The 72,089-nt window shown below is 38.0% G+C and overlaps 1 protein-coding gene across 3 annotated transcripts; it reads right to left on the reverse strand.

Moving 5' to 3' along the window:
* Positions 1-40,820: 40,820 nt before the first annotated feature.
* Positions 40,821-57,724, reverse strand: LOC121316547 (homeobox-containing protein 1). Of its 3 annotated transcripts, none has more exons than XM_041251581.1 (6): positions 57,493-57,724; positions 56,538-56,691; positions 49,013-49,095; positions 43,341-43,436; positions 42,348-42,439; positions 40,821-41,777 (listed from the first exon to the last, which is right to left on the reverse strand). In XM_041251581.1, the coding sequence occupies exons 1-6, from the start codon at positions 57,509-57,511 to the stop codon at positions 41,634-41,636; spliced, it is 588 nt and encodes a 195-aa protein (XP_041107515.1). In that variant the 5' UTR covers positions 57,512-57,724; the 3' UTR covers positions 40,821-41,633. The 3 variants fall into 3 exon arrangements, with proteins under 3 accessions (XP_041107515.1, XP_041107514.1, XP_041107516.1); XM_041251580.1 differs by having other exon boundaries at positions 42,348-42,442; XM_041251582.1 differs by having other exon boundaries at positions 41,686-41,862; positions 42,348-42,442.
* Positions 57,725-72,089: the final 14,365 nt, after the last annotated feature.

Raw genomic sequence — 72,089 nt, forward strand, 5'->3', positions numbered from 1 at the left:
AGTGCAAGTATTTGTAGAACCTATTCTGTCAATTATTCTTTTATATTTACTGTGAACTAGAATATCACCTAAATTAGCTTCTCTTTTGAATGCTACAACTGGGGCCTTAACAAACACTTTTTTCATTTTTTCTGAATTATGTAGAATACGCAAGTGTTTCCAAACTATCTTAGAAATATTGGGCAAAAGTTTAGAGTAAGTCATTACTAATGGGACTCTCTTGACCTTTTTATCTCTATTTTTATAATCTAGTAGATCATCTCTTTTTAGTTTATCCACTTTTCTTAACTCTGTCTCTATAATTCTTTCTTTGTATCCTCTTTTTTAAGATTTGTTTTTAATACATGTCTTTGTTTTACATAGTCAATTTCTTTAGAGAATATTCTTCGTATTCTTATTCCTAGATCCTTTGGGATTGCTCTTTTAGTGTGTATTGGATGTACAGAGGACATGTGTAAATACTGGTGCATGTCAGTAGGTTTATAGAAGAGGTCAGTCTCAATTGAACCTTCTTCAAGTTTTACTACGGTATCTAAAAATTATATTTCTTTTCTTGTCCATCGAAGGTCCACCTTAATATTACTGTGTATTTCGTTTGCCATTTTATGAAACTGGAAAAGAGATTCTTCTCCATGTGTCCAAACCCCAAAAATATCATCTACAAACCAAATGTATTCTAAAGGTTCTTTTTCTGATTTTCTAAGTAATTGTTCTTCCCATTTCCCCATGTATGTACTGGCAAAATGCATTCCTAATTTAGATCCTATTGCTGTACCATCGTTTTGTTTGTAATTTTTATCAACAAATGTAAAATAACTGTTTTCTAAAACTACATTGATCATGTTCACCACCTCTGCTGTGGGTATTGATTTACCTAGACTATTATCTAGTGCTTTTTGACAAGCTTCTAAAGTTTCTTTACGAGGGACACTTGGATACAATTATTTTACATCCATGCAAAATAAAATTGTATTCTCTGGAAGGTTGTGCTTTAGTGATTCAAGTCTTTTTAAAAATTGTATTGTATCCTTAACATAGCTTGATAATTTCTCAACGTGTGATAAGTTGTTTTTCTGCTATTTCAGCTATTATGTGTGTTGGATTATCAATTGTGCTGACTATCATTCGCATAGGGTGATTTTCTTTGTGCATTTTAGGATTTCCTCTTGCTAGGCCTGTTCTTGCATTATGTGGCTGCATGTATTTTTTAAAATTCTTTTGATATAATGCCTTTATTGTATAGTCTCTCCGCAATGTCCTTAACCTCTTTTACGGATTTATTGATCCTATTGCTTTTAACTTCTTCATATGTATCCGTATTCTTCAATTCACATTCTACAGATTTCATATAGTCCTCTGTGTTCATTATAACTATTCCCTATCCTTTATCTGCTGGTCTTATACTTATATCATCATCATTTAACAACTCAGTCATAGCTTGTTCTTCAATATTCATTAAATCAAGTTTACATTTGTTCTTTAGTCCTATTATAATTTCTTGTTTAACTACTTCAATATACATGTCTAACCATATACATATTATATACAGTTTTATCCCTATTTATTTGTTTTGAGTGCTTCATCTTTTGCTTTATTTGCTAGAATTTAAAAATGTTCTTTTTTTGCTGTTTTTATTGTTTATATTGTTTTTATTGTACTAACTGTATTTCAGAATGTTCTTTTTTTTATGTTAAAAGCACCTTGGGATGGCTCGCCATGAAAGGCGCTTTATAAATAAAGTTTGATTTGATTTATATTTAATATATATATATATATATATATATATATATATATATATATATATATATATATATATATACACACACACACACACACACACACACTTCTGGAAAAAATTAAGAGACCACTGCAAAATTATCAGTTTCTCTGGTTTTACTATTTATAGGTATGTGTTTGGGTAAAATGAACATTTTTGTTTTATTCTATAAACTACTGACAACATTTCTCCCAAATTCCAAATAAAAATATTGTCATTTAGAGCATTTATTTGCAGAAAATGACAACTGGTCAAAATAACAAAAAAGATGCAGTGTTGTCAGACCTCGAATAATGCAAAGAAAATAAGTTCATATTCATTTTTAAACAACACAATACTAATGTTTTAACTTAGGAAGAGTTCAGAAATCAATATTTGGTGGAATAACCCTGATTTTCAAGCACAGCTTTCATGCGTCTTGGCATGCTCTCCACCAGTCTTTCACATTGATGTTGGGTGACTTTATGCCACTCCTGGCGCAAAAATTCAAGCAGCTCGGCTTTGTTTGATGGCTTGTGACCATCCATCTTCCTCTTGATCACATTCCAGAGGTTTTCAATGGGGTTCAGGTCTGGAGATTGGGCTGGCCATGACAGGATCTTGATCTGGTGGTCCTCCATCCACACCTTGATTGACCTGGCTGTGTGGCATGGAGCATTGTCCTGCTGGAAAAATCAATCCTCAGAGTTGGGGAACGTTGTCAGAGCAGAAGGAAGCAAGTTTTCTTCCAGGACAACCTTGTACTTGACTTGATTCATGCGTCCTTCACAAAGATAAATCTGCCCGATTCCAGCCTTGCTGAAGCACCCCCAGATGACTCCAATTTTCAGCTTTGCCCAACACCTGGTCGTCTAATGGTTAGACGGAGACCTGGAGAGGCCTACAAGCCACAGTGTCTCGCACCCACGGTGAAATGTGGTGGAGGATCAGTGATGATCTGGGGGTGCTTCAGCAAGGCTGGAATCGGGCAGTTTTGGCATGAATCAAGCCAAGTACAAGGTTGTCCTGGAAGAAAACTTGCTTCCTTCTACTCTGACAATGTTCCCCAACTCTGAGGATTGGTTTTTCCAGCAGGACAATGCTCCATGCCACATAGCCAGGAGTGGCATAAAGTCACCCAACATCAATGTGAAAGACTGGTGGGGAGCATGCCAAGACGCATGAAAGCTGTACTTGAAAATCAGGGTTATTCCACCAAATATTGATTTTTTGGAATTTGGGAGAAATGTTGTCAGTAGTAAATGGTTTTACCCATTTTACCCAAACACATACCTATAAATAGTAAAACCAGAGAAACTGATAATTTTGCAGTGGTCTCTTAATTTTTTCCAGAGCTGTGTGTATATATATATATATATATATATATATATATATATATATATATATATATATATATATATATATATATATATATATATATATATATATTATACTTTAGCTTATCGTGCACGTGCCCCCCTTCCGCAGCGTCGTCGTCCCGACCACCTACTGCATTAGTGTATGTTTCTGTATACGGCCTATAGGCCGAGGAAGGTTTCTCGGCATATCGAAACATTGTCGTATAGCCGCAATACGAAATTCACGCCTCCAGTGGGACAAGATGGGGCGGGAGACGGACGGACACACCCTTGGGGGCGAACGGGACACACTACAAGGACGGACGCCTTGGTCTTTAGCGATGGAACCACACAGCTTTCACCCTACGTCCATGGGGCGTAGCGGCCGTGAGTAAGTAGCCTGGAAATCGAACCACTCGTTCAGACCACCACCTAAACTCCGAGAGTCCCCTCTAGCACCGTCCGGGGACATTCCGTCGCGTGTAGCATGCACATGGGAAGGCAGCAGCAGGGCAAAGACATAAGCCCGATATGCTTAGTGCAAGATGGCCCGGGTTCGTGTCTGCCCTCCGCCTGTGTGTGGATTGCCTCACCCTGTGTGATGCACCTGCCTGCGGGAACCTGGATCGCTACATCATTGTATTTGGTACACCGAGTAAAAATGATGCTCTTACTTAGAAAATGTAGGTTGTTTGTTAAAAAAAAAAAAAAAAAAAAAGTTATACAATTCCATAACTGCTGTACGGTTACTGACTCGTATATGCGTGTTCAATTCGGCCTTCATCACCAACATCGCTTGTAAGTTCTAAACTGGTCTATCACGATTCATAGTGTCCATGGAAACAGAATAAGTCCGGAAACTAAACTAAACTAATTAAGCTCGAGAAAAAATTTTTTTTTTATATAATATAATTATTAAAATAATAATATATATACTAATAATAATAATAATAATAAATAATAATAATATTATTATTATTATTATTATTATTATTATTATTAGTAATAAACAGATACAGAATTGCACACAAACTGGAAGAACTTCACTCATTGACATTTCAACCGAGGCAATGTATCTCACTCAGTGTTGCCAGCTCCGTTGTTTTCCCGCAGAATTGGGCTACTTTAAAAACACAGCCGCGGGAAATATTAAGGGGTCGTGGGTTGATAATCTAATTAGATTGGTGGTATAATTTTAAAAGATTTAACTGTTTTTATGTTTGCAATATTGTTTGGGATACAGTACCAGCATTAGTATTTTAATAAAGGGATCACGCTGTAATTTGGTTGCTAGTATGAATGTTCATTTGTCCCATCAGTGCTTCCATACGCATATGTTGACAGTGATGTGTGGATGAGCTGTACTGGGTCTTGTATTTCTATCAGATTTATACAGGTATCTTTTCTTACGAAAGCTTTTCATTGTTTTTTTTTTATGCACAAGCCTACGTGTTAATAATAAATCAAACTGGCTGACCATGAATTAGTACATACCAGGTCAGTTAGCTTGATTTTGCTTGCAAAGCACAAACACAAGAAACGGGAAGCAGAATGAGGGGAGCATTAGAAATATTTATACAAATCAGTGCTGAAATTCCCGACCCTGGAGAAAGAGCATTTTCTCAAATGGAGTGTGTCAAAAAATACCTTCGATCAACAGGAAAGCAAGGATTGATTTCCATTACATGAGAGTAGATATTAAACTTCATGCACCTTCCATCCTCGGTGTTTCGTCGACTAGCCCATGACACCTCCACAGGGCTCAACAGTGATTTTGGCATCTCAGCATCACCCCCCTCCCATCCCCAACTCAGCTCAGTCCAGCTTATTTACCCATACATCAGCGTTGCTTTCTTTCTATTGTGCTTGAGATACCCATCCAGAATCTTTCCGTCGCAATCACACTCTCCCATCTCATCCATTCTCCCTGCTTGGCCTGGGAAATGGCCTTTACACACCTGATCCTCTGCTACTTCTTTTGCACCTCATTGACTACCAGCTTCCTCCGTTGAGCTGGGGTTGCCTTGTGCCGTGTAGGAGGAGCTGAACTGAGACCAAGATCTCCTTTTCCATGCTGAACTTGCCCCATAATATCTCCGATTCGAAGGGTAGCTTCCACAGCTTTCTTTGCCGCCCATTTTCTTCCAGTTTTCAACACAGGTGCTGCCTCCCTTATGCATTTGTCACGTGAATCTACTAATGTCATTTCCAGTCGGACTTTGGGGGACTTAAACTCCTTGGTTAGAGCAGAGATTGGTAGCTGCAGTATTCCTTTATCATAAAGTCCCACTCTGCTGAGGCAGTGTGGAACCCCCAACCATTTCCTGACATAAGAACTCGTTAAAGCTTCCAGCTTCTCAACTATTGTCAAGGAAACCTCGTCAGTGGCCACAGCAGCTTTGTCAGCAGACCAAACTGAAAGCACCAGAGTTTCAGTTTGCCCGGTAAAGTGCTGCTGTCTATGCTCTTCAACCCTTCCACTTGTTGTCTAACTTCTCCCACACAAACTGTGTCCTTTAGATCCCCGTTGTACCATCGCCTAGTCTTTCAGTGGCTTCTCATACACTGTTGGTATTGTGTCACCATTAATGTTGAACCTTTTATCAACTACTTTACCTTTAATTATAGATATGCTCCTTTAGTGGGAATTGAATTGACATAGGCTCCTGCCTTTTTGAATCTGTATGTGTTTCCTCCAAATATCTCTCCAGCTCAAACTTAATAATTTAAGTGAGACATTTTTCTCACTGGTGAATATCTTGTTTACAAATTTGAAAGGATCTTTATAAAAGTTAGTTCTAGCATGCTCTTTCTTTTTGTGGTATTTCCGTAGGCACTCAGCTCTGCGAAATGTTGCAAGATTATCTTTTATGACCCTTTGTAACAGATTGAGTCCCACTTTGTTCTGCTTTTCTCCATTGCTTCCTCAACTGTCTCCTTTATCTAAGTGTTCAATCTCCTGCTGCCGTCCAGTCTTTCCAGGAATAGTTTATACTTTTTCATTCATTTTTTCAATTCCAAACCTCTTGCTTCCATATGCGTAGATGATGTCCCCAAATTTGTCCAGCTTCACTGCCTTTGCTGTATTTTGGTGATCGAGAAAAAAGTATGCCACGTTAACAGCAGGTGCTTTAGGGTGCCAACTGTCCATTAAGGCCAGTCAGTAAAAAAAAAAAAAAAAGTCACATTTTAACACAAAAATGTAAATAAATGAAAACAATATCAGTGATTATGAATCGAAATAAATATGGTATATTTTGTATTGCTTCCAGCTCCCCCATTCAGCTCAAATGACATCTACACAAAATTGTAGATGAAGAAAAAAAAATAGCAAATATATTAAATGATTACTTTTCACAAGTTTTTACAAAGGAAGACACATGTCATCCAGTTCCTATCCAGTTTTAAATAACTTTAGCATAACTGAGGCAGAAGTGTTAAAGGGACTAGGAGCTGTTAAAATAAACAAACCCCCTGGGCCAGATGAGATCCTCCCAGTAGTACTCAAAGAAATGAAAGAAGTAATTTACAAACCGCTAACCAAGATCATGCAGCAGTCTCTTGACACAGGGGTGGTACCGACAGACTGGAAAATTGCAAACATAATACCGATCCACAAAAAGGGAAACAAAACTGAACCAGGTAACTACAGACCAGTAAGCCTGACTTCTATTATATACAAACTTATGGAAACTATAATAAGATCCAAAATGGAAAATTACCTATATGGTAACAGGGTCCTGGGAGACAGTCAACATGGTTTTAGGAAAGGGAGATTGTGTCTAACTAACTTGCTTGATTTTTTTGAGGATGCAACATCGATAATGGATAATTGCAAAGCATATGACATGGTTTATTTAGATTTCCAGAAAGCTTTTGACAAAGTCCCGCACAAAAGATTAATTCTCAAACTGAACACAGTTGGAATTCAAGGAAATACATGTACATGGATTAGGGAGTGGTTAACTTGTAGAAAACAGAAAGTACTGATTAGAGGAAAAACCTCAGAATGGAGTGTGGTAACCAGCAGTGTACCACAGGGATCAGTATTAGGTCCTCTGCTATTCCTAATCTACATTAATGATTTAGATTCTGGTATAGTAAGCAAACTTGTTAAATTTGCAGATGACACAAAAATAGGAGGAGTGGCAAACACTGTTGCAGCAGCAAAGGTCATTCAAAATGATCTAGACAAGATTCAGAACCGGGCAGACACATGGCAAATGACATTTAATAGAGAAAAGTGTAAGGTACTGCACGCAGGAAATAAAAATGTACATTATAAATATCATATGGGAGATACTGAAATTGGAGAAGGAATCTATGAAAAAGACCTAGGAGTTTTTGTTGACTCAGAAATGTCTTCATCTAGACAATGTGGGGAAGCTATAAAAAAGGCTAACAAGATGCTCGGATACATTGTGAAAAGTGTTGAATTTAAATCAAGGGAAGTAATGTTAAAACTGTACAATGCACTAGTAAGACCTCATCTTGAATATTGTGTGCAGTTCTGGTCACCTCGCTATAAAAAAGATATTGCTGCTCTAGAAAGAGTGCAAAGAAGAGTGACCAGAATTATTCCGGGCTTAAAAGGCATGTCATATGCAGACAGGCTAAAGGAATTGAATCTGTTCAGTCCTGAACAAAGAAGACTACGTGGCGACCTAATTCAAGCATTCAAAATTCTAAAAGGTATTGACAGTGTCGACCCAAGGGACTTTTTCAGCCTGAAAAAAGAAACAAGGACCAGGGGTCACAAATGGAGTTTAGAAAAAGGGGCATTCAGAACAGAAAATAGGAGACACTTTTTTACACAGAGAATTGTGAGGGTCTGGAATCAACTCCCCAGTAATGTTGTTGAAGCTGACACCCTGGGATCCTTCAAGAAGCTGCTTGATGAGATTTTGGGATCAATAAGCTACTAACAACCAAACGAGCAAGATGGGCCGAATGGCCTCCTCTCGTTTGTAAACTTTCTTATGTTCTTATGTTGTTACACCTTATGTGATGGCAGTGAAAAGTATCAAAAGAAGAATACCAGTGTTGGATAACAATCAACACATTAGTCTTGTTCATATTTTAACTGTTGTATTTTTATTCAGTAAATCGTGAAAGTTGATTATCAAGCTCCATTACGGAATTTGACGTAGGCTTCAGGTATTTCCAAATTTATTGTTAAATGTATTTAGCACACCAATCAATTTGACTGTTTCTGGCATTCAGTCTGTTGTTCAGCCTTCATTCAGTTCAGAGCAGTGCATGAAATTTTTGTCATAATTAAAGCTGGTTCATACTGGGCATACGTTTCAGACGGACGCTACGAACATATCACCTTGCATTCAAATCGTAGACGCTGCACACTAGTTATATGGATTTTTAATTCTGTTTCTGAGCATGCTCAGTACAGCTCTTGTAGTTAGATGTTTGATCTCAAAAAAGGAATTTTATGAGGGGGGTGTTCTTTCGTGAGGTTCTTTCGTTGTCGCAAAAAAAGATACACTCTGGTGAAAAAATATTGTGGACAGCCACCACCAAGTCCTTGGGCCAGGTATGCCTGATACAGAAAGTACTTCCCAGAGCAACACGAGAGTTTTTGTTACTTCTACTTCCTTATGCCTGTATACCCCCAACACAAAGCTATTTGCTAATCCATTTCTATCGAGGTGTCACTAATTTTAACAAGCAATTAACCAATTGACTATTATCCATAATTCATTAAGGAAAGCAGCTGTGGATTTTTCATGGTCATGCATACATGTAGGAACTCATGACATCTAGTGGTCAACCCATTACTCTGCAGCCAGGGAACAAGCTCTTATTCTCATATTAAGTTTGATTTTGATAATCATATCGGTCCGCTTTTAAGAATCATCTACTTATAAGAATCACAACACCTGGGATGGATGTAATTCTTATAAACAGACTGCACTGTATATATATATATATATATATATATATATATATATATATATATATATATATATATATATATATATATATAATAAAATTTTTTTTATATAGCGCCTTTCATAGTGGACCACCATCACAAAGTGCTTTACAAGATACGAGACTATGGTGTGTGAACTATGCATCAGCTGCAGTGTCACTTTCAAGAACGTCTCACCCGAAAGACGGAGCACAAGGAGATTAAGTGACTTGCTCAGGGTCACACAATGTGTCAGTGGTTGATCATGCGATTTGAATCGGGTGCCTTTTGGTTGCAAGCCTGTTTCTTTAACCACTGGACCACACAGCCTCCCCATATACATGGGTCATTTATTTCCACCGTGCTGTAACGATGAGGCGTGACTTGTTAAAATTTTCAGATGTAATAACATCTGCTACATTTTCTTTTTCCGACTTTATAGCACCTCTAATAAACATGACTATTTAGAAGTTCACAGCTGCTTTATAAGGTGAAGTGGTAAATCCATCCTAATGGCAATAGCTACAGTCACTATTACAGCATTGTAACTACAATGTACAGTAAAATTATTTTATAACTTTAGTTGAACTTCACTGCAAATACAATGATAATACTTGAGCTATGTTAAAACTGCAATAATATATTTTGTAACAATGTAATGCATTTTCACTGCATCTTAGTTTTGTTTATTTATGCAAGGATAGTTGTTTGAACCCTTTCCCTCAATGCACATGAATGTCACCCCTAGTTAACATTATCTAGTTGGTTGTTCATCAATATTTATTATCTAATAACTTCTCAGTTTAACACACTGCCAGCAAACTGTAAACCTTCAGAAGGAAACCCAAAATGATAATAGCATGGTATGATGGGGACACCTAGTGGTCAAATCGTAGCGTTTACCTTTTCAACCACAATAACCAAAAGCATTTGTTTTCTTTTCAACTATTGCATGTAAATATTGAAGTGTAATAGATAATACATGAATAAGTTAATTCATTAATAAATAAATGTTTGTCAGAAAGGTATAACTAAATTTAACATGGTTCTGTGGGAAATTCTAAAAATACCTTTTTGTCATATTGATCAGGAAATTTAGATTAAAAGAAATTGCTCTAAAATATGTAATTAAATTTAATCAAATTATCTTTCAGGTTGACTGAAGATAAAACACGAATTCCCCGTGTAATCCCGGAGGCAGTCTGCAAGTTTAAGTGGTGTGTGAATAGTATGGGTGACAAAGATCAGAAGCTAAACTCAGTGGAGATACAGCAAGAGATCCTGGTCCTGAAACTGAATGGGACAAGGGGCGGGAAGGGATGTCGCCAGCACATCTACACAGTGGAGACCATGATGATCACAGTCGGGTGTACCTGTGTGAACCCCATCATGATGGAGAGTTATTAACAAAATCTATAAAATAAGCCAGAAGTTTCTTCTGGATTTTAGCAGTAGCATTTTATTTTAGTCCTTGTTTGTATATGCTCTGTTTCCTTTTCACCAAATGTAGTAACAGTTTTGTTTAGATAGCCCATTCCCATATGTCGCAAGCTTTTAGCAACTGTAATATTTTACATTTGGTTCTACTCCTGGAATACTGGTACAAAATGATATTGATGAATTATGTTATAATCAGCTTCACTGAAATGAGCCCTATAAAAGGACTTACTATCAAATAATGAATACTTAGAAAAGTTTCATATAGTAAAAACATATAAATGTGTAATAAAAGCATAGTGAAAAAGTCATAAAGCACAGGTTAGCACTGTAATGTACAGCATATTAAAAAAAATGACAAACCATGGTAAACTATGGTAAATGCATAGTAAGACCATGGGGAAAAGCATAGGAAAACTGCAGTGCAAATTTACAATGGTGAAATTTTATAAGGGTGTGTTGCACCACAATGTAAACAGGAGTCAAACAAGTATCATCCTCATCACAACATCAGTGCTGTAGTCACATGGAAGCTAGTGATGTGCAAACACTGAGCGCTGCAGAGCAGGCTTCTTTACAACATTCCAGTCTAGCATTGCATAAATAATTATTGTTTGTTAAATGCCATCTTCTAAACTTTGTTTTTTTTTCTTTGAATCCTGAACCAGATGTTAGACACCAGCATTTCTATTTATTAATATAATTTTGAAAGTAAAGGTAATATATCAATATATCATTAAAGTTAATATTTGTATTTATCTATTTATTTATGTGAAAAGCTTTAAATAAAGAATAAAGTATTTTATTTACGTATTTATTGACTGTGAGTTATAATGTATATATACTGTCAACACATGCAGGCATTTATTTTCCACAGTGGGCAACTTGTAGACAAACTGCCCACTCCATAGTAATTGTATAACTTGGGCAAAATGATTGTGGTACAATACAATTTACAATGATACAAGTGAAGTGCTGTTCCAGGTTTGTGCTGACCTCTGGTAACAGCTCCAGAACATGTTAGCTGTCTAGTGATACAAGTAACAAATAGACAGTACAAAACAAAACACTCACAATTATTTTCACAACAAACACAGGTCCTTCTGGGTCACTTTACAATAACCAACATCGCTTCGTCCCCTATTTATACTGTCACTCATGACCCCTTGGTAAATGATTGCAGCTGCTCCTCCAATCCGCGGCTGCCACATGATTTCCCTTCGAGGTCAATGAGTTAGTGTACTGAAGCTCCGTCTCTTTTCTACATGACCAACTTCCTTTAAACCTCAGAACTAAGCATCAGGCCAAGTAGTCCAGAGTATTCTGTTCCCGTTGCTTAGCGCCCTCACAGGTCAGGAGGGAGATTTACCACCAGGAATCATTGTCTTTCTGTCACATGTCTGTCTCACCAATATTGCCGAGTCTATTCTCTATACCCATATGTCACAAAGACGGCTGCAGTGGATGATGTCAGACCAGAAACAGGAAATAAATGACAGAGAGAGGTGGAGTTTGGTGGAGCTGAGTTTCGCTCAGCATTTAATAAATGAACAGACAGCCAGAAAATAAACGGTTGTAACAAACACAAAAACACAGAACACGGCACATTCACCAAAACAAAAGAGACAAACAAAATGGACTAACACTACACAAAACACGGTGAGCAGATATTTTAACTTTACGTTATTATTTTATTATTTATTACCTCCGTCTCCAATCCCGTTCTCCACTCACCGAACACCCAACCCCGAGTGGGTGAAAACATGTAGCTTTTATGCAGCTGTACCGTGACTCGATTGCTAATCAATCATTCAGTTGGAGTTGAGGTACAACTGCCCGTGAATTAATAAAGTGCAATTCCCCGTGCTCACATATTATTACATTTTACTTGCACGTGAAGTGCTGTGCATTCCTTGTACCTAAATACAAATATACATTTTAAACACTCATGTTACACAGACCTGTTTATATCCCGTCTACCAATGACTATACACCAACACAACACATAGTGCGGGTGTCAGCAGACATGTCGACAGCTCCTAGATTGACTCCTTCAGCCGGGGCAAGTCCAGCAGCGGAAAAGCTGCTGGGGTTGGTGGTCTCCAGACCTCCCCCAAGATCTCCAGCAGTGCTGCAGACCCTGCTACCTGGGCTGCTGTTCTGTTTATAGTTGTCTCCAGGTAGCAGAGTATCAACTCCACACCTTCCTCCAGGGAATTTGGGGTGTATTCCCTCTCATACGTCTCCCATCGCTCCCTGTCCATCAGCAACAGGACACGGATGGCTATGGGCATGGACTTGGCCTCCAGCCCAGCATTGTCCTGGATCCAGTCCCTCAGCTTGACGGAGTCTTTTTTTTTTTTAAACAAGAAATTGCTGTTCCTTCTCTGGTCTGCGTCTAGGAGGCGCTGATAATCCCATGATGACACCACATGTCACAAAGACGGCTGCAGTGGGTGACGTCAGAACAGAAACAGGAAATAAACGACAGAGAGGTGGAGTTTGGTGGAGCTGAGCGAATGACTATAAACCAACATTAACACACAACACAAACACACAGGGGTGGGCACTTTGCCACACCATAAAACACTGAAAATACTTTATTTGACATCTGAAATTATTTAATAGATTTCAGTTTAAGAAGTAGCAGTGGAAGGTGTAGGGTAACTTAAAAGGGATGGTTAATAACCAAGAAAAAAGATAAAAATGGAAGCAGAATTTTTGTTTGGCGGAATGCTGAAATGCAGACACAAGGCAAATGAGATATTGAGATGTTATGAAGTACAGTAGCTTTTGACTGCAGTGACTACTTGTTGTAGCTCCAACAAGAACCAGACTGTATATGTAGATAACAGACTAAGAGCAAGACAGAGTGACTAACCAAAGGTGCTTGAAGTTTAAGGGTATTGGGAGGGATGGTCATTCATGGATCTCTTTACAAGGTGATTTATTGAAAAAATTATTCTACTGAGTTGTGCATGGGAAATAGATGTTGTCATCAGACGTTGTTTTACCTGGGTAAAACCAATTTATCGTTAGTAAGCAAAAATACACGATATGATTTTTGCAAATGTGTTACATTAAAATGTATTCATTATTTTTTTAAGCAAAATAAAGATACAAATCAAAGATTTTTTGTTGTTGTTTTGATTAGCAAATTCCAAATAAACTATTAATAGGAACAAATATTTACAACAGCTTTATTTTGCCTTTTCTGTGAGATTTACAGTTTCACCTTTTAAAGCTCAGGTCTATACAGAACAATACTATAAACCAGTGGCAGAATCTGAGATTACACATTATTGTCCTGTATTAAATCTTAAAATGGCAGTGTTTGTATTGTGTATACAGTTATTTAAATCTGTTATTTAAATTGTCTGATTATGGCAGTTGTATGTGTGACATGCTATACAAATGTATTGTGGTTTGTTCTTTCTTTCTGCTATGTACTGTACAGTGCTTTGCGATACTTTGTATAAAAAGTGCTATATAAATAGAATAAATACATTTCAGTTTCAAATATTTTTCCCTGTTAGGGCGTATAATTTTTTTCACAGAAAACAGAAAGTACTGATTAGAGGAAAAACCTCAGAATGGAGTGTGGTAACCAGCGGTGTACCACAGGGATCAGTATTAGGTCCTCTGCTATTCATAATCTACATTAATGATTTAGATTCTGGTATAGTAAGCAAACTTGTTAAATTTGCAGACGACACAAAAGTAGGAGGAGTGGCAAACACTGTTGCAGCAGCAAAGGTCATTCAAAATGATCTAGACAAGATTCAGAACTGGGCAGACACATGGCAAATGACATTTAATAGAGAAAAGTGTAAGGTACGGCACGCAGGAAATAAAAATGTACATTATAAATATCATATGGGAGATATTGAAATTGGAGAAGGAATCTATGAAAAAGACCTAGGAGTTTTTGTTGACTCAGAAATGTCTTCATCTAGACAATGTGGGGAAGCTATAAAAAAGGCTAACAAGATGCTCGGATACATTGTGAAAAGTGTTGAATTTAAATCAAGGGAAATAATGTTAAAACTGTACAATGCATCTGTTCAGTCTTGAACAAAGAAGACTACGTGGCGACCTAATTCAAGCATTCAAAATTCTAAAAGGTATTGACAGTGTCGACCCAAGGGACTTTTTCAGCCTGAAAAAAGAAACAAGGACCAGGGGTCACAAATGGAGTTTAGACAAAGGGGCATTCAGAACAGAAAATAGGAGGCACTTTTTTACACAGAGAATTGTGAGGGTCTGGAATCAACTCCCCAGTAATGTTGTTGAAGCTGACACCCTGGGATCCTTCAAGAAGCTGCTTGATGAGATTTTGGGATCAATAAGCTACTAACAACCAAACGAGCAAGATGGGCCGAATGGCCTCCTCTCGTTTGTAAACTTTCTTATGTTCTTATGTTCTTATGTTCTTATGTTCTTAATATCTTAATGCCATCTTCCCAAATACGCATGCAGGAGCTGTGTACAGACAGCGCGTGCAGCTCACTGATCCACTTAGCAGAGGTGATAGACAGATACCTCAGTTCTATGGAGTACAAGGGCTCAAATGGGGCCTTCATGAGAGACTCTAGTACAATATTAAGGCTCCATTCTGGGAGAACAGTCCTCCTAGAGGGTGTAATTGTCGTGTGCCTTTAAGGAAACGGGTAACCAAAAATTGCGCACCCAGGAACATAAAATCTAAGGGGACATGGCAAGCAGAGAAAGGTGGAAGGCGATCTTCCAGCATCGAGCAGTTCTTGCAGAAACTGCAAAATGACTGGCATAGAGCAAGTAATGGGGTCATGGTTCCCAGCCATACACCAAGTTTGATAATACTTCCACCTAAAAAGGTATACAATGACCTAGTGTAGTTTGCCCTAGCACTCTGTATCGTTTTCACAACCGTGTTTGATAGCCCTAGGGCTAGCCAGTGGTCCCTTTCAGGGGCCAGACCCATAGCTGAAACTGTCTGGTTCCGGGTGCCAAAGAGAGCCTTTTGCCTGATTGAGGAGATCCAAAAGAAGGAGGCCATTCGGCCCATCTTGCTCGTTTTGTTCTAGTAGCTTATTGATCCCAGAATCTCATCAAGCAGCTTCTTGAAGGATCCCAGGGTGTCATCTTCAACAACATTACTGGGGAGTTGGTTCCAGACCCTCACGATTCTCTGTGTAAAAAAGTGCCTCCTATTTTCTGTTCTGAATGCCCCTTTGTCTAATCTCCATTTGTGACCCCTGGTCCTTGTTTCTTTTTTCAGGTTGACATTCTTCAGGTTCCCTTGGGTCGACATTGTCAATACCTTTTAGAATTAGGTCGCTGCGTAGTCATCTTTGTTCAAGACTGAATAGATTCAATTATTTTAGCCTGTCTGCATATGACATGCCTTTAAACCCAGAATAATTCTGGTCGCTCTTTGTATTCTTTCTAGAGCAGCAATATCCTTTTTGTAGCGAGGTGACCAAAACTGAACACAATATACTAGATGAGGTGTTACTAATGCATTGTAAAGTTTTAACATTGCTTCCCTTGATTTAAATTCAACACTTTTTACAATGTATCCGAGCATCTTGTTGGCTTTTTTTATAGCTTCCCCACATTGTCTAAATGAAGACATTTCTGAATCAACATAAACTCCAAGGCCTTTTCATAGATTCCTTCTTCAATTTCAATATCTCCCATATGATATTTATAATGCACATATTTCCTGCATGCAGTACCTTAAAGATCAGATGGTGTCATTTGCAGACATATCAAAATTTGAAGAATATCTTTAAGTTAAAAGCGTAGTATAGTATAGATATCCTCAGAAAGATACTTTCGTGAAATACCAGACAAGTCCTCAAACAAAAACCAAAACAATGTTTCTGTTAGTGATCAACACTATTACGATATCTTAAATTTGAAAGTGTTTTTGAGTACGCATTATCTGTGTAACTACTGTTACACTGTACATTGCAGTGTCTGTTTTTCGCCCTCATGTGTTTCTGTAGAAGGGAGTAAAGTCAAATGTGTTGATTGTCATAGAAATTGTCGTTCAAAGGATTGTTATGACAAACACAAGGTTCTCAGGCTAAATAGCGCTACGTGTAACAATGAATCATCCTGTGACACTTTAAAACTATGCACTGACTGCTATAGACTCTATATCATTAACCCTGCAAAACCCCAAAAATATAAGTGTCTTGATACTTATTGTAAGAGATGTAGAGCAGTTCTAAACCCTGACAAAAATCACAAATGCTTCATTAAAACCCTCAAACCCGTTGAAGCAATTGAATCCTATGTGTTTTACGATTTTGAGTGTCGGCAAAAAAGAGGGTTACATGTTCCTAATTATCTATACTGTATGCATATGGATGGTAAACCTGGTTTTGAGGAGGAAATGTGTAGCAAAGTTTTTTGAAAGGTACATTATAAATATCATATGGGAGATACTGAAATTGGAGAAGGAATCTGTGAAAAAGACCTAGGAGTTTTTGTTGACTCAGAAATGTCTTCATCTAGGCAATGTGGGGAAGCTATAAAAAAGGCTAACAAGATGCTCGCATACATTGTGAAAAGTGTTGAATTTAAATCAAGGGAAGTAATGTTAAAACTGTATAATGGACTAGTAAGACCTCATCTTGAATATTGTGTTCAGTTCTGGTCACCTCGCTATAAAAAAGATATTGCTGCTCTAGAAAGAGTGCAAAGAAGAGCGACCAGAATTATTCCAGGCTTAAAAGGCATGTCATATGCAGCCAGGCTAAAAGAATTGAATCTGTTCAGTCTTGAACAAAGAAGACTATGCGGTGACCTAATTCAAGCATTCAAAATTCAAAAAGGTATTGACAATGTCGACCCAAGGGACTTTTTTGACCTGAAAAAAGAAACAAAGACCAGGGGTCACAAATGGAGATTAGACAAAGGGGCTATTCAGAACAGAAAATAGGAGGCACTTTTTTACACAGAGAATTGTGAGGGTCTGGAATCAACTCCCCAGTAATGTTGTTGAAGCTGACACCCTGGGATCCTTCAAGAAGCTGCTTGATGAGATTTTGGGATCAATAAGCTACTAACAACAAAACGAGCAAGATGGGCCGAATGGCTTCCTCTCGTTTGTAAACTTTCTTATGTTCTTATGTTCTTATGTACAATTGTCCTCTCTACAAGGGATATACTTTATTGGCCCATAATTCTGAGGGATATGAGGGATATCTACTCATTTGTTATTTAGTCTCAAATGGTATCACACCCCAGATCATTGCTCAGGGGAGTAAATTGATGTGTTTTACAGATGTTGCTTTCAATATGCATTACATTGATTTTCTAAACCTTTTACCACGAGACTGAGTTCGATGCCTGTGACAATAGAATTTGAAGCAGTTAAGTGGTATTTTCCACATTTTTTCAATACTGAAGCCAATCAGTATTATGTAGGTCGTTACCCCGAACCTCATTACTATGGGGTTCATCAGATGATGTCTAAAGATCGTGACGACTTTTACAAATGGTACGAGTCGATTAAACCAGGAGTCATTAAATTCAGAGAAGAGATGGCTTTTTACTGTATGAAATTTTAAGAGAGGCCTGCGTCAGATCCAGAAACCTCATGCTATAGGGCAAATTGATCCCTTTTAGTGTACTACAATTGCTTCCCTGTATATGGATATGTACACGAGTAAATTTATGCCAATAAACACCATTGCCATTATACTTTCAGACAACTATGCATCCCAGCAAAAGAGCTTTACAATGCCTCAATCCAGTGGATGATGTATGTATCTGAAACTGACAAAGTACCCATTCGCCACGCTCTGAACGGCAGAGAACAAAAAAAGGCCCCTATTTTTTTGATGGCTATGCTCTTATTAATGGTTTTCAGACGGCTTATGAATTTGCAGGTTGTTTTTTCCACGGCTGTGACATTTGTTATGACTCTAATGATGTAACCAAAGAAACCTGTGGTTCCGTGTATCATAGTTTTATTTTTATTTTACAAGTATGTACCCCTTTATTAACAAGTCTACCCCATTGAGCACCTGTCATCATTTATCACGATTTTCAGAACTTGAGTCAATATTTTAGGCTGTTAAACTAAATGTTTCTCCACCGAGGGGTTTAACTGAAACACTTAATCAGACAAATCATTGTGTCCATAGTGTTGAAGAAAGAGCCTTGACCTGGGTTTGGTGTTCTGTGGAAGTAAATAAAGCACTTGAGAAAGGGTACAAAGTGCTTAAAATACATGAAACATGGTATTTCCCTCAGACCTCTGAGACCCTCTTTACAGATAACATCAACAGTCATTTGAAGGGGATACAGGAGAGTTCAGGGTATCCCTCTCAATGCACTGATTATGAGAGTAAAGAAAAGTACATCAGTGATTATATTCTGAAAGAGGGGATTCAATTGGAACCACAAATTATTACCATTAATCCTGCAAAAAGACAAATTTCCAAGCTGTTTTTAAATTCTTTCTGGTGGAAATTTGACAAAAAAACAAACCCTTTAAGTACTACATTGGTCAAAGATCCTAAACAGTTTTTGCAATATCTTTTTTCTAAGAGCTATAAGGTTACCCATTTTTTCTTTGTTAGTGACATGGTGGTACAGATTCAATGGCGCTATGCACCTGACACGCACACACCCTCAGGTAATGTAAATATCTTTATTGCCGCCTTTACAACCGCCTACGCACAGTTAGAACTGTATAATCCAATGGACTGTCTACAGAAACATTGGCTATACCATGACACTGACTCTGTTATCTTTGTGAGTAAGCCTGGGGATTGGGTTCCGCAGCTAGGAGACTATCTTGGGGAATTAACTAGCGAATTTAAACCTGGTGAATACATTACAGAATTTGTGTCAGGGGTCCAAAAACTTACGGATACAAGACAAATTGAATTATGAAAATTCCAAAATAATAAACCTTGAATCTTTGAAAAGATTAGTTCAAAACTTTGTACAGGTGGATAGAAATGCACACCAGAGCAGATCTTGATTACAGGAACCCACATTTACAGAAATAAAAAATAATTTCACCTTGAAAACAAGCCATTAAAGAAAACCTTTCAGATCGTGTAGAATAAGAGGGCGCTGCTGCCTGATTACACTACTTTACCTTATGGATACTGATACAGGTTTTGATGTGCGACTAACAACCCCCTTTGCATCTATAATATCTGGACCTTCTAGTTCAGGGAAAAGCTATTTTGTGAAAAAAACTTTTAGAAAATGCTCTTCAGATACTGTTCCAAGTACCTGAGAAAATTGTATACTGTTATAGCTGCTGGCAACCGCTATACAATCATATGCTGAGTAGATTTACAAATTTAAAATTTGTTGAAGGAATACCGCCCTTTTTGTGTGATGATACATTATTGCCACCTAACAAAGTAAATTTAATCATTATAGATGATTTAATGGAGTCGGCTAGCAATAATGATATCTCACCCTGCTTAAACAAGATGAAAAAGAGACTAATACTTTAACTTTGATGGTTCCTCCTAATGAACCAGTTGTAAACCCTGTTCCAAAAGAAGGATCCCAGGCTGAGGATTAAGTAATGATGAGTGTCCCCCATAGGTCTAAGAGGAATGCTGAATTTCTTTTACAAGCGATGGGTCAGAACTCTAGTATTACATCATGGAATGATAAAGGGGAATTTATTTTAAACGGTAATACTGTGCAAGGCCTGTCTTGTATAAATGCGCCTAATTCTGTTGTACCCAATTCCCCAAACCGTAAACTCTTGCAAAAAATGTAAAAGATAAACCCCCTTTTAAAAGAAGAAGACAACCAAATGGACCATGTATTATATTGTAAAAACGTTTTTATTTTTATGGTTTTTTTTACAAAATGTATCCTTTTTTAGGTTAGACAATTGTTAGTATGTATTAAATGTATATATATATATATATATATATATATATATATATATATATATATGTGTGTTTTCATTTTCTGTTATCATTATACAATTCTATACTGTTATACAATAAAAACATGTTTTTCCATTTAAAGGATCTCTGTGTTCAATACATTAAAACTTTTTTTTTTCTAACATAACATTTTTTAAACTTATGGCATGAATTTACACATTGAACACACACAAAGTGGTTTACAATAGCCATTTTAGATGTATACATTCATTGAACAAATTTGTAGACCATTGAATCATTTTTATCAAGTTCTTTACTGTAAGTTTCAGGACCTCTTAGTAAAAAAGACCCCTTGATCGGTGATGTAAGAAAAATACACAGTGATGTCCACATGTTGATGTCAGGATTCCTTGTAGCTGCTTATACACAGTATGCTTAGAGTTCTTGAATAAAAACTGTGAAATAGTTTTAGGAAAATAAGCAAAGTCTGGTGGATAGCCATAAGAGTCATAAAACTCTCCAGTTCCATCTTCTTTTAAATAGATAGCCAGCCAATGTTTGCCAGGTTGATTTTGAGGGTCTGTGTTAACAATAAACATTGCAGGGTTTTTTAAATTTTTCCTTTATGGAGTTGGTCACTGGCTAAAACCCCATAAAAAAACTTCCCAGTAAAATAATTTTTAGCCATTAGGGATGTCAATTCTAAAGTATTCATTTTAAATCCTCAAAAGGTGTTTTCAGCATGCTTCTCAGTAATCAAAGAGCACTGCTCGTTGTTGTGATACCACAATGCATAATGTTCTCACACACTGCATACAAGAACATAAGAAAGTTTACAAATGAGAGGAGGCCATTTAGCCCATCTTGCTCGTTTGGTTGTTAGTACCTTATTGATCCCAGAATCTCAAGCAGCTTCTTGAAGGATCCAGGGTGTCAGCTTCAATATCATTAATGGGGAGTTGATTTCAGACCCTCATGATTCTATAAAAAGTGCCTCCTATTTTCTGTTCTTTGTCTAATCTCCATTTGTGACCCCTGGTCCATTTTTCTTTTTTCAGGTCAAAAAAGTTCCTTGGGTCGACATTGTTAATACCTTTTAGAATTTTGAATGCTTGAATTAGGTCGCTGCGTAGTCTTCTTTGTTCAAGAGAGAATAGATTCAATTATTTTAGCCTGTCTGCATATGACATGCCTTTTAAACCCGGAATAATTCTGGTCACTCTTCTTTGCACTCTTTCTAGAGCAGCAATATCCTTTTTGTAGTGAGGTGACCAGAACTGAACACAATATTCAAGATGAGGTCTTACTAATGCATTGTACAGTTTTAACATTACTTCCCTTGATTTAAATTCAACACTTTTCACAATGTATCCGAGCATCTTGTTAGCCTTTTTTATAGCTTCCCCACACTGTCTAGATGAAGACATTTCTGAGTCAACAAAAACTCCTAAGTCTTTTTCATAGATTCCATCTCCAATTTCAGTATCTCCTAGTAAATTCACTGTGTCGGGGAGTGGTGCTGCAAAACGCATCTCAAGACGCATTTGTCCTGATTTTACTAATGAAAAATGATCACCCGATTCCTGGTCCGGAGTTAGATCAAAAGCATAGAGTGTATAACCCCGAGGATAATCAATGCAATCAATAATTAGAGGCTTGTCTTTGAGCTGTCTAGCAGTGGCTTGAATTAATCTGTAATATTCATGAACAGGGTTGTTTTCTACAGTATATGTAGGTTGAAAAGGTTTTGAGGGTATTTGTTCACCATCAACATACAAAGCTATAAAGCAGGCATTAAAATGTTTGAAGTTAAAGGGATTTTTAGCATATGACCCACTAAAGGAATCATTATCTGTTAATCCTATAACCACAAACTTATTTTCTTGATTATAGACTCGACTACCCCGAGATATACTATAAACCTTTACAGTGACTCTTTCAATGGGATACTTAGCATTTGAATTCATCAGGGATTGCGCGTGGCCTATTTTCACCTCTGGGGAAACTTTGAAGTAGAGAGATGCTTCTAAAATTTTAAATTTGTAATGATCTACTCAGACATTAAACAAAATCTATCACTGGCCCTAACCATTTTAATTTTGATGTCAATACCATTTAATATGAATTTTTCTTGAAAAAAAAAATCTGCATGTAGGGGTCCTAAAAGCTCAAATATATGGCTGCTTCTAGTAAAAGCATGTCTTCTTTCTAAACCTATATTGGCCCCTGTGGGGTATGTTACATCCATGTTTCCGGAGCATCTTTGAAAAACAATCCGGCCATAAATTGAGACTCCAATGTATCTTTGCCATAGTTTAGCAGGATCTCAATAAGACTTCTGTAGGGATATGTATTACTGCTTTGATTAATCAGTCGGTCTCCTAAAGTTACATCTAGTTGTGAAAACATCGTAGCTACGGGGTAATTAATTACTCCTACCTGACTAGCATTGTCTATATCCGAGCCATCGGCCTTAGTAATTTTACATGAAAGCCTTAAGAGTATTATTCAAATCAAGGTAATCTTCACCATTTCCGGCTATATAAAATTCGAGGGTCGCTGTGTCAGAGAGAGCCAATAGAGGTATTTCCACATAAATGCTTTTATCTATACTTGTTTGTGTATAGGGCACTGTAAATAATTCCTGTTCAGATTTGACACATTCCTGAGACATATGGTGAACAAAAGCCATGATATTTCTAGTTTTCTTTCTTTGAGTTCTTTTTCTCTGCATCTTTGGTTTATTACAGCGTCTCCGCAAGCAGGTGCTAAATGATTTAAATCTTGAGCGTCTAGCCTTTTTGAGAGGCTGTGAGCGAGTTCCCGGGGGATTGCGACGTTTTCTCCTGCGTCCTTTGACATAAATATTAAGCCAGATCCTGACTGGCTGGATTCATGGTTATGAGGATTGGGGGGGGTGTCAGAACATTTGAAATCACATCTCTTGCAATATTTTTAGAGGCTGATTTACAATGTGGTTTAGCTATTTCAAAACCACGTCTAAGTAAAGGTAGTGCTTTTCTGAAAAGATCTTTAAAAATACCTCAATACCGGCCCCATACATTACAGGGACCCCACTAAATCCCGGCAATCCATTTCCGGCTTGATTTGTGTAGTAGATTATATAAGGATTAGATCCACCATAAGGTCTCATGACATTCATTTTTTCAATTATGTATAAAAATTTTGTTTAACAGGTCGAAAATGCACGTAACTATAACCTTCCCAAAGCGAAATGGTACCAGAGTGTTTTGATCAGTCTTATTTTGTATAGTTATAGTATCAAAACTGGACTTACTGATAAGCACATAATGAGGTCAATCATAAGTTACTGTAACTATATTGGTCTTTGTTTCTTCAGTAGGGACACACCTTAGAAGAGGAACATAGCTATCACCAACAGCCTGATGTGAAATGATGTCAGTGTATACATACAAGGTATAAAACCCCGCTCTGATGTCTGCGAGGTAGAGAGCCTTCTTATGGGGTCTTTGTATTTCACGGTCGTAAAAAACCAAGATCTTTCCGAGTTGTCCATCAGCAGGAATCAAGCATTTGTTAACGCTGATTATATATACTTTTCTTTCAACATTATTGTATATTAATTCTATATATCAACTTTCTGGACCCTTAAAACAGTGTTCACAGCCCCTATTAAGTCATTAACACTCTCATAATAGCCAGTGGGTATGGTCAAATGATGCATAACTTGAGAAGTCATGTTATGAATATAAAATGTGTTGTCTGCGGGTCCTATGTTATCCGAAGTATGGGGCTATTGAATCTCCACTAAGCCCATCTCCCATTTTCCCGGTAGATTCAGGGGTTTAGAAACATTGATAATAAAATCAGATAGTGTTTTTAGGGAATACGTCCCTTGAAGAGTTGCTAGGGAGAGTCACATACGAAGAGTTTTGGTCCATCTTGAATAAGTTTTTTTTTTGGATAATGTCTCTTTAAACAATTCTAACTCTTAATATCTACCACTTGTTGAGCATCAACCCAGCTGTTAAATTTCTTTGGCCAAACGAGCCATTTTATAAGATGATAATTTTACCGTTTTCTTTTTTCGACGCCATAATCTTCTCAACCCTAAACATTCTATCAGTCTTTGCAATTATCTTCTGCAGTTCAGGTTCGTAAAAGGTACCTGTTATTTATTTGCCATCATAGTCCTTCAGTTTATACACTGGGGGTCTCTTGGCAGACATTCGGCAATAGTAAAAATTTTGCCTGTGAAAGTCTGTTCATAACCCTTATAAAGAGTGCTCTTAGCTTTGAAACCCTGACATTATCCCTTACCCTAAACCCAAATTTAGGAATTTTGATAGGAACCTCCATAGAATATAAGTTTTTAAACACTTTGAATGAGTTGTCTTCATTAACCTCTGAGGGGACTATTTTAATACTGTGATGGTATGAATTATTATAAGCCTGAACCATTTCTTGTAGCTTATCTATATATTTATATTTATGGGTGTTGAAGGATGTAAAATATTTCCACATTTTTGTTTTAAGAGTCCTATTAAACCTTTCGATAGAGGCTTTTAATTCACTATCTGTTGTGAAATGATGTATTTTGTATTTTTTTAGCAAGTTTTGAAATTCTGTTTAAAAATTCTTTCCCTTTATCAGTTTGAAGTTTTTTAGGGACCCAGCCTTGACCCAAAATCTGCTTGAAAGCATCTGTTACATCTTTAGACGTTTTATGTTTCAACGGTAGTACCCAGGAGAATTTGGACAAAACATCAACACATGTTAACATAAATTTGTAACCCCGTTTTCTTTTGACAATCTAGTCATATCCACTAAATCAGCTTGCCACTGGTAATCAATATCAAAAGCATAAACTCTATTTCTTTTAAAGTTGATTCTTGGTTGGATAACCATGATGTTAACAGGGGCCCTTCCACCTTAAAATCATTATTACCCAGGGCCCTTTGAAGAGCTTGAGGTCCCCCAAAACTCTCAGGACTTGAAGGATCATAATATATTTTTTTCATGCGATTATGAGCCATTCCCTCAGAAAATGTATAACAAATGCAATGTGTAATCTGTTCAAAATGTTTTATACACAGTTTATCAATCAACACAGAACTCTTTACAAGTTTTATAAAGTTCATACATAAAAGGGGGTGTTCATCCATTAAACATGATATAGTGTCTTCTACAATCTGTGGTATATCGGGCTGTACACCACAGTCAATCTGGTAAAGACATACTTCAGATACATAGACATACAAAACAATTATATGCACACACTTATAGGATTCTATTTCATTAAACATTTGAGGTATCATTCTCTTTAGGAACTCATTTAAGGGATTATTACATTGTAAGCATTACAATCCATTCTTCATCATCAACAATGTCATGTATTAATCTGTAACTCTTTTTAGATTGTTGTACATCTTTACATTTACTGAGAGGCTATTTTTTAAGAGTCTCTTACATGATACTTTTTCGGCTATCAACTCGAAAGCAGTCCTTCCATGACATTGCGTATTTTAGCTGGAGTCAGGCTATTCCCCATATTCAAAGTCACTAGTCCCGTAAATTGTTAAAGTCACTCTTGGATAATTAAAACTTTGATGAAGTAGGACTGAGTTATTTTCTTGACGTCTTTGGTCTCGTCGTCCAGATTTTCTTGGATTTGCTGTAGTTTCTCTCTTATGTAGGGCTCCGGCTTAGTTCTTGTAAAATGTCCTCTACAAGTTTCTTGATCTTGTTCAAAGAGGGATGAATATTGAAACATGCAAGAGCTTTATACACCAGAATCTTTAACCACAGAATGTGATTTTTTTCAAGTATTACTTCCAAATAGCTGTTGAAATATCCAGTATCAGCTTCAAAAAGACAGCTATGTCTTCGCTGGCTAGGATGATCCACCACACAGCCTTCACAATTTTTTCTCAAATCCCGGTTTATGATCACTTCTAGATTTTTTTTTTATTGATAACTTTCCTAAGTTTATAAGGTGCAATACTATCAAGTGTATTTGTAAGAGTTGTGTTATAACTATTCACCAGCTCCCCAACTGCTCCTGAATGGGTGAACATTATCTGAAAAATATCTAAAGCTTTCAGAAGACATGGCTTTGTAACTGTGTTTTTCTTTTTTTTTTTAAGAGGTTAGAGAGTGTGTTACTCATTTTGTCAGGTTTTGAAAGACAACCCCTTGCAGATCAATGAAAACAAGCCCAGACCTATCCTAGGAGCTTTCAACGTATATGGGAGGGATAAAACATGTCACTGGATATGTGAGGGGCTTAGTGGCCATAAATCAACTTATGGGTTACAAATCAATTAAAAAGGGGTGATAAAAAAACATTTTGACACTAGTTGTCATACCTTTACTACTCACAGCTGTATACTGCAGATGTGGATCTGTTTTTGTTGTGTATTTTAATTTAACAATAAGTGCAGATAGTTTTAATTATTTTTCTTGCTTTGATGTATCATCAGGTAATCCTTCTGGTGTACGTTTATTAGTCAACAAGTAATTAACCATCTTAACTACATGTTCTTGTGGATATTCATGGACACCAAATCAAAACATTTCTCATCATTCTGCCACTGGCTTCTCACATTCTCTGTTCTAATTTCACCTAACAAACCTTTGCGTTCTTGATAAATCCACCACATTGAGAGATATCTGTGAAAACATCGTGCCATTTTTTGACTGCTTTTACATCACTGATCTGTTTTGGTGTCAAATGTATCCAGAGTTCTCCCAAAACAACACCAATAATCTTTCTTTCCTGTAGGGATGGGACGGTATAAATTTTGCAAGGTATAAAAAAACAAAACTAAAACAAACAAAAAAAAAAACACTGTGGTAACCTATATCACAGTATACAATACATCATGCAAGCTATAAAATAGTCTTAAATGAAGAAAGACTAATGCAAATCACTTAAATTACTGTAATTCACAAAAATAAAACCAAACAAAAACCACACTTCCTTTCATGGAATGATTTAAACATTTGGTATTTAATATTGGTACTTGGTATGTTTCTTTTTTATAAACAAAAAAAAAAAAAAAAAACATAAGCTGTATAATAAATAAATACTTTGTTTAGCTGATGGTAAATAGAATTGGGAAATGATCGGTCTTATTGCTTAAAACACAAACATGTACCACAGGTTATTATTTAACAGCAGAGATGAGTTATTTATTTTTTAAACCAGATATATAAAACATGTATAGCAAAAAAGAATGTATTTAAATACTAAAACGTGTTATTGGATTTATAGCTACACATCATGACATTGCACAGGTAATCTTCCAATAATTATCACACATGTGGAGTTTGTAAAAAAAGATTCTTCACTTACCTAAGAAAACTGGAATACTGTTATAACTTGTTTAAACAAAACTACGTTGATAATAAGTAGGCTATCCTGCTGCAGTCCCATGTGTGTGCTCATTTTAATTGAGACACTGGTCGTGTTCTTATAGCAGATTTCTATTGTTCTGCACAGTGCTGCACATAATCACAGAGATGCGATGTAGACGTCACTCAACACCCACAGAAATCTGTGCAGATTCTGCATTGCCCAGCGCAGCTTTGAAATGTTACTGCGGGAGGCTGACTGCGGCTGTGAACCAAAGGGATGATGCAAAGATCACGAGTGACCTGCTAATCGTAATGCAAATAACCATTAAAACTACTGCTGCCACCTTGTTAGCGGAGGCTAACGACATTTTATCATTATATAATGAAGCAGTGAACAGCCTTGTCAACACTATATTAAGTAAATAAATCAAATATGTAAACAACCATAATGTACTAAATCTGTGATAAGTGATGTATAATTTTACAATAAAGTTAATGTTAATCAATTATAGTAAACAGTTGATAATCCAGACAATTGTAAATATAGCACGTTGAAAATGTGTGCTATGCTGAAAGGTTTGGAGGCGGAGTTTCTCTAAAAGCTGCGTGTGATGTCAGAAAGACAGCAGCCAAGAGCAGCCAGCGCAGCAAACTCTGGGTAACAGAACGCAGCAATTGAAACATGTAATCTGTGTCGTTGACAGTTTCCTTCAAAATCATTATCAAAATACAGTATCAGTTCACAAAAAGATCTTCTTCAGACACTTTGCTAAGGCTACAAGTACAATCGCTTGATTTAGAAGAAGCATGTTTGCTGTTGAAAAAATGCGTTAACCGGTGTATAAAGGAATTATGATAAGCGGTGTAGAATAAAAGGAAAGGTATTAATACCGTAATATACCTAAACTGCGGTAAACCCAAAAATTGGCATACCGACTCATCCCTACTTTCCTGTGTACACTGAAATGTACACAAACCAGTCGGAAAAGCCAAATGCATCAAAAAACACTAGGTAAACAGCACATTCCCTTCAGTTAATGCTTGAGACCGCATGTCTTACAATTCATCTTTTCTGAAATTGGAAATCAAACAACTATCCATATTTTGGAGATCTGCATGGCCAGAGTGCTCCTGCTCAATGTTGATGCTGGTGCTCCCTCTGTGCTTGTCCTTCTTGACCCAACAGCTGCTTTGGACACCATAGATCATTGTATTCTTCTTGACCGACTTCAGAAATCAGCTGGAATCTCTGGAAGCTGTCTCTCCTGGATGTCATCTTACCTACCCGGACATATGCAGTCTATTTTATAAACTGGACACAGTGGTGTTCCAAACCCAGTCACTTGTGGTGTCCCCCAAGGATCTGTTCTTGGGCCCCTTCTCTTCAATATCTACATGCTTCTGTAGTGATGGCTTTGTAGATGAGGTATTATGTTATTAATTGTAAGTTTTACATTATGTGTATGTGTGTCTTTTATAGTTCAAGTTCTTTTTAATCATTATGTTTAAATTGTGTGTGAATGTGTTTTTATAGTCGTTTTAATGTGCTTACTAATTCAGTTGCTTTAATATGTTTTTATATTAAGGTTCTATACAGTACTGTGTAAGTTTCGAGTGCTTTCATTTCCCATTGGCAAAACCAGCTACTTGCAGTCACAGATGGGTGTCTGAGCTAAATACCAAAAGGCAGGAGATTAGCAGAGCTAGTGTGAGCTGGGGGAGGGGAACTGGAAGACAAGATGGATGCTCCCTGCTAGGTACAACGTGGTATGCAGCCCCCACTTTTTCCCCCGCAGAGGGACTGTGCAATGATAGAGTGGAAACCCCTATCACTGGACAAAAGTAAAACAAATGGGAGTGGAGTCAACAGTTGTTTACAAAGGTATAAATACCCCAAATGGTAAAGTGTTGTCAGTCTTTTCATCTCTTTCGAATTGACTCCATGGATATCCATGCTTTCTGATACAAACATATGCACTGAGCTGTACTGAGGCCTTGTCCGAAGTCAGTTTAAATCTTGTGCTTATATGATTGTATTGGAGGTATACCTTTCTTGTATATAAAGTGTTTTTCAATCAAAAACCATTTGTCAGCTTAATCTTTTTCACTACACCTCCTTTGGATCATGTCATCCGCAAACACAACCTCATGTTTCACTCCTATTCTGACGACACCTAGCTCTACTTAAAACTAAACCCTGGTAGCTCCTCTGTGCCTGCATTCAAGACATCGAGGCCTAGATATCTGCCAAATTTCTTCAACTGAACAGTATCAAATCTGAACTCCTTCTAGTAGGATCTAAAACCCAACTTAAGAATCTTAACATTGATGCCCTGAACCTTGGAAACTGTCTGCTGCTGCCTTCCCCCACAGTACGAAGCCTTGGTGTACTTCTTCACAGCAACCTCTCATTTAATGCCCGTGGTCAAATCTTCCTTCTACCATCTTCGAAACATCTCCAAAGTCTGTCCCTACCTTTCCCTCTTGAATGCAGATACTTTCTCATGCATTTGTCTCCTCTCAACTTGACTACTGCAACTCTCTATATGGTGGTCTCCACGCACGCACCATAAACGTACTACAGCTATTTCATAATTTTTCTTATCAGCAATTTAATATGTAGTGCATAGACAACTGGAATACGCCGAAAAGTATTTACTTGCGTAGCCTACTGTAGTACTGTACTTTTCCTTTACACTAAAATATACATAGACTCAAACAAAAGTTCTCTGTGACATTCTTAAATTAACATGCTTTTGGGATATTAAGGCCTAATCTACCGACTACCAAACAGACCCCAGTCTTGACTGCTCATGAATATGCATGACAGTGGCAATTTCTAACAGCACTTAGGTGATAAAGAGCTCTTGTCTGGCCAGGTGAAAACATTGATCATAGAAATAATAACACATGTGTTAAGGAGGAGTGTCTCTAAATAAATCTATGTGAATTGTATTTAAAAATGCAACTGTTTTTAAAAAGAGAAGGCTTGGAATAGGAAATGAGGCAGATTTTACATTATATAATTAGGAGAAAAGTCGCTGCCAGAACTCTTTGGATTCCCATGATGCACCGCCTGTGCATGGACGAAGTTCCAGTATTAACTCAGCAGAGTTGACCATCTTGTGCATATAGAATCTCTTTGACATAACACAGCTCTGAACAAGAATAACAGTTTACAAACACATATTATTTACAGTTATTTACAGGGTACTCCCATCCCCTTCACCAGTCCATAGTCAGGTCCACTCCCACATTATCTTGCAAATCAGTGGCCTCAGTGCTACAATATTAATACGTTTCAATATTAACTAAATCGAGTTATTAATAAAATTGATTAATCTTGCAACATAATTGATTTATTCAAATGTTTGGATATACTGTTACTTGATTACTGTCTTGTTAAAATATGTTTTGTTGAAGAAGAAAAAACGTTTTTGACCGAATCAGTTTGCTGCTGATGTATTTATTTTCAAAATGTTTTCTCGTGCTGCAGCAGTTCGCCACAGTTTTTTCTTTTCTTTTGTGTGTGTGTTCACTTCACAGTCTTGCACCATGGACTAACGCCAGCACTGGTCCAAGCAAACTCATTTTGTTAGTTATTTCTTTCCATGTTTAATTTCTTAATGTTTTTTGGCTCTGCAAAGTGTTAAATAATATTTCAAGATTTTTCTCCATTTCACTAACAGGTAAATGTGTTTTTTGTGGAAATTTGTTTTCCTTTTCTTTTTGGCCTGTACCATAGTTGCATCAAGGTCGGAGTGTGCAGAAGCCATAGCTCAATCCTATTATATTTGTTACTACTGCTTCCTCTTCATTATATCAGTCATTTACCTTTGCTATAAGGAAGTATCTATTGATAATGAGATGCAAATTCTGATCTTTTCTGTATAATGAGCATTAATTTATGCTGTTCGAAAACTTGTAGTGAAGTAGTTTTTCACAAAAAAGAGCTGTTTAGTACATCGCACGCAAAAATTATACGAAGGACAGAGGCTACGAATTTGCAGTATTTACAAACATGTAAGTAATATTAGTAGATAATCCATACCCTTAACGATTATCGAGTCAATTAATGATAGGGTGTGGCAAAGTGCCCTCCCCTGTGTGTATTTTGTGTTGTATGTTGTGTGTTAAATGTTGGTGTATAGTCATTGGTACATGGTACATAAACGGGTCTGTGTAACACAAGTGTTTAAAATGTATATTTGTATTTAGGCACGAGGATTGCACAGCACTTCACATGCAAGTAAAAAGTAATAATATATGAGCACTGGGAATTGCACTTTATTAATTCACGTGCAGTTGTACTGCGACTCCAACTGAATGATTGATTAGCAATCGAGTCTCGGTACAGCTGCATAAAAGCTGCATGTTTTCACTCGCTCGGGGTTGTGTGTTCAGTGAGTGGAGAATGGGATTGGAGACTGAGGTAATAAAACTAATAGTAATAATAACTGAAACAGAAGCTCACCGTGTTCGTCTGTGTAGTCCGTTTTGTTCATCTCTTTGTTTTGGCAAATGTGCCGTGTCCTGTGTATCTTGTTTGTCTTGCAACCTTTTATTTTCCATCTGTCGGTGCACAATTAAATGCTGAGTGAGACCATTCGCTCAGCTCCACCAAACTTCACCTCTGTCGTTTATTTCCCAGTTCTTGTTTCTGGTCTGACGTCCCCCACTCCGGCCGTCAGAAATTAGTTTGAAACAGAAATTAGTTTGAAATTTAATCCCTTCAGACAGCATGGAATTTTTTGCAAATTATTTAAAAATGCCTGAAAAAGATGCTGTATGTATACTCACAGACAAATATATATGGACACTTATTCAGTGTTCAGCAATTCAATCTGTCGTTATACGCACCCTCTGTGTTATCAGCTCACACCTCTAATACATTCTCAAATTGGAATCTGAGCTGCAAATCTACCTCCCTACCAGGAAGGGCGCTAGGTAAAGTTGGTGGTGCGCCTTATCAGGGATGGGCCGACTTGATGGTTGGATGGAACTGGAAGTCAGCCATCTTGGGTAAAGGCCATAGCTATATGACTGCTAACAACTCTAATGTGATCAGCTGGGTGGTATGTGGCAATTGGATAGAGCGTGGCGAGGCATCAGGAGTGTGGCCCTTACGTTGAAATGATAATACAGCCGGAGCACTCCTGGGTTTTTGTTTTGTTATGTCTTGCAGCTGAGGACTAACCCGGGAGCTGATGCTTGGAAGCCAGCACAAACCCCTGCAGCACCTACCCTGCACACAACCTCTGCCCGTCACAGCACTGGAGCACCTACCCTGCACACAACCTCCACCCGTCACAGCACTGGAGCACCTACCCTACATACAACCTCCACCAGTCACAGCACTGGAGCACCTACCCTACACACAACCTCCACCCATCACAGCACTGGAGCACCTACCCTGCACACAACCTCCAACCGTCACAGCACTGGAGCACCTACCCTACACACAACCTCCACCCATTCCTGCACTGGAGCACTTACCCTGACTGAGCACCTGTGCCCTGCCTGCGGACATATTATTGATTTGTTTATTGTTTTGGTTTTGTTTGGGACTGTAAACCCGCCGTAAGACCCCAATAACATTGCTGGTATAGGGGGTGGATTGTTTTGAATATACCCTTACATACAGTGCTTCTTGTGACTATTTATTTTGTTTGCATGAGAATTTAAAAGCAAATCTGCGTTAATTGTCATAATTTGTCAGGAGTTCATTTGCACTTGGAAAAGGAGGATTTTAATTCACCTTGAAACAGAAATCTAACAGACCGCAGCTGTGACGCTGATGATACAGACTACCTAGATAATTCAATATTTGTAGTTTGGAAATATTTTAGACTTTTATAGACATGCAACATTTTCTCTAAAAGGCAATCCTGCTTATTGGGTTTGGATTCAGTGTCTTATGCACACATACAACGTGCATATCCAGCCATCAGGAGTCATTCATTACAAACTGAAAACACTTCAAACATAAGAACATAAGAAAGTTTACAAACGAGAGGAGGCCATTCAGCCCATCTTGCTCGTTTTGTTGTTAGTAGCTTATTGATCCCAGAATCTCATCAAGCAGCTTCAACAACATTACTTGGGAGTTGATTCCAGACCCTCACGATTCTCTATGTAAAAAAGTGCCTCCTATTATCTGTTCTGAATGCCCCTTTATCTAATCTCCATTTGTGACCCCTGGTCCTTTTTTTTTTTTTCAAGTCGAAAAAGTCCCTTGGGTCAACATTGTCAATACCTTTTAGAATTCTGAATGCTTGTATTAGGTCGCTGTGTAGACTTCTTTGTTCAAGACTGAACAGATGAAATTCTTTTAGCCTGTCTGCATATGACATGCCTTTTAAGCCCGGAATAATTCTGGTTGCTCTTCTTTGCACTCTTTCTAGAGCAGCAACATCCTTTTTGTAGCGAGGTGACCAGAACTGAACACAATATTCAAGATGAGGTCTTACTAGTGCATTGTACAGTTTTAACATTGCTTCCCTTGATTTAAATTCAACACTTTTCACAATGTATCCGAGCATCTTGTTGGCCTTTTTTATAGCTTCCCCACATTATCTAGATGAAGACATTTCTGAGTCAACAAAAACATCTTTTTCATAGACTCCTCCAATTTCAGTATCTCCCATATGATATTTATAATGCACATTTTTATTTCCTGCATGCAGTATTTTACATCTTTCTCCATTAAATGTCATTTGCCATGTGTCTGCTCTGTTCTGAATCATGTTCTGAATCTGACATGTGGTGCATGTTGTCCATATATTCCTTTGTAAAAACTTGTGAAAAGTAATCGTTTAATATATTTGCTATTTTTTTTTCTTCATCTACGATTTTGCCAGTTGTATCTCTTAAACATTTAACCTCCTATTTGAATGTTCTCTTGCTGTTGTAATATTGGAAAAAAACATTTTGGAATTGGTTTTAGCTCCCTTAGCAATGTTCATTTCTATTTCTCTCTTGGCCTTTCTAACTTCCTTTTTGACTTGCGTTTGCAGTTCTGTGTACTCTTTCTGCGTACTTTCTTTTTGGTCCTTTTTTAATGCTCTATGAAGTGCCTTTTTTCACTGAATATTTTTTTAAATGATCTATTAAACCATTTTGGCAATTTAGTTTTACATTTAGATTTGTCTACTTTAGGGATGTAATTGTTTTGCGCTTCTAGTACTACATTTTTGAAGAATAACCATCCTTCTTCTGTGGGTGTTTTCTCTATTTTACTCCAATCTACTTCTGTTAGTCTCTGTTTCATACCTTCATAGTTTGCTTTTCTAAAATTGTAAACCTTAGCTTTAGTCTTTACTTTTGGGGTTTTAAAAAACACTTCAAATGAGACCATGTTGTGGTCTGAGTTTGCCAGTGGTTCTCTGACCTCTGTTTTAGTTATTCTGTCTTCGTTATTTGAAAAGACTAAATCAAGGCATGCCTCCCCTCTAGTCGGTGCCTGACAAATTGTGTTAGGAAGCAGTCATTTGCCATTTCAATTTCACCCTTCGTGCTACCCATCGGGTTTTCCCATTTTATATGGGGGAAGTTGAAATCCCCCATTAGTATGGCTTCTCCTTTGCTACACGCATTTCTAATGTCATTGTATAACAGATTATTGTGCTCACCGTCTGAATCTGGCGGTCTATAGCATGCTCCTATTATTATGCCCTTTGAATTTTTGTCCATTATTCTGATCCATATTGATTCGGCTTTATTTTCTTTGTCCAGGTTTAACAGCTGGGCTTCAAGACTGTTTCTTATGTATAGCGCTACCCCTCCTCCTCTTCTGTCCTGCCTGTCTTTCCTATACAGTGTATACCCACAAATATTATATTCGTCCCCATCACTCTCAGACAACCAAGTTTCAGTAACACCTATCACATCATAGTTACCTGTTAGTGCAGTAGCTTCAAGTTCTAGAATTTTGTTTCTGATACTTCTAGCATTTAGATAAATACATTTAATGGTTGTCTTACCTGAGTTGTTGTCCTTATTTTGATGCAGTCTCCCTTCTGTTTTTTTGTTGATTTTCCCCCCTTCCTTTCTAATTTAAATGCTTCTGAACCTGCTTGAGGATTTTTTCTCCAAGTAGACTGGTTCCCTTGTTATTTAAGTGCAGTCCGTCCCATCTATACAGATAGTCTTCATTGTAGAATGTGGTCCAATGATCAAGATAGGTGAAGCCTTCCAGTGTGCACCACGTCTTCAGGCATGCATTTTGATTAATTATTTACAGCTGTCCATATGGTCCTTTGCAAGGTGCCGGTAGTATACCAGAAAATACCACAGTTTTGGTTTTCTCTTTTAATTTCCTTCCTAGCTATCTGAATTTGTTTTGCAGGGATTTTGGTCTGTCTCTTCCAATGTTGTTTGTACCGATGTGGACGACTTCTACCGGGTCGTCTCCTGTTCGTTCTAGGAGCCTTTCCACATTCTCAGTGATGTGCTTGACCGAGGCTCCCGGAAGGCAGCACACTGTTGTAGTAAGGGGGTCCAAACTGCGAATTGAACTTGCTGTATTTCTCAATATGGAGTCCCCAACAATCATGACCTCCCTTCTTTTTGCTGTCTGGTCACCACTGTCAATAGGGTCCTGGATGTTGTTCCTTTCATTCTCTTGCTGTTGGTTCTGCTCATCAAAATTCTGAAGTGACTCAAATCTGTTGGTTGTTTTGATTTCTGGTGGTGTGTTGGACGAAGTTTCTTTTTTTTCCCTGCTTCTGCCTACCTGAACCCAGCTGTTCTGACATCTCCCTGGTGGCTTTCAGTCTGTTTGGGGTGATGCAGACTTCCATGAATTGTGGGTGTGCCAGTTCCTCAAGATCCTGTTGCTGTCTCACTTCTTCCAGCTCCATTTCTAGCATACTTACTAGTTTATGCAAATCCTGGATCGCGCAGCACTTTACGCACACTTGGTTTAGCTCGGCTGGGTTTTCTCGGATTCCCACATCAAGCAGGTGTCACAGATTACTGGCCTGAAGACCATGTTGAGGGTTTTTTTTTTTTTTTTTTTAAGTTTAGTTTCTTCTGCAGCTGTCAGCCTGCTTTCAAACTTCTTCTAAACTGCTCTGTACTTTTCCATTCCTGTACTTCTCCCACTCGCTGTTGCTTCCACTCGCTGTCGCTGGGAAGACCGCCTCGTGTAACTGCGTTGTTCTGCTGTGCTGTTGGCTCCTCCCCTCGCCCGTGTCTCAAAACGGCGCTGAATTTGAATCAGCTGCTCCGAGTTTCAGCTTGTTTGTTATCAGAAAAACACACGCGACTGTTTGACTTTGAGCTGCTGCTGTGTTTCCCCAATGTCCTCTGTTTTCCAATTAAAGCAATTCAAGATGCAATTTCTCCTTACTGCTTCTAAACTGCTCTGTACTTTTCCACGCCTGTACTTCTCCCACTCGCTGTCGCTGGCAATTGGCAACTGCAAGCATGCACTGTTAAACTGGGGCTGCAGATCGCTTTCTAATTAGAAAAAATCTAGTAGCCTTCGTTGGTATAGATGCAAAAGCAGAAACAGCAATGCAAAGACACACAAAGAGAATATTAACACTGGTAGTGTCTCTGCAGTGCAGGAAAGCTGACTGGAAAAAACAGACAGCTAGCGCAGGATACTGTCTGTGTCAGGGTTGACAGATGCTACTCATAAAATCCTCCTATTGGTGAACCAATTTCCCCCCATTTTCAGACATTTCCCCCCCATTTACACAATACCTGTATTGGAAAGGGGGAGTTGCATAGATAGTATTTATCGTCCTAGGATTCAATTCAGGTGTTGCTGTAATTAATTAAAATACTAGGCATCACTAAGAAGGTTTTCTAGTCCTCGTTCCTAAAAATGCTCAAATGTGGCATGTGAATTTCTAAATCGAGACCCGTACAAAATCTACATGTTATCTGTGTATTATATTCAATGCAGTGGAGTAGTGTGCGTTTCTGGATGGTGGAGTCAAGCGTAAGGTGGGACTTATGGCAAAAGGCATGTACTACTGGCTATTGCAGTAGCCCATCATTGTCAGAAGGCAGGGTTAATATTTTTAAAAGATCATGAGAACACTATGGGAATGTACTAAGGCGGACTACAGAGGACATCAAATCCCCCATTTTTAGCTGAAGTCCCCTATAAAAAATATTTTCCCCTACGTTTCCCCCCCCCCATGCAGCATTTCCCCCTATTTTCCCTCTATTTTACCCCCATGGCTTTGATTTCCCCCTACAAATGGGGGGTTTCCTGCCAATCTGGGAATCCTGTTCAGGGCAAATCTAGGGGGCTAGTTTCTGATAAAATTAAAATATTGAAACTTACTAAAAAGTTATATATAATATTTTTTCTTATTTGATTTTGCTCATATATATATATGAAAAGGCGCTAGCAAGAATTTATATCAACCCTCGAAGAGTCGAACAGCAAGGCAGAGAGTGTGAAAACTTAGCCACAGAAGGGATTCAATTCCATGGAAAGGGGAGGGGAGAGCTGCCGGCTTCACATCCGAACCGGAGGATACTAATCAGAACCTAGGCAAAGAAAGAAATATAATCTTAATTAAAGCAAAACTATTTCAAATTTGAAATGACAGAAAACAAGTTAATATATCAACATATCTCCTTAGTTTTGACAAAGCTCAAAGGTCAGAGCTTGCTCCTTCCCTCAGGCAAACAAAGAAAAATTGAGCTGATTCCTATGCACCAGTTGTGTTTATCTCCAGGAGGCAGAGACGACGTCCAACGCTTACAGGGTTCTTAAAGGAGCAGCTTTGATATATGTGCTGAGGTAATTTGGGCTCTAAGAGATATATCCCCATTCGGTAATGGTTACATTTTTTACTTGAAAGGGAACTATAACTTATGCTTCTTATTATGAAAGGCGATCCTGACATCCTGAAAACATGCTTTTTTTTTGTTTTTGCTTAGGACTGAGTTTCAGATAGGAAGTAGATGTGAGAGCCTTATACTGGCCATTGACAGAAAAGCAGTACCTGTGGATCTAAGGCACCGCAATACAATCAGACAGACTAAGATGCTTGAGTACCATGAACTGCTGCCAATTCAAAAAGGTCAGAAACAGAGGAAGACAAAGAAAAATCAGATCAGTTTAAAATAGTTTAGAAATGTCATGTTTAACAAAGTGCAGTATCTCTCCAATCATTCTAAATGTTTATCTTGGTGAAAACAAGAAGTTAACGGGGTACCATATCATCCTGCAAAGTGGTGTTTTGCCTTAACCCCAGTATGTTACAATTATAAACAAACAGGCAGATTGACATTACATCAATGTAAAAATAAAAGCATAAAGGTTAAAATATAAAAAACTAAAACAAAAGAAACAAAAAAAAACTATGACATTTTTCTATGACTACATCCTCTTTCCGCTTAGCAGAAAAAAATCACAAAAACTAAAGAAAATACAAACACATTTAGTATAATTTTTCAAACAGTCTTATTTTCATAGATATATATTTGATACTAAATCAAGCGCTAGGTTGTTAGTTAATAGCATAGATGTAAAGCGCTGAAAGATTTACCAATCAGCTTAGCTGTCATTCAGTAGCTGTTGCTTTAGTTAAAGAATGGGTTATATCACATTTAAAAGCAGCATCCTATGGGCCATTAATCATAGCTTTGTGAGATGGAGCTTAGCGACTTGATCCCCACCCAAATCCCTCCATAAATGTTAACCCACAGAAACACAGTTTTCTACATATACTGGTACAGACAATTCCTTCACCATCGTCCTTCCTTAGCATTCCTCAAAATACCCATTCAATTCCTTCACCATCGTCCTTCCCTATCATTCCTCAAAATACCCATTTCCCAAAGTTGTAGCTACCCTGTCTGTTGGGAGACATGCTGCAGTGTGGCCCTGTGGGCTCAGCAACACATATTGTAACAACAGAGTCATCACACATTCAATGTACATTATATTGTTAATGCTGTTTAGTCTGTGTGATTTCCAGAAAGCCTTTTAAAAGGGGTTAATAAAAAGGTTCGAAGCGTCTATGGGGTTAGTGAAAGGATAAGTCCTGAAAACAACCCTTGAGGTGGGTGGCATAGTGAAAGGGATTCTCACCCTAATCAGCTAGGACTAGGAGGCTGACACAAATCTTAAATCATGTAAGCAGATGATGGGTACTGCATTCACATCGCAAGCACCTTAACAAGCTGTAGTCTCCAGACAGTACAACCACAACGACAATTCACAACCTTAAAACAGACAGCCCAGCAGCACATAGGTATTCTTTTTTGAGTTACCTGTCAAGGCAGTGGTTCTCAAAGCGAGGAACTAGGGGCCCCTGGGAGGGACTGCAAAATCACAAACAGACCCTACTATAAGTAGGGCTTGAAGTTTTTGGGTTTGATTTTTTTTTATCACATGATATTCTTTAAACTTATTTTGAGCCGATTCTGTTTACTACTTAAACTCAGAAAAAGCTTAATTACAATAATTACATAACAATGTCACTTGTTTTTACTTCATATCTTGACTGAGCCTGATCGTTTCGCTTAATTTTTATTTCAAACAGACATAAATTATGTTAATTGCTCATAGCTGATCCTAATTGCATTTCATTTTTGCAGTCGCCTAGTTTATCGTTGTAGCTTTTACTATTTTCACTCGTTTAACAGAGTTGTCCTGACAGATGTTTTTTTCAGCTTAAAATATCCGTACGGAGTCCATCATTTAAAATCTCCTTGATTTGTAGCAAAGAAAAAAAAAAGCTTAAACCCAGTCTTTAATTAGTAGTTTTCTCTTTATTAGGATACAGAGACAGCTTAACTACTAATTAACATTTAAATGGAGGTAGAGAATAAATAAATAAATAAATAAAAGTTCAAGCCCTAACTATAAGTAATGATTACAGTGCAATTAATATTTGTCAAATACAGTATGTATTTTTGCTATGTTATTTATATATTTTTTCAATTAGCAGAACAAAGTCACTTTAAAGGGGATCCCAACAAGAAAAAGTTTGAGAACCACTAAAATTAAAGTTAATAGGTAAAATCTGTCTTCACAGACCTTTAGACCTAAATAATATATATATAAGAATATTATATATATATATATATATATATATATATATATATATATATATATATATATATATATATATATATATAGTAAGCAGAATGAATGCACAATAGTTTCCATGTTTTCGATTACGAACAAAAACACATCAAATGTTTTTTTGTACACTGTAAATACAGGTTTTTTCCTGTAGAAGTGGAAACACTGTAAATCAACAGATCCCAAGACCTTTCTCAGTTTTGATAGGAAGCAGGGGTAAAGCCACTAGCCTGCAGTGTTTACCTTCCAGGCCTGCTGCACTTAATTTAAATACTGAAAAAAAAACACACTATATAATGTTTTGGCACATTGTTTCAGTTCTGACAAGGCCGAAGGCTTTAGCCAATTTATTTGACTGTATATTTCTATGGTTTTACCTTCCTTTTTAACACTGTATAAGTGTTAGTGTATGTAGTCTTGGGAGGAGTTGGGATCTACAAATGGGCTCATGACCCTGGGCTGTACTGTGTGTGTTCCATATCACTAGGCAGATAAATTAGAAACAGAGAAACAAAGACTAAAGGAAGCATACTTACATCAAATGCAAGGACATTAGAATCCCTTATAACTGAGACAGTCTGTTTGAATTGTACTACTTAAAGGAGAGGGTTGGAGTCCTTTATTTGTAATGCTAGGCATATGAAACCCAAGGTAAATGGCACCGTGCCAAGGGAGGTAAGTAGGCTGGCCTTTTTTTTTAGTTGTTCTCTTTTAAATGGACAAGCATATACATTCATGTTACAAACATTACTTTGCTGAAACGGGATTAGAGAAATTCAGGACAGAGCTGATCTGCAAAGGTGCTAAACGAGAATTGTTTTGGTCACCATATACTCTTTAACTCCCCCCCCCCCCCCCCCCCCAAATTCCTCATATGAGAATCTCAGTCGTCATCATCCAGCACCTCTGTCTTGATCTGCCCGGCCCCGCCTTGTCTCGCCAGCGCTAATATGGTGTGATTTACAGCAGCCATTTCCACAGCTAGAGAGATAGGATCCTGGTGGTCACTGTGGCTGGTGCTGTCATCCTGCCATGAAGAAGAGGAGATGCTAGTTAGAAATATTTAAGTAGAGAAGATCACTGACGTTTGCAGCCCATTTTCAAAGAACATCCTGAAAGACATCAGTAGCAGCATTACAACCACATGCCAAGACAAAACAATTTACTTCAACGAAGAAATTTAAAACACAGATGCACACACACACGTGCACCAACTATTTAAAATGTGATTCAATCCCATTCAATCTACAGATATTTTAAATGAACACAAAACAATTTCCTGGAAAACTACATTAAATTACTCAATGTATTTACACAGCAACAAGGCCTTGCATGTTAAAGGTAATAAAATGGCTCCAATACAGATATCTTTATACACTTGTAAAACTAGCTTAAATACAAACAATACAATTATATTTAAAACATATTTATTCAAAACTACACTTTTGCACATTTTTTAATTTCAAAATGTCACATACAGTACTTTAGTTAAACACAATAACATAATTGTGTTTCAATATAAATGCTTCCATTCAAAAATGTTAAGTGCCAGTGGTAACAAGAACAATACATTCCTTGCACATACAATGCCCCCTACCTGTTCGGAGTAATCATTGCCATCAATGTCGTCACTATTTGAGTGTCCTCCTGGACTCTGCACATCAATCCCATGGCTCTCCAGGATTGTTGCTTCTTCGAAAAAACAGACCTTACCATAAAATATCCGAGATAATTCATGCACATTTAACATGCTATATTCAGGCAGTGCTTATTCTAGTCATACACCATCTTTTTTATGGATAAAGGTGTCTGCCAAAAAAAAAACCAAACATCTCTTTTAACCTAATGGGAGGCTATTCAATTGATCCAAAACAGTGGAATAAAAATAGTGTTTCAGTGCTTCTATTCACCCAAACCTTCCAACTCCAGAAATTCTTGTTGTGTGTCAAAGGTCACTGTGGGATTGCATTGTTTAAAATAAATAAATAAATAAATAAATAAACCGTTGGGAAGACTGTGTTTAGAACAAAGCAGTCCAAGCAATGGAAGCTGAAAGAATGTTCACTGCTATTTTCATTATGGCACAATACAAATTTAGACAGCCTTCTCAAGAACCACCTTCCAAAAGAAGACAGCTGGAAAGTGAATCTGATTGTTCTTCATCAACAGATAGCGACAGTGATTTCATTCCATGCCGCAGTGGTTGTGTGGTAAGTTTACTGATTTAGCTTTCAATGTGTATGTTCTTTTAAAAATGAAAGCTTCTCATTGCTAAATGTAAAACAATAATACATTATAAAGAAAAGCATGAATAGTAGCAATTTTATATATATATTTTTTTCTATACACACCACCTGGCTACATGATGAAACGCTTCCTTTGTAGTCACTTTGGCTACAATGAGTATGAGATACAAAACCTGGCCCGATAGCCATTCTAGCAGTGGAAAGTGCCAGGCAGTGGAAACAGCAAATTAACTATTACCTCCCTACACTTTGTGTCATTACCCTTTTCACTGCCCACCCTGTTATTGTAATAAAAGAAATACATCTTTAAAGCCACTACAGAAGTCCCCTTTCTGACACATTACCAATATTAGCTCTTCTCTTGATTTCCTTCCGTCGGTTTGCAAACCAGTTGTAGACCTTCAGGGAGGTGACTCTTTCCAAGTCTGATAGCTTTTTCCCTGAAGAGAGAGACACGGAGTGTGAATGAGTGAAAATACACATTCAAGCAAGTTTCAGTGTGTAAATATTTGTTTGAAACAGGGCCATAAAATAAACATTTCTAATAACCCTCATGCACCTATGACATGTATTTCCAACAGTGTTGAGTAAATGCTACATTCCTAGCACTATTACGTTCTGTTGGAATATTTTATTTACTGTCGGTTTAAGACTAGACCCTGGATAAAATAAGGAAGACAGTGTATGGCAGGGTTTCCACACAAATCCTGATTTTTTTTTTTTTCCCCGGAATTTTCCATGACAAATTTCTGATTTTCCATGACTAAATTCTTAATGTTTACGACGAAATGGCAGGAAACATAAGAACATAAGAACATAAGAAAGTTTACAAACGAGAGGAGGCCATTCGGCCCATCTTGCTCGTTTGGTTGTTAGTAGCTTATTGATCCCAAAATCTCATCAAGCAGCTTCTTGAAGGATCCCAGGGTGTCAGCTTCAACAACATTACTGGGGAGTTGATTCCAGACCCTCACAATTCTCTGTGTAAAAAAGTGTCTCCTATTTTCTGTTCTGAATGCCCCTTTTTCTAAACTCCATTTGTGACCCCTGGTCCTTGTTTCTTTTTTCAGGCTGAAAAAGTCCCTTGCGTCGACACTGTCAATACCTTTTAGAATTTTGAATGCTTGAATTAGGTCGCCACGTAGTCTTCTTTGTTCAAGACTGAACAGATTCAATTCTTTTAGCCTGTCTGCATATGACATGCCTTTTAAGCCCGGAATAATTCTGGTCGCTCTTCTTTGCACTCTTTCTAGAGCAGCAATATCTTTTTTATAGCGAGGTGACCAGAACTGCACACAATATTCAAGATGAGGTCTTACAAGTGCATTGTACAGTTTTAACATTACTTCCCTTGATTTAAATTCAACACTTTTCACAATGTATCCGAGTATCTTGTTAGCCTTTTTTATAGCTTCCCCACATTGCCTAGATGAAGACATTTCTGAGTCAACAAAAACTCCTAGGTCTTTTTCATAGATTCCTTCTCCAATTTCAATATCTCCCATATGATATTTATAATGTACATTTTTATTTCCTGCGTGCAGTACCTTACACTTTTCTCTATTAAATGTCATTTGCCATGTATCTGCCCAGTTCTGAATCTTGTCTAGATCATTTTGAATGACCTTTGCTGCTGCAACAGTGTTTGCCACTCCTCCTACTTTTGTGTCGTCTGCAAATTTAACAAGTTTGCTTACTATACCAGAATCTAAATCATTAATGTAGATTAGGAATAGCAGAGGACCTAATACTGATCCCTGTGGTACACCGCTGGTTACCACACTCCATTCTGAGGTTTTTCCTCTAATCAGTACTTTCTGTTTTCTACATGTTAACCACTCCCTAATCCATGTACATGTGTTTCCTTGAATCCCAACTGCGTTCAGTTTGAGAATTAATCTTTTGTGCGGGACTTGGATCGGTACACAGGAAATAATGATAATATTGATTAACAAGACAGAAAAGATAATCAGCTTCTTTGTCAAGATGGCCTCCTCCCACCCCTTACAGGTATCCGGTCCACCCACTTTAACATAACAAAACAAACCATAGCTACTAACAGTTAGAGTATACAAATATATTTTCCAATTGGCATTGAAGAATACAGTCTATCAAACACCCTGAAAGTCAAAAGAAAAAAAGAATCCCAATTTTGGGTCTCATTAATCCAGAAGAATAATTCAGGAAACTGCATCAAAAAATAAAACTTTATGTGGCCTTGTTTCATTATTTGCAGATGAAAAGGTATACAGTACTCTGGTTAAAAAACAAAACGAAAAAAAACCCCAAAAACTTGAGGCTTTATATTTCTGAATTCCATTATGTTTATCACCTTTGCATGATGCATGCATTTTTTTATATATATGGTGAGCTAAAAAACTGTTTTAATTCATGTTTTTATCTTTTCCCCTAGCCCTGTCAGTTTATTTTCTGCTAGTTTTTTTTCACTGAAAGCATTAGATTTTGCCAAGAAGGTAAAATCATGCTTTTCCTTAGCTTTATTTGCCAACTCGTCAGCCTCTTTACGCATGACCTCTATGCTGCTCTTAAGCTTCTTCTCTTTCATTTTGACTGTTGTGAATAAGACTTTACTGGGTGCCTTCTTTGGGTCTTTGCCAAAGTTTGAAACATATTTCTTTATATTTGGCCACATAAGAAGAGCACAGCCAGCCACTTTGGCATCTTCCACCCATTTGTGTGCACAGAACTGAAGTGGGTAGAGTGTGCTCCCTGTCACCTTCAAAAAATCATCTCCCTCGCTGGTGAGTCATGGAAAAATTGCCAGAGTGACCTCATTAGGTGTCGGCTTTCAAACAGTTTCATTGGCTCCCTTTTGAAGGCTCCAAGGACATCGTGGAGTCCACAGCCTCCAATATTTAGAAGCTCTGGCAGTTTCTGAATCTGACACTTGTGCACAAAATCCTGATAGAATCACCAGTTAACGTTTGGGCCATTCATTGAGATCTGCAATAAGACATTGGATCCAGCAGGGTTGTACCTTGTTTGAAGTGCTCCATTAGGTCAGCTGCAGTGGCATGACCAAGGAATTCTTCCAAGATACCTTACAGCCAGTTGATCAGTGTCATTGTCCCAGTATCTGACTATAAGGTTCATCAGCTCATTCTGTGAGATTCTGTTCAGGCATTCGTCAAAGGCCAAAACACAACAAGTAGGCACACTTTGTAGCTCCACATGCGAATTCCTGTGCAATTTTGCTATCAGGAAACATCTTGGCAAAGATCTGTGAAGCATTCTGACAAGAATTAAATGAGTAATGGCTCATTACCACCTTCATTGCCCAGTTAACTTCTGCCTTGATTGAATCATCATTGGCAACAGCAGTTTTCATGGATTCTTGCACTGCCACAACTGTTGCTGTATGTTTGCTAGCTGGCAAGAAAGAGCTGCTGTCTGATGTACCAGATGACCCATCACCATCAGTTGGTTTTCCCCTTCAGGTTGCTCTTGTTAGCATCTATTTCTATATTTCCCACATCAAATATTTTCTTACACAAATTGCAATATGCCTTGTGAACATTATCCTTCACTTCTTCAAGCCATGAGACATACTCTGGGTCGTCCTTCCAAAAATGGCATTTCTTGGAGGCAATGTCTGCTTATCACAATTTAGCTTCAGCAAGTCTGCAAAAATCACAAATAATTAAATAAGGAAACATATACCTGTATCCTGTATTATCTCAATAGAGGCCCTGGCATCAAAATTGCATTCACTTCCCGAGAGACACATTGACCTGTCAGTCCAACATCCTTTTCACCTATTAGCTGTCAAAAGTTTAAATTAACATTATCCCCAGATACCACTCCTAATCATTAAATTTTTGGCCCTTTTCCATGACACTTTTTTTTTTTTACAGGATTTCCCTGACCGTGGGAACCCTGATGTGATACGGTAAAAGGCAGAAATAAACATGATAACGCTTTACTTTGGATATTTACAGGTACACCTCAAGAATAACTGTGTCTTTGGCTAATGACAGGGAAATTGTTTGTCACTTTCTGGTGAACAAGGGTTCATGTGCGTGTGTGACAGGGGGTAATGTCATGGTGTGGGTATCTGCTGAGATATTAGAGAGACATAGAGAGTTTGCAATTGAAACGCCACACAGGCGACCAGGTTTTATTAATATTCACAAATATTGCATGGAGTTGCAGTGGTTGGTGGCTACCACTAGGGTACCAGCAATGGTATCCCTAGAGCTGGAGAACACACATGTGCACATAATTACAGAAATACAAAACAAAACAAAAACAAAGCTAGGAAACAAAAGCTCGGGCAAAGCGTTACTCCCATTAAAAGGGAGGCCCCGCTTCAGCAACTCTCCCAACCTTTTTAAATAAATTTGGGAGGGATTAAAATCCCCTACCCATACACATGGTGATGACCCGTAGCTCACCTCCAGGCTTGCAAAACACAGAACACACCAAACACCAGAACTAACAAAGAAGAACAAAGGGCTTGGCTTTCCAGGCCCTTTTTAAAGACAGGTGACTAGTATTAATTAATTATTAATTACACAGTTAATACCTGGTCACCAGCTGCACATTTGTTTTCAATTAGGCAGGAAGGAAAGTTTAATCTCCTTGCCAGGTCATATCTAGCACGCAGTATTTAAAAAAAAATAAAATAAAAATACACATTATTTTATTTTTAAACCACCAAACCATATTTATAATATAAACCGCCACCAACTATACATTAATTACAGGGGCAGGCCTCAGCCCAGCCACATACCTTGTGCAAACAGCCCCCTCCTTTAAGCCCCAACTATTACCCCAGGAGTCCCAAATAGTCTTGTTTTTACTCCCTGTGGGTGGGTTGGAGGACAAGTCAGTTCAGGCCTCCATAACAGGCCCGAGAACTGGCAACAGGGGAGCACAAGCTGGCAACCCCAGGCAGAGGTGCGAGCAGCGACGTCTAGGCCAGCAAGGGGAGCGTAGCAGGAGATCAGGTGACCAACTGTGCCTGGTGGTGCAGTGACCTAGGAGTCAGGTCCAGCAACCATAGGTCCAGACATGAAGGCCAGGTCGAGGGAAGTGCCTCACAGGTGCCGGACTGTTGCACAGGGGTGGTTGTCTCCTCACCTCCTCCTTCTGCTGGGGTGGCCCCAACACTAGCAGTGGCACAGGGCACTGATAATAGCGCTGGCAACAACAGTCTTGGACACTCCGGCAGTGACGCTCAACAGCGCTAAGCACTCTGGCAGTGGCAATGGCAATAACAGCGCTGGGCACAGTGGCTCCTCCCCTTTCGGCACACAGGACGGCAATTCCTCTCTTTCTGGCTCTTGGTCAGGCAGCCCCTCCTTCTCAGGCCTTTGGGCAGGCAGCTCCTCCCCCCTTGACTGCAGATGACAGCTTTGCTGCTTCCGGGAATGGCAGTTCCTCATTTCCGGGCATGCAGCTCTGTCTTCTCCGGCTTTTTGGCAGGCATCTTCACCTTGTTCCCAAACTCCCTGTCATCTCACTGGGCGTGGAAGGCAGAGGGGTCAGTCTGGAAGGTGGTCGGGGTTGGACCTTCTGGCGGAGCCATTCCTCAGTTGATTCCCTCGAATCTGGAGAAGTCCTCCATGAATTGTGGATCCTTGTAGGGACACAAATTTCCCAAATTCTCCACAAGCTCCTCACCACAAAGCCCCTTCCTCCGCCAAACCACCTTTTTCCATCAATAATGTTTTTTGTTAATGGAACGTTTATATGCAGAAATACATTTTTCCACATCAATGCTTTTTGCTAATGTGTACATATAAATAATTATATTATTTGATATTAATGATTATTTTGTTAATTGACAATTTAAATGCAGAAATAAATATATTCTTTGATGATATACCTGCATTTATCAATAAGCTTCGGTAAATCATAAGATTAACTGGTAAATGTCTTCAGAATTTTGGACATTTACCACCTTATTTGGTAAATGTTGACTGGTAAAACTTAAGATTGGCCAGATTCTGACTATTACAGTAACATAAGCATTAATTAAATTAATTCATACCTGGCTTCTGAATCACAGCATTGCAGGCATTGGCTATCTCTTCTCTTTTAGCTTCATCAGGGTACTGGTTCTCATTGAAATAGCTGGGGGATAGAAACAGGAGTCAGCCTACCTTGCAGATACCATATCATGTATATGGTATGAATGTTTTACCAGTCACAGCTGAATGCTGAAATCCAAAAATACAGCAGTGGTCTCTAGTTTAATAATCTTTCCTAGAAATACAGGTCAGCAATAGTACAAGTGGAATATTACCAGAGACAGATTCCCAGAGCACAACCTTCTTTTAAACTGAATCATATTTGGCTGCTAACCTAAGCAGCTGTCAAAGTGAAAGTTACAAAATTTTAGGGCACCCATCTTGGATAACTGCTCTTCCTAGAACCTGATTGGTGGTGACCTGTACGGTTTGTCTTATTGATAATTCAGTATTAATTGATGCTGAGATAAGTTAAGCAGTAGAAATAAGAACATAAGAAAGTTTACAAACGAGAGGAGGCCATTCGGCCCATCTTGCTCGTTTGGTTGTTAGTAGCTTATTGATCCCAGAATCTCATCAAGCAGCTTCTTGAAGGATCCCAGGGTGTCAGCATCAACAATATTACTGGGGAGTTGGTTCCAGAGCCTCACAATTCTCTGTGTAAAAAAGTGCCTCCTATTTTTTGTTCTGAATGCCCCTTTATCTAATCTCCATTTGTGACCCCTGGTCCTTGTTTCTTTTTTCAGGTCGAAAAAGTCCCTTGGGTCGACATTGTCAATACCGTTTACAATTTTGAATGCTTGAATCAGGTTGCCGCATAGTCTTCTTTGGTCAAGACCGAATATATTTAATTCTATTAGCCTGTCTGCATATGACATGCCTATTAATTCTGGTTGTTGTTCTTTGCACTCTTTCTAAAGCAGCAATATCTTTTTTGTAGCAAGGTGACCAGAACTGCACACAATATTCAAGATGAGGTCTTACTAGTGCATTGTACAGTTTTAACATTACTTCCTTTGATTTAAATTCAACACTTTTCATAATGTATCCAAGCATCTTGTTAGCCTTGTTCCCCACATTGTCTAGATCAAGACATTTCTCAGTCAACAAAAACTCCTTGGTCTTTTTCATAGATTCCTTCTTCAATTTCAGTATCTCCCATATGATATTTATAATGCATATTTTTATTTCCTGCGTGCAGTACCTTACACTTTTCTCTATTAAATGTCATTTGCCATGTGTCTACCCAGTTCTGAATTTTGTGAATGACCTTTGCTGCCACAACAGTGTTTGCCACACCTCCTATTTTTGTGTCTGCGAATTTAACAAGTTTGCTTACTATACCAGAATCTAAATTATTAATGTAGATTAGGAATAGCGGAGGACCTAATACTGATTCCTGTGGTACTCCACTGGTTACCTCATTCCATTCTGAGGTTTCTCCGCTAGTCAGTACTTTCTGTTTTCTACATGTTAAACACTCCCTAATCCATGTACATGTGTTACCTTGAATCCTACTGCGTTCAGTTTGAGAATTCATCTTTTATGCAGGACTTTGTGAAAAGCTTTCTGGAAATCTAAAAAAACCATGTCATATGCTTTGCAATTATCCATTATTGATGTTGCATTCTCAAAAAGAAATCAAGCAGGTTAGTTAGACACAATCTCCCTTTCCTAAAATCATGTTGACTGTCTTCTAGGATACTGTTACATATAGGTAAGTTCCCATTTTAGATCTTACAGTTTCCATAAGTTTGCATATAATAGAAGTCAGGCTTATTGGTCTGTAGTTACCTGGTTCAGTTTTGTTTCCCTTTTTGTGGATCAGTATTATGTTTGTAATTTTCCAGTCTGTCGGTACAACCCGTGTCAAGAGACTGTTGCATGATATTGGTTAGCGGTTTGTAAATAACTTCTTTCATTTCTTTGAGTACTATTGGGAGGATCTCATCCAGCCCAGAGGATTTGTTTATTTTAAGAGCTCCTAGTCCCTTTAACACTTCTGCCTCAGTTATGCTAAAGTTATTTAAAACTGGATAGGAACTGGTTGACATGTGGGGCACGTTGTCCGTATCCTCCTTTGTAAAAACTTGTGAAAAGTAATCATTTACTATATTTGCTATTCCTTTTTTCTTCGTCTATGATTTTGCCATTTGTATCTCTTAGACATTTAACCTCCTCTTTGAATGTTCTCTTGCTGAACTACATCGAGTTGAAGCACCTGTCCATGAAGACAGCCTTCCTCTTGGCTATCATCTCCGCAAAGCGTGTTAGTGAGCTGCAGGCGCTATCGGTGCATAGCTCCTGCATGCATATTTGGGATGTTACGTGGATAGGATAAGAGTATTGCATCATTCTGATCAGCTCTTTGTCATGGGACATGGACCCTGGGATAGCCCCTCTCGAAGCAGGGACTGTTGCATTGGATTGCGGACAGTCTCGACTGCAACTGATGGTGCTGGCTTACCCCCGCCTGGGCGGATAGCCACACATTCCACTAGAGGTGTGGCTGTCATGGGCGCTTTTTAGAGGTGCATCCAATGCTGAGATTTGTAATGTGGCTAGCTGGGCAATGCCGCATACTTTTTCCAGGTTCTATTGCCTTAATGTGATAGATCCCTCATTGCCTTCATTGGGCACAAGGGTCCTTGAGGTTGCATGCTCACACCACTGACCTTTGGTGTCCCTCGTGTGCTGCCATTCTTCACTCCCTTGCCACGGCTCTTGTATTCGTTTTCCCATAAACAATGTTTGATGGCCATCTTCGAATTGAAAGGGAATGTTAGTTTACCTATGGTAAACCTGGTTCCCTGAAAGAGAAGATGGCCAACAACCGCAAGGTTGCGTCAGTCGTCATCACGGTTTCATCACGAAAAGAGGTGGATCCTTTCCTGGGTGACTTTTATCCCCTCAACAGGCGGGACGAGGAGGTCATCCGGGGAAGGGGGCCTACGGCAGCTTTGATAGCAAGAGCTCAGTGACACCTACCAATAGGCAGGTGTATATCCCATAAAACAATGTTTGGTGGCCATCTTCTCATTCAGAACCAAGTTCACGGTAGGTAATTTAAAGTTTCATTGTATAATGATAAAATGTCGTTCTCCTCCGCTAACAAGGTGGCAGCAGTGGTTTTAGTGGTTGTTTGCATTACAATTAGCAGGTGACTCGTGATCTTTGCATCGTCCCTTTGGGCCTCTGCAGTAACATTTCAAAGCTGCGCTGGGCTATGCAGAATCTGCACAGATTTCTGTGGGTATTGAGTGTCTACAGCGCATCTCCGAGATTCTGTGCAGAACTGCGGAAATCTGCACTACAACACGACCAATGTCTCAATCAGGTTGAAAATATAAACAACTCATCTCTGCTCTTAAATAATAACCTGCGGTACACGTTTGTGTTTTAAGCAATAAGACCGATCATTTCCCAATTCTATTTACCATCAGCTAAAATAATTATTTATTTATTTTATTTTATACGTTAAAATTTTTAACAAACTACAGCAGCACATAATTTTGAGCAAATAATAGATCTTAATACTGTTGAAGTACAACATTGAGTGTACAACTTTTTTTTTTTTTTGTCTTTATAAAAAAGACGTACCAAGTTATTTGGCATAGTAAAATACTAAATACCAAATGTTTAAATCATTCCATGAAAGGAAGTGTGATTTGTTATTTTTATTTTTGTGAATTACAGTAATTTATGTGATCTACATTAGTCTTACTTCACTTCAGACTATTTTATAACTTGCATGATGTACTGTAGTTATTAAAGTTACCATTGTGTTTTTTTAATGGTTACACCGTGTAACAATTTATTTTTATTTTTTTTGTTCCTGGGTAGTAAGTGTTATTTCCTAATTGCTTATGCCTCAAAAGTATAGAAAATGGCTGTTATTCCCCACAAACTTTGCTTTTGTGACCAGGACAGTGATATTTCAAAATATCACTATTTCCAATAGAAAACGGGCAAATGTGTGTCTTTTCGTTCACATAAAGTCAGTAAAAAACAACATATGAATCCAAATTAACATGTATTTATACTAAAGTAATACAAAAATAACTACAAAAGATTTAGAAGTGAGTAGTTTTTCGAGATTTACGATTATACTGTATTTACAGTATAATCGTAAATCTCGAAAAACTACTCACTCATGTATTTTGATTCTGTAATTAAATTTAAAATGAATGCTCCCATAACAAATGCTCCACCAAGACTGCCCATATTGACATTACACTGGAAAAAAAAATGTTGGTGTTGGACTGTAGCTATCATGCTTCTTGGAGTATGTGCCAATATTGACACAATCATAGACAAAACAAGTACACTTTAATTGTGCTCACTGTCACTCAGGTCACTCTGTACTATTGTCTGTAGACGTTATATAGGTGTTGCATAATTACTACTGTTACTTCCAATGCAAAGTTGGCACACTTGCCACTAAGCAAAATGCTATTGCCACATATCCATCCAAGACCATTGGTTTACCAAACGCATTTGAATATGTATCTCACTCAGTAAAAGGAATTACTTTTTTTCTAGAACTGTGCCTTGGAGAATGAGGGCCAAACTGTGCGATGCATAGGCGTACAACCTTAACGTCCCATTTCCTGACTCGTGATTTTGAACTGCAACCTTTGTTATTTTAACAGTGTTACTGAAAAATAAATTATATATATATATATATATATATATATATATATATATATATATATATATATATATATATACACACACACACACACACACACACACAGTGCCTTGCAAAAGTATTCAGACCCCTGACCAATTCTCCCATATTATCGAATTAAAAATGGTACACTGAAATTTCTTTCTGTTCGATATTTTTTTTTTAAACACTGAAACGCAGAATCAATTATTGTAAGGTGACATTGGTTTTATGTTGGGAAATATTTTTAAGAAAAATAAAAAACTGAAATATCTTGCTTGCATAAGTATTCAACCCCTGTGCTGTGGAAGCTCTCAGTTTGCAACAATGAAAGAAATTGCCCTAACGAGGACACAATTACCTTACCATTGGTCTCCACCTGTGAGCCATTAAAGTTGCTGTCACATTTTCTGGATAAAAACCCCACTGTTGAAGGATCATTGGTAAGGCAATTAATCTGAAGGAAAATGAAGACCAAAGAGCATTCTACAGAAGTTAGAGATAAAGTAATACAAATGCATAGATTAGGGAAAGGGTACAAAATAATATCCAAGTGTTGGATCACTTTGAAGGAGCTACAGAGTTCAGTGGCTGGGAGTGGAGTAATGGTGCACCAGTCAACCATATCAAGAGCTCTGCATAACACTGGCCTGTATGGGAGGGTGGCAAGAAAGATGCCGTTACTCAAAAAGTACCATCTGAAAGCACGTCTGGAGTTTGCCAGAAAGCATGAGAGTGACCCAGCTGCAATCTGGGAAAAGATTTTGTGGTCAGATGAGACCAAGATAGAGCTTTTTGGCCAAAATTCAAAGCGCTATGTGTGGCGCAAACCTAACGCTGCCCATGCCTCAAGACACACCATCCCTATAGTGAAGTAGGACGCAGAAAGAGTACACGGAACTGCAAACGCAAGTCAAAAAGGAAGTTAGAAAGGCCAAGAGAGAAATAGAAATGAACATTGCTAAGGGAGCTAAAACCAATTCCAAAATGAAAATATTACAACAGCAAGAGAACATTCAAAGAGGGGGTTTAATGTCTAAGAGATACAAATGGCAAAATCATAGATTGGAAAAAAGGGACTAAGGGCTCTTAAAATAAACAAATCCCCTGGGCCAGGTGAGATCCTCCCAATAGTACTCAAAGAAATGAAAGAAGTTATTTACAAACCGCTAACCAAGATCACGCAACAGTCTCTTGACACAGGGATGGTACTGACAAACTGGAAAATTGCAAACGTAATACCGATCCACAAAAAGGGAAACAAAACTGAACCAGGTAACTACAGACCAGTAAGCCTGACTTCTATTATATGCAAACTTATGGAAACTATAATAAGATCCAAAATGGAAAATTACCTATATGGTAACAGGGTCCTGGGAGACAGTCAAGGAAAGGGAGATCGTGTCTAACTAACTTGTTTGATTTTTTTGAGGATGCAACATCGATAATGGATAATTGAAAAGCGTATGACATGGTTTATTTAGATTTCCAGAAAGCTTTTGACAAAGTCCCGCACAAAAGATTAATTCTCAAACTGAATGCAGTAGGGATTCAAGGAAACACATGTACATGGATTAGGGAGTGTTTAACATGTAAAAAACAGAAAGTACTGATTAGAGGAGAAACCTCAGAATGGAATGTGGTAACCAGTGGAATACCACAGGGATCAGTATTAGGTCCTCTGCTATTCCTAATCTGCATTAATAACTTAGATTCTGGTATAGTAAGCAAACTTGTTAAATTTGCAGACGACACAAAAATAGGAGGAGTGGCAAACACTGTTGTAGCAGCAAAGGTCTTTCAAAATGATCTAGACAAGATGCACTCTTTCTAGAGCAGCAAAATCTTTTTTATAGCGAGGTGACCAGAACTGAACACAATATTCAAGATGAGGTCTTACTAGTGCATTGTACAGTTTTAACATTACTTCCCTTGATTTAAATTCAACACTTTTCACAATGTATCCGAGCATCTTGTTAGCCTTTTTTATAGCTTCCCCACATTGTCTAGATGAAGACATTTCTGAGTCAACAAAAACTCCTAGGTCTTTTTCATAGATTCCTTCTCCAATTTCAATATCTCCCATATGATATTTATAATGTACATTTGTATTTCCTGCGTGCAGTACCTTACACTTTTCTCTATTAAATGTCATTTGCCATGTGTCTGCCCAGTTCTGAATCTTGTCTAGATCATTTTGAATGACCTTTGCTGCTGTAACAGTGTTTGCCACTCCTCCTACTTTTGTGTCGTCTGCAAATTTAACAAGTTTGCTTACTATACCAGAATCTAAATCATTAATGTAGATTAGGAATAGCAGAGGACCTAATACTGATCCCTGTGGTACACCGCTGGTTACCACACTCCATTCTGAGGTTTTTCCTCTAATCAGTACTTTCTGTTTTCTACATGTTAACCACTCCCTAATCCATGTACATGTGTTTCCTTGAATCCCAACTGCATTCAGTTTGAGAATAAATCTTTTATTCAGGACTTTGCAAAAGCTTTCTGGAACTCAAAATAAACCATGTCATATGCTTTGCAATTATCCATTATCGATGTTGCATCCTCAGAAAAACCAAGCAGGTTAGTTAGACACGAACTCCCTTTCCTAATACCATGTTGACAGTCTCCCAGGATACTGTTACCGTATAGGTAATTTTCCATTTTGGATCATATTATAGTTTCCATAAGTTTATATATAATAGAACTTGATCAAAGGGTTACTAAATCTGTCTCTCTGTCCCAAAACTATCAAGTAATATTTTCAAAGCGTGATGGAATAAATAGTTTAATGTGAATGCAGCAATTTATTTCTAAGTTTATGACAAGCCTTTGCACATACCTGCAACAGCAGCTCTGCTAATTGGGCTCACCTCTCCATCACAGCCAGGCACTCCTTCCTCCAGGTGAAGCGGCTGCCCCTACGCAGCCGGAAGCTGCCCGGAGTGGAGCTAACCAGGGGTGGAGTCTGTCTCCACTCGGGGTCCTCCACTGCAATGGGGGCAGGACGCATATTCAGGGTGGCGCCTGGGAAAAGAACACACATACTTTCAGTTAGAAACAAGAAGCATTCCTCTTGACATTGACAGCTTCATTGTATGATTTGTAATAATGCAGCAACCCAGTATGAAACTAGAAAAACAGGGAAAATGACACTTGCTTAAGTATCTTGGACATACATTATATGACCTGCATACACAATAATAATCCCTGTACTGGAAAGGCTACAATGATTACATATTTGTTACAAAAGCACACTTGCTACAGTAATCTAAACTGTACTGTTACATCCTGTATTAAATTACTGAATGTGAAAAACACAAAGAAATTCCCCAAAGTAAAACTGACAATAATAAACTTGCTAAAGTGGGGCTCCAGTTTTATTAAGCTGTATACTAAAACAACTTGTCTAAAAACTGACAATAAATGTAATAAACGTCTTAAATACAACTGATCTCCAACGCTATTTATTTAATTTTTTAATTAATAAATAAAAAACATCATAAATAATCTCTAGTAGTATTTCTGGAATTCTAGACTATAAATTATTGTGGTTATTTTTGAACGACAAATACATGAATCACTGGGGAGGGAAAACAATGGAAACGGAGCAGAGCGGAATATTCAACACCTTTTTTCACCACACAACAGATATTCTGTGGTGTTTAACCTGCCTCAGAACACACTGTTCAAACATGTTGCTTATAGTCAGATGATTCATACTGTACATATGGTCAGTCAAAAGACTAAAGAAAATATTACTTCAGCCGCCATTATCATCTAAAAAAAAGTTAGAGAGAAAGATTGTAAAAGTGCACCATGTCTTACCAGGGCTGGTCCTCTCCATCTGGTACCACCTGTAAAAAGCCCTCTTCTTCTGTTCACTCAAGTCAGAGCCCTGCTGCAGCAGCCAGTGGGAGATACGGCTCTGGCTGATACCTACAAGCAAGGATAAATCAAGTAGCGTGAAAGACAATTATGTCTTTCTGATTATGTCTAAATCGTTGAAGAAAGTGCAACTCACTATGACTATTTTTTTAAATTGAATTGGAACCTTCAACCCTTTGCAGTCCTATGTCGCACCATGTCTGACATCATCAAAAAGGCATCAAGCATAGATCTCTAGTCATTTTTTCTCTGGGAAAACCTTTCAATGGCTGAATGAAACCAAAAAAAAAAAAAAGAGGGCGTATCTCACAGTCCAACGCACTACAGAGATAACACGGACATAACAGTGGAGATAACTGCTTTTGCATCCAGCGCTCAAAATAATTTCATAGATGCTATAGTAATAAAATAATGAGTTGGATCACATTATTGAGAAAAAATACAGCAAACAAGGGGTGGGACTTGGCTGTAGATACAGTACTAATGTCCTTTTGCAATTCAATGCCTTTTAAACCTGTTTTACTCTGAAGTTTTTTTTTTTTTTTTTTTTTTTTTTAAACAGCGCGTGTGAAAATAAATTAGACCTGGACGTGCCTGAAAAGCACTGAATAAATGGACTGCAAAAGGGTTAAATCATTAACTGCAAAGTATGTGTGTGTGTGACAGAGATCGAATGACTCTTGGTGTTAGATCTCCTTCCCGACCTGTTAGGGTGCTGAGTAAAGGGAACAGAGTACCATGGACTGGATGGCCCGACAGTTCATTCCCATGGTTAGGCAGAAGTTGGCCATCTAAATACACTAAATCATCGATCCAGAAGGTTAACTGTTGTAGCATCTGCGGATTGGAGGAGCGGGTGCGCTCGTTAACCAAGGCGTCATAGTTGATGGTATATAAAGGGAATGTAGTGAGGTGATCTGTTCCTTGTGATGGTTACACTAAACTGAAAGGACCTGTAGAGAAAAGTACCATCTGCGTTTTGTTTGTTTTGTCTGTCTTGTCTTTAATGATGCCAGCACTAAAACCGGACAACACTGCACACTATCACGTAGGAGTTTTTGTTGACTCAGAAATGTCTTCATCTAGACAATGTGGGGAAGGTATAAAAAAGGCCAACAAGATTCTTGGATACATTGTGAAAAGTGTTGAATTTAAATCAAGGAAAGTAATGTTAAAACTGTACAATGCATTAGTAAGATCTCATCTTGAATATTGTGTTCAGTTCTGGTCACCTCGCTACAAAACAGAACAGAAAATAGGAGGCACTTTTTTTACACAGAGAATTGTGAGGGTCTGGAATCAACTCCCCAGTAATGTTGTTGAAGCTGACACCCTGGGATCCTTCAAGAAGCTGCTTGATGAGATTCTGGGATCAATAAGCTACTAACAACCAAATAAGCAAGATGGGCCGAATGGCCTCCTCTCGTTTGTAAACTTTCTTATGTTCTTATAACTTATACTTCACCATGAGCAGCGTTCCCCCTAAGGCTAAAATGCGTGCATTTTCGCAGTAATGGGCAACAACCTTCACACTCAGTTTACTTACTTTCACAAGTTATTATCATAAATATCAACCTCAAATCGAGACTCCCACCTCTTGAGGTAAACCTATTATTTTAAGACCATTCTTACAAAGCATTAACAAGCACATTTGTCTTGCAGCTGATTCTCTGATTTCCCTGTGTAAAAATGCACATCACACTAGTGCAGAGCTCGCTCAGGCACCAGCGAATCTGCTGGTACAGGATGGGCGAAGCAGGCACCTGGCGATTCTGCCTCTATAGAGAGTGCTGCCGGGTGCAGCTCGTCAACTTTACAGTTTTTAACTTGTCGTATAATTGAATACTAAAATCAATGAAGCACAATCTTCCAGTATTATTTATAAGTATAAATACTCTGGTAAACAAATAAAAATCACAAATCACACTTTGACAGATTTTATTTTCTTTCAATTTAAAAAAAAACGTCCATTTCAAATCATCTCAAGCATTTTTAAACTGGTAAAAATGTAATCAGCACATTAGTTGAAAATACACATTTAACTGCATAGTAATTGACTTCACTCCATGTCTCTGCTGAAACTCAACATGGCGGCTGCACCAACGAAGAAAAAAAAGCAAATTTTCAGTAAGACAGAGCTAAAAGAAATCAGATTATCTACATGAGGATGGTGCGATAGTATTCTTAAAGTTTTGGCGTAATTCATGTCATCATGTACATAGACATACCATTAAATAAGAACACATGAAAGTTTACAAAATGAGGGGAGGCAACATTATTACTGCGGAGTTGGTTCCAGACCCCCACAATTCTGTGTAAAAAAGTGCCTCCTATTTTCTGTTCTGAAGCTCCCTTTGTCTAATCTCCATTTGTGACCCCTAGTCCTTGTTTCTTTTTTCAGGTTGAAAAAGGTCCTTGGGTCGACATTGTCAATACCTTTTAGAATTTTTAATGCTTGAATCAGGTCCCCGCGTAGTCTTCTTTGTTCAAGACTAAATAGATTCAATTATTTTAGCCTGTCTGCATATGACATGCCTTTTAAACCCTGAAGTCACTCTTCTTTGCACTCTTTCTAGAGCAGCAATATCCTTTTTGTAGCGAGGTGACCAGAGCTGAATACAATATTCAAGATGAGGTATTACTAATGCATTGTACAGTTTTAACATTACTTTCCTTGATTTAACCCTTTGCAGTCCTATGTCGAGGACGTAAAGCACAGGTCTCTAGTCGTTTTTTCTCCGGAAAAAGCTGAGAAACCTTTCAATGGCCGAGTGAGACAGATAGGAGCCGAATGAAACTGAAAAAAGCGTATCTCATTGCACCATGCACTACAGAGATAACACGGACATAAACAAAAAGGTAGCTGCTTCTGCATCCAGCGCTCAAAGAATATCACAGACATTTGCAAAGCTTTTTGAGATGTTATATTAATAAAATAATGAATTGGATTACATTATTGAGGAGTTTGGTGATAAAAAAACGAGTGATCAGGAGAGGATTTATCAGTATGCATGTCTATAAAGAGGTATGTGAAGAATACAGCGAACAAGGGGAGGGGCTTGGCTGTAGACACAGTACTGAGTGTCCTTTTGCGATTCAATGCCTTTAAACCTGTTTTACTCTGAATATAAAAAAAAAATTTAAACCGCATGTGTGAAATAAACAGCACTTATGAAAATAAATTGGACCCTGACAAGCGCTGAATAAATGGACTGCAAAATTGAATCCAGTTGAGTATCATCAGCATGACAATGGAAATTGACCTCATGTCTACGGACAATATTGCCTAAGGGCAGCATGCCAAGGGAAACAAAACTGGTCAGAGAACAGAACCCTGGGGGATGTCACATGTAACTTCAGATAGAAAGGAAGACTCTTTCTCAATTGTAACATATTGTAGCCTATTTGAAAGAAGAACAGAGGGTTAACCTGTATCTGATGACAAAACATGTTATTTAGCACTCTAACAAGAACAGTTTCAGTACTATGGTGAAAACAGAAACCTGAATAGAAGGAAAAAATAAATCAAATAAAAGATACAACCTCAATTACACATATTGAGGCAGTTTGAGGCCATCTGCTTTCACACAGAGCATACAGTTATGTGCTGCTTCTCCTTTCCAGTCATGATTACTCACAGCTGTTTTTCTCACAATTTGTGAACTGTGGTATGCTTGGCAAGTCGAAAAATGCAGGGCTCCGATCAGAATTTTCGATCTGTCCAAGCTGGTACTGTTAGTCAGAAACATTGAAATTGTAAAAGCTTCTCTTTGAATTCCTCAGGAAGCTAATGATGCTTTTCTTTTAAATGAAAATTGAGATTTGGCAGTCACGTTTTGGTTTGTCTTTTTGCTGCAGTAAGTCACATTGCCGTTTGTGTACTCGGGTAGTCATGTCTTTTGTTGGCATTTTAGTACATGCTTCACTGTACTCTATTTTAAGATGCAGGCTTTTTTTGAGAAGCATTTTTTTCATAAAGTATGTCAAATTGAAAGGAATACAGTATATCTTGTACTGCTAGGAAGGTATTAAGTTGGTTAGCTACCACTCTCTCTGAAACTTTAGATAGAAAGGGGAGATTAGAACAGGCCTAAAGTTGTTAAGGATTTTGGGATCCAGAGTAGGTTTTATGGTCAGGCTTTATTTTAAGGGCATTTTTTTGTTTATTAACTGTTAACAAACAGCTAATATACATGCTATTTAACCCTTACATCCCTGTGAATACGTATAATAGGATTTTAATAGAATGTTTGTTTTTCAATATTATTTCAGAGAATTCTTAAGTTTAAATACATTTACAATGTAAAGGATTTTACTTATTTTTAAGGTTCGTAGCCCCTTTGAAAACATACCCAGACAGGGGACCCAAACAGGATGGCAGAGGGAACTGGAGTGCAGGACGGGGACCAGGAGGTTGCAGCAGCAATCCGAGGCGAGAGCTCTAGAGCTGGCGTAGTGATGTCTGGGGTTTCAGGAAGAAAGCAGGAGACCAGGCAAACAACTCTGTTGGTGCATCAACCTGGGACCTCGGCCCAGTGACAGGAGATCTGGACACTTCAGCAGGGTGTCTACGAGTGCGAGGCTGGAGACTGCACCCACCGGCGCCAGACTGGTGTGCAGGGGTGGTGGTCGATGTGTGCTTCTCACCTCCCCCTTCTCTAAGGCCCGTAGCTGCTCTTCTTGCTTCTGCAGTGGCAACTCTTACTCTAGAGGCTGAAACACTTGGTCCGGTGCAGGCCACCTAACTCTCTCCAGCAGCAGCTCCAGCTCCGAGACCTCCGGTCCTGGCAACTCCAACTCCTGTCTCCATACCCGGTTGGCCTCTTTTTGTGCAGCAGTCGACTGCACCAATGCTTTAATTAAGTCTTTTATTTCCATATTTTTTATTTTCAAATCTGTGCTGGGTCCATAGGGCTTTATACTGCTGCCACTATATGTGAAGGATTTAACTTCTCATAGGTTCAATTGCCCTTTGTAAGCAGACCCAGACACAGAAATTGCAGATTTTAAAGCACTTTTGTGCAATTTTTATTAATTACAGAAATAAAAACTGAAAACCAAACAAAACTAAATTATAAACCCGGTTTATGCTTTTATAAACTCAGTTTATATATGTTCTTTTTTGATTGTTGTTGCACGTGTGAATTATCTATACATAATTCAACTGTCTGCTCAGCCTAATCCAGTCCAGGCACCAGTCGTCTAATCAGTAGGTCACATAGTTCAGTATGTCTGCAAACCGGAGGCCCCCTTCTCAAGACACAGCAGTTTGCCTTGTTTCTCAAGATAGAGTTTCATTAATCAATCCAGTTACATTTCTAACACACATTATCAGCAAGCGTATAAAGGCTCTGTGTGTTATTCTTTCATGTCGCTTCTTTTGTTTTGGCTTCTCAGTCACGCGCTGGGAAGTTAAAATGGGTGCCGATCGCTTAGAGCCTGGAGGAACGGTTACCCTCACCAACATATTCCCTGTGAGTAGGGGTTTTTTCCTTACCCGAGTGTTGAGCGGTTCATATTTAGTTCTGCGGGGTACGTGTTCTGGAGAGGCAGGGCTTTCCCCCGGCACTGTCACGCTCTGGGGGATGGGCCATGTCCAGCTGTTCATTTTCATTAATTTTTCAATATTTTGGGGGGTAGGTGGCATGTGCCACTGTGGGGTGCTTTCATCTTTATTTTTTTCCATTTATGGTTTGGCGGCCTTATCTTTTGGGGGGGGGGGGGGTCTGGGATGCATATAACTTCATGTTTTTTTTTCCCAGCCAGCCCCACACAGTTAGCCTTTGTGCACCTACAGACGAGGCCCCCAGCCAAATTTATTATTCACTCGGGCCCAGAGTGCCAATCCCTGTTCTGAACCATCTGCAATCAATAAATCTAATCCATGGCGGATTCCAACTGAACTTCCTCCGTCACAACTTCACACTGGATGGCTAATTCAGCAAAACAACAACTTTACCACAAACAAAAGTCACTCACAAAGGTTTCACGCAGTACCTTCTGTACTGACAGTCTATTGACTTCTCTCAAACAGCAGACCAAGACTGTCTGTGGAATTAAGCAAAGGTGCCGAGTTATCCTCCAGTCAAGTTAATCTGATAGATTTTGTAACATATGTAAATTTGGTTTATTTCTGTTTTCATTGTTTTGTTCAGTGGTTTTGTTTTGTTCTTTTGAATATAAAAACTTACGTTTGCATGTAAGAAAGAAAAATGTATTCTCTGTTATTTTGCATTATATTTTGCTATTAAACTGAACTGCTCTGTGAAAATGGGTCCATATTGAAAAACACTTCTTTCAGCATCCACAAAATTGGTAACAACTGACAATTATATTTGTTAGCCTTTCTTGCTAAATTAAGAAATAGTTCTGCATTCCTACAAAATTTGGTCTTAGAAATTCCACTACCGTCTTCTTTTGCATATAGTTGATAACCCTTCATTTCTGATTTACAGTAAGCATCAAACCCTGGAATACAATCTAACAGGAGGGGTTCTTTATCCAAATTACAAACACGTTGAGGGTCTAAAATCCTTACTGCCTTCAAAAAATTGTGAGCTGGTTATTTAAAAAGTGGTTTTATTCTGCATTGATCTGGGTTGTAGTGACTCGTCATTTTTCAAAAACTTTGTGGAAAGTTTTCACACACTTTGTTTATTTTGCCATAACTATTATACATTCGATGAATTCTAATGTTATGGCTTTCAAAGTAAGTTCTACCCATCAGTGTGCAGCACACCAAGTGGATACTGTTGTGTGCAATCTCTCAAAGAAATGCTTCGAGTTAGTTGGTGCAACTATTTGTTCTAAAACAGCAAGTCTCAAATTAAGCTTTTTCTTTAATTTCTAGAATGGCAATAATTGTCTCTTGTAATTGGGGAAGGGGGGAAGGGGGGAATTTAATAGGTTGATTAATTACACTATGTAACACAATTTTTGTTCCTGAGTAGTAAGTGTTATTTCCTAATTGCTTATGCCTCAAAAGTATAGAACATGGCTATTATTTCCCACAAACTTTGCTTTTGTGACCAGGACAGTGATATTTCAAAATATCACTATTTCCAATGGGAAATTGGGCAAATGTGTGTCTTTTCGTTCACATAAAGTCAGAAAAAAACAACATATGAATCCAAATTAACATGTATTTATACTAAAGTAATACAAAAATGACTACAAAAGATTTAGAAGTGAGTAGTTTTTCGAGATTTACGATTATACTGTATTTACTGTATAAACGTAAATCTCAAAGAACTAGTCACTTCTAAATCTTTTGTAGTCACTTTTGTATTACTTTAGTATAAATACATGTTAATTTGGATTCATATGTTGTTTTTTTCTGACTTTATGTGAACGAAAAGACACACATTTGCCCAATTTCCCATTGGAAATAGTGATATTTTGAAATATCACTGTCCTGGTCACAAAAGCAAAGTTTGTGGGGAATAATAGCCATTTTCTATACTTTTGAGGCATAAGCAATTAGGAAATAACACTTACTACTCAGGAACAAAAAAAAAAAAAAAAAAAAAAAAATTGTTACACAGTGTTATTCTTTTGATCGGTTTAGCTGGAGTGGCATCATGAACATCTGGAGGTTTAGGACTGAATTGCAACAAAAAAAGTTGTGAAAAACACAGGGCCCTATCTATAGTGAACCATAATGATCCATTAGTATATTTTGGGACGTACACCTTGAACCGTACGCTACGTGTAAAGTCTAACCCCACCTCCTGTGAGAGGTGGTTCGTGTTATGTACAGGACAGCATGGAGTATGAAGTACAGCATTCTGTGCTGATTCTGTCGTATTATGTACATTTGGTATACATGGGACCAATTATTCAAAGGATCCTCTCTTCTAGTTGGTTCAGGTGGGTAACTGAGGACGACCTTCTCTGGTTCTGCCTCGTTCCATTTTTAGCATTGTCCCTTTTGGTTTTCCTTAAGGCGGATCACTATCTGAATAACATAGCACAAGTGGTGTAGGGCTTTCAGAAAATTGTGAAATACTTGCACATATCGGAGAGAGAGAGATGCTTATTAATGCTTTATTGTAACTATACATAAAATTACAGTACTGGAATATTATTAGGTATCTAGAAAGTAAACCCAGTTTAGGTGTTAAATACATAGTTTATTTTATGTATTAACAGTCTAACATTTAAGAACAAGTTTAATGTTCAAAACAGAAAGTTGTAAGGTTAAACAAAAGTATGCAGTCTGAATAATATAAAGAATGATACATGAAATTAACTGTACCACAGTAATATATCAGAATAAAAGCAAAATAAAAGTTACTCAAAAAGTAAATTGTAAAGATCACTCTGCATAACTGAGAAGCAGTTGCACTGTCCTCCCTAAGGAAATACTACTGGCCCTATTCCTGTAACTAAAGTCAGCAAGACAGACAGGCAGAAAAAGTAGGGACATCAGAGGTTTAGTATTGTGGGTTTATTGTTGGGGTGGGGGGGGGAAGTAACCAGGAAATATCCTGTGTTGTGAACATTTCTCTGTGATACCAAACAATACTAACAAGAATTACTGAATGGAATTCACGATTTAGATTTTATCTTTATAGTTTGTGTTGTAGTTAGCAAGTCTGTCGAGCTAACTAAAAATAACTGAAAAGTGAAAACCAAAAGGAATGGACTACAAGGAACCAAACAAGACAGAGGAACTGCCATATGCTACTGCATCAAAGAGAAAGCACAAACCCAGCTTCTTACCAAGAAAGACAATGCGAGTACCACTCTGAACCTCACTATTAATATTGTAATTGTAACTGTTTGTAACACAGCCGTGGGTTAAAGGGTTTTACAGGCAGAGCATAAAATAAGCTATCAAAGGAAGATAATGAACATGTTGATGATTTGTTCAAAGAAAATCGAAGTGAGTGTTGGTATCTGTGGAAGAAACTAAAAGACAATTACCAGGGAAAACCATAGCGCGCAACTATACTACAAATAGGGTTGAAAACACTTACCTTTGGTGGTTACAGGGACCCTTCACTGGAAAACCTTCACCTGGACCTTCAGGAAGAAACCGCTGTTCCACCACACACCACTAGAGGTAGCCATAAATAGGACTTGGGCAACAAGTGAGGTTAAAACAGAAAAACTATGGGGTTCCATTTGTGTCATGCACTATTTTGTCCACAAATGTTTTTGTGCACAAAATATGTTAAAACATGCATTTCACCCCAAAAAATGAAAAACAAATGTATTTAATTTTGTCCACAAAAGGCAAGAGAAAGTTTTCATATTGTGGACAAAATACACTTGAATCATTTTGTGGGCACAATGAACAGTCAAGTATACATTCTGTCCATGAAAAGCAAAGTTAGTTATCAGTTTTGTCCACAAAATTATTTAACTAACATTATCATTTTCTGGGGCGAAAACTCATTTTGTGGGACAATATACACATTTTGCGCAAAAATGTTAATTTTGTGGGGCAAAATGCTAATTATGAGCACACAATACCATCTTGTGTAACAAAATAAACTTTCTGTGGGATGGAATACATTTTGTGGAACAAAATGCTAATTATGTGGGATAAAATGCACGTTCGTATTTGTGACATCTTCATGGCACACTGTCACCTTAAGTGTTGCCCAATGTGCAGACTGCTTTGTGGCGTTCATGCTTGTCCATGGAAGTGTGGGTATCGTGTCTGATTAACGTTGTTTTCTCTGCTTTTGTCCGACTTTTCTCTTCCCCTTTACAAATTCAATTGATTACTGAGTCATTAGGTTATCAACGACAATGCAAAAATGTGTAATTTCTGTGCTCTATTTTGTTTCACATTGTAGTTTTTCAAAATGTAACTTTGCTATATCTTGCATGACACAGTTTTTCTGTTTATATTCCATGTATACATAAAAAAAAAAACTGCTTCTTCTGAATAGCGGAGTTATTGAGAGGAACGGTAGTTATTACAACTTATTGAAAACTACTGTGAGTCTCTATACAGCTCCAAGAGTTTTGCTGTTTTCACCATGTTGCATCATCTGTACCAGTACCAAAAGTCTGAAACTTTCTTACATCAAATGTGAAAACGTAAATACCTATTTTACACAATGAGATATAAGTCGTCAAACTAAAAGTAAAATTATCAGCTATTTCCTTGGTCTTCCTCTTCCGTTCACTTTACGAGTGTGTAGCCACCATTCAAACAGAAAAGTTAAATAACTGGACACCTACCAATCGTGTGATTCCACATGTTGGTCAACGTCAAAATAAACCAGGGAACGCAAGCAGTTTGATATCCACACCATTTATATTAAACAACGTATTTAATGTTTTCAAACAGCACATATCGCAGAAAAAAAATTTAAAAAATACCATGGTTTCAAGAGCACATGGCCTTAACCCGCTGCGGCACAGCGCAGTTGTTGAAATGCGATAATGTTTTAAGCTTAAATCCATGCTTGATCCGCTTTTGCTGAAAACGAAGGTTTCTGCTTGATTCTAGAAATGCTCTACTTCCCGTTTGAAAATTTCTGGTTTCCTGTTTGGTAGAACGTAGTGCTCCAGGCAGATTGTTGCATGATTACTGACCTAGGATCAGTTAGAGAAACAAAAAGCGAAAAGTACCTTGTCGTTAAGTCCAGATAGCGGGAAGGCAAACTATACCTAACCATAACCTTGTACTATTATATTCTGAAAATCGTTTTCTGTGTTTTTCTATCACTGTTCCTGGATCAGTACTCGGGGAAACAATCTGCCTGCACCGAATGTAGTTCTTTGTTTAACACTAGAGCCGTCGGGTTTATGCTACTAACCGCCAGCAGTAGTCATTTTGAACAGCTTCGATATAAAAAATGAAACGCAAACTATCAGATACAACTCAAAATATTTAATTTATGAACATAATAACTAACATTTGCATAGCAGAAACACTATTTAAATGTAAAAATAATAACATAAATCTATTTTCGAAATTCTCGCGTATAATGCATGGCAAAAAATAAAAAACTATAATAAAATAAACATTTCAAAAAAGGATAGCTTAACGGGTGTCAACTGCTATATGTACATACACAATTGTAAAAACGAAGTAATTATTTACAAAAATAACATAAAGGGGTTTTTTTTTCACATTAGCCTACTGCATAGCACTACTTCAAAAAATGAAAACAATAATAAAAGAAACATTTCATAAGAACATAAGAAAGTTTACAAACGAGAGGAGGCCATTTGGCCCATCTTGCTCATTTGGTTGTTAGTAGCTTATTGATCCCAAAATCTCATCAAGCAGCTTCTTGAAGGATCCCAGGGTGTCAGCTTCAACAACATTACTGGGGAGTTGATTCCAGACCCTCACAATTCTCTGTGTAAAAAAGTGTCTCCTATTTTCTGTTCTGAATGCCTCTTTTTCTAAACTCCATTTGTGACCCCTGGTCCTTGTTTCTTTTTTCAGGCTGAAAAAGTCCCTTGGGTCGACACTGTCAATACCTTTTAGAATTTTGAATGCTTGAATTAGGTCGCCACGTAGTCTTCTTTGTTCAAGACTGAACAAATTCAATTCTTTCAGCCTGGCTGCATATGACATGCCTTTTAAACCCGGAATAATTCTGGTCGCTCTTCTTTGCACTCTTTCTAGAGCAGCAATATCTTTTTTATAGCGAGGTGACCAGAACTGCACACAATATTCAAGATGAGGTCTTACTAGTGCATTGTACAGTTTTAACATTACTTCCCTTGATTTAAATTCAACACTTTTCACAATGTATCCGAGCATCTGGTTAGCCTTTTTTATAGCTTCCCCACATTGTCTAGATGAAGACATTTCTGAGTCAACAAAAACTCCTAGGTCTTTTTCATAAATTCCTTCTCCAATTTCAGTATCTCCCATATGATATTTATAATGTACATTTTTATTTCCTGCGTGCAGTACCTTACACTTTTCTCTATTAAATGTCATTTGCCATGTGTCTGCCCAGTTCTGAATCTTGTCTAGATCATTTTGAATGACCTTTGCTGCTGTAACAGTGTTTGCCACTCCTCCTACTTTTGTGTCGTCTGCAAATTTAACAAGTTTGCTTACTATACCAGAATCTAAATCATTAATGTAGATTAGGAATAGCAGAGGACCTACTACTAATACTGATCCCTGTGGTACACCGCTGGTTACCACACTCCATTCTGAGGTTTTTCCTCTAATCAGTACTTTCTGTTTTCTACATGTTAACCACTCCCTAATCCACGTACATGTGTTTCCTTGAATCCCAAATGCGTTCATTTTGAGAATTAATCTTTTGTGCGGGACTTTGTCAAAAGCTTTCTGGAAATCTAAATAAACCATGTCATACGCTTTGCAATTATCCATTATCGATGTTGCATCCTCAAAAAAATCAAACAAGTTAGTTAGACACGATCTCCCTTTCCTAAAACCATGTTGACTGTCTCCCAGGACCCTGTTACCATATAGGTAATTTTCCATTTTGGATCTTATTATAGTTTCCATAAGTTTGCATATAATAGAAGTCAGGCTTACTGGTCTGTAGTTACTTGGGTCAGTTTTGTTTCCCTTTTTGTGGATCGGTATTACGTTTGCAATTTTCCAGACTGTCGGTACCCCTGTGTCAAGACACTGCTGCATGATCTTGGTTAGCGGTTTGTAAATTACTTCTTTCATTTCTTTGAGTACTACTGGGAGGATCTCATCCGGCCCACGGGATTTGTTTATTTTAAGAGCAACTGCTCTTTCACACCGAACACAGATATCCGATGTTTTATTTTGATTGCATTTAGTTACCTGTCATTCTTTTTTGTTGCGTGTGTCACTTGATGCACACTGTATCCAGGTTTAGCTGCGTTTCCCTGCCTCTTTGTATCATACGATTATATTATCCCCTGTGCATTCATTGTACAAAATGAAGAAATTGACAGCTGCCATGTCCAGTACCTTGCAAGATACAGCAACTGAACACCGGTGATTGCTTTCACAGAGTAGTAAGTTTTACGCAGATGGTGGAAACTCTCGTCTCGCTTTGTTTACTGTTCTAACCAGGCTGTTTTTTTTTTTTTTTTTTTTCTTTAACTGTTTTGCTAATTACAGTGAAATAAAAATATATCACATTGCCACCCAGTCTCTGATCAGCTGGACGAGTTTCATCTTTGCACAGGTAGGGGTATGGTCCGCTGCCAGCCAAAACTTGATCCCAAATTTGACAGGCTTGTTTGACGTGTATTGTGTCCACAGACACCGCGCTTTTGTCGGAAACAGCTGCTTGTCCATGTTTTGTTTTATGTTTAGCTTGAAACAGGCAATGTTGTTTTCAGTGAAGTCGTTACAATTTCCTGCTGCCAATACAAATATATACAGTGCCTTGCAAAAGTATTCAGACCCTGACCAATTCTCCCCTATTACTGAATTACAAATGGTACATGAAATTTCGTTCTGTTCGATATTTTATTTTAAAACACTTAAACTCAAAATCAATTATTGTAAGGTGACATTGGTTTTATGTTGGGAAATATTTTTAAGAAAAATAAAAAAGTGAAATATCTTGCTTGCATAAGTATTCAACCCCCACACTGCAATAACAGCTTTAATTCTTTTGGGATAAGTATGTACCAGCTTTGCACATAGTGTCGGAGTGATTTTGGCCCATTCTTCTTAACAGATTTGTTCAAGGTTGTTCAGGTTGGTTGGATGACACTTCTGGACTGCAATTTTCAAATAGTGCCACAGATTGAGATCAGGACTTTGACTGGGCCACTGTAGGACATTCACCTTTTTGTTCTTGAGCCACTCAATGTTGCTTTGGCCTTGTGCTTGGGATCATTGTCCTGCTGAAAGGTGAATTTCCTCCCAAGCTTCAGTTTTTTAACGGACTGAACCAGATTCTCTTGCAGTATTTTTCTGTATTTTGCTACATCCATTCTTCCTTCAATTTTAACAAGATGCCCAGTCTCTGCTGATGAGAAGCATCCCCACAGCATGATGCTGCCACCAACATACTTCATTGTAGGGATGGTGTGTCTTGAGGCATGGGCAGTGTTAGGTTTGAGCCACACATAGCGCTTTGAGTTTTGGCCAAAAAGCTCTATCTTGGTCTCATCTGACCACAAAACCTTTTCCCACATTGCAGCTGGGTCACTCTCATGCTTTCTGACAAACTCCAGACGTGCTTTCAGATGGTACTTTTTGAGTAACGGCTTCTTTCTTGCCACCCTCTCATACAGGCCAGTGTTATGCAGAGCTCTTGATATGGTTGACTGGTGCACCATTACTCCACTCCCAGCCACTGAACTCTGTAGCTCCTTCAAAGTGATCGTTGGCCTCTCTGTGGCTTCTCTCACAAGTCTCCTTCATGTTTGAGCGCTGAGTTTTGAGTGACAGCCTTTTCTTGGCAGTGCCTGGGTGTTGTGATGCAGCTTCCACTTCCTGATTATTGATCCAACTGTGCTCACTGGGATATCCAAACACTTGGATATTATTTTGTACCCTTTCCCTAATCTATGCATTTGTATTACTTTATCCCTAACTTCTGTAGAATCCTCTTTGGTCTTCATTTTCCTTCAGATTCACA

The sequence above is a fragment of the Polyodon spathula genome, chromosome 6, assembly GCF_017654505.1.
Source record: "Polyodon spathula isolate WHYD16114869_AA chromosome 6, ASM1765450v1, whole genome shotgun sequence".
Lineage (NCBI taxonomy): Eukaryota > Metazoa > Chordata > Actinopteri > Acipenseriformes > Polyodontidae > Polyodon > Polyodon spathula.

Coding starts and splice junctions, on each gene's coding strand:
- LOC121316547 (XM_041251580.1), bottom strand. Junction 43,437..49,012: donor TGCTGTGATTCAGAAGCCAG/GTATGAATTAAT, acceptor CTCTCTCTTCAG/GGAAAAAGCTATCAGACTTG. Junction 42,443..43,340: donor CAAGAGAAGAGCTAATATTG/GTAATGTGTCAG, acceptor GTTTTTTCGAAG/AAGCAACAATCCTGGAGAGC.